Below are 53,565 nucleotides of genomic sequence, written 5' to 3' on the forward strand. Positions count from 1 at the left end.
CTTGGGGTAGGGACCCCAAGTGGGGTCCCCAAATTATTTTGTGGGGTCCCCAGATGATTAGCTTAATGTCATTTATTTTCTCACTCAATGGTAAACAAACCAACACACAGTGTAAGTGTATACAGGGTATCTGCACATTTCTAAAGTGACAATTTAAGGACTTTCAAGCCGTTTTAATACCAAACAGGCCAAACTGTCAAATATGAAGAAAGCAAGAGGCGAACATTGTGAAAATAGCCGATCTACATGCTCACAACGCCTCGCGTTGCGAGGCGTTGTAAGCATGTAGATGGCTATTTTCACAATATTTATCTGTGGAATTGAGTCACATCAAATGTAATACCTACAATTCCAAGTGCTTGTCAGGGTACGGGTCCTCAGTTCAAATATGTTTATTTTGGGGGTCACGGCCTAAAAAGGTTTGAGAACCCCTGTTCTAGACTCTATGGTCTCTAGACCCACCCCGTACAGCTTTTATCTCATTACAGTTCATGTTGGCTTAAACCCATGAATCATGGCTTGGCAGCTCTATATCTGCCATGACCTTCTGAACAATAAACAGCAGAAAAGCTAAGCTTCACCGCAGTGAAAGGAAATGTCACAAAGTCATAATTATTTTAATCCCCACATGGTGCCACATCCTGAATTTGCATCCACAAATTGTTTTGTTTTGGGGGAAAGTAATAGGGTGAAGATGTACATGAATACAGCAAATCTCACTCCAGTCCAAGACCCTCGTTTTCTGGTCAAGGACTTAAGTGCTGTCGTCTTAAAATTAACCACACACTGGCAGTTGGGTTGCCTTGCATAATGAGTCAGTGAAGTTGGTAAACATCACAAGGATTCAATCTCCATTCACCCTCCTCCTATGAATTTATATCCATACCATTATCTGTGGTGTTCACCTTCACTCATCCCCACTGAGAGAATAATATTTCTAGAAGGGAGTCCACCACAGAGGAGGACTGGACTAGCCTGTACCAGCACAGATTAGGGCCCTGGGGGTATAAATGCTAAACAGGAGGAATCACCCACAATCCCCTGCTCTTTTGATCCTCTTTTTATATTGAAAATGATGGCCACAATGCATTAAATCTTCTGATTTATCCCACCTTTAACTCTGAGCTCAGAAACCCTTCACATGAGAATGGTTCTACTGTGAAATTCAGCCCGGTTTGGGTCAATTATACAGAACTCCTGCATTTAAATTATTGACATTATCTTTTATCCCTCCCTTTTATCCTCCTGTGAAAGGGCTGCGGCCAGTGCTCTCTCCCGACACAGTGAAGGATCAGTGTGGATCGATTACATTAACAGAGCAGTGTATATTTCAATGTTTTATTCATTCTTTTTCTGATACAAAGGCCAAACATATAAGAAGTCCTCTTTAAGAAAACACAAACGTTATGAAAAAAAAGAAAAGCAAAAAAAAGAAAAGAAAGAAATCAAATCAAATCCATCATACGGTTAGGTCAAAGGTCAAACAATGATATCATCCAATAAAAACACATCAATGCTGCTTTCTTTTACCCATTTAGACCTAGGATTATTGAATGCTTTAACTGTTGAAAAAGAGCAGATATACAAGCTCACAGCGCGGCACAGAGTGCCGCGCTGCGAGCTTGTAGATCTGCTATTTTTGAAAAGTCGTGAAAACGTGTGAAAATCTTTGAATATAATGTCTTTTTTAAGCGAACAATTGTAACTCAAATTTTGCTTCTGGGGGGTCCCTGGAACTAAATATTTTGAGATGGGGGTCCGTCACATGAAAATGTTTGAGAACCACTGAGATAGTAGTCTCTCAAGAACAGAGCTCCAGTTAAGTGAAAAGGACCTTTTCTTTGACGATGGCTGGCCAGATTGCTGACATAGAAACATGGGTTTTTCAAAATTCTAATTTTCACGATTTTTCAAAAATAGCAGATCTACAAGCTCGCAGCGCGGCACTCGGTGCCGCGCTGCGAGCTTGTATATCTGCTATTTTTCAATAGTTAAAGCATAAAATAATGATACACAATACTGTGTACCCTTTCTGAATGGGTTAATCATAGAATACCTGAACGAGGAGACCGAATCTCAGGAAAACCAACGTGAAACCTTTGTGAAGAAAACACCTCTAAGTCAATAATCCTGTCCCTACGAATCCAAACAACACCAACTGCTCTCAGTGTTTTAAGGGCGAGGGTTAGTGAGTAGTAGGGATCAGATTTCACGCTGGCAAACAGAAATGTATACCCGTTAAAGCAACAAAATGATATATACTCTGGTTCTGAGAGGTGGTGGTGAATACAATGCATGCAGACGCAAGATAAAAACACAGCAAATGGTTTTTTGGGGAACTGCCTGTGGCAATGTTAAATATTGTACAGTGTTTGACACTATTCAACCACAACTACCATCTCCCCCCCACCACCATGTCCACATGCAAGCTCCTGCTTTCTGCAGATATTCACATTGTAATAATATTTAAAGGAGTAGTTCACCACTTTTCAACCTGTCTTCATATAATAGGTCCTCACTAATGTTCATGATAAAACATCACAATTGTTTTGTACTCGGTCCAAGTCTCCTAGGAGAGCTGTGGGAAGTTCAGAATCCATCGTCTTGTGACATCATCATTTCCCCCCCCCCCCAAAAAAAAACAATATTTTTGAAAAGAATATTTAGATTTTTATTATCGTGAGAACAATGGCTTCCACTTTAAAATTGCAACTTTTCAGGAATAGAAAGCCTGCAGTTTCTATAAGATGGATTGGCAATCGATGATGTCACAAGACTATGGGTTTCTGACCTGCCCACAGCCCTCCTTTGAGAAAAAAAAAAAGAAAAAAAAAAGAGAAAAGCTATTTTTGAGTGAGGACCAATTATATGAACATAGGTTGAAAAGTGGTGGAGTGCCCCTTTAAGGAATATTATTATTTTTTTTTTTTTTATCAAAAACGTTTACAGTATCATATTGCACATAAGCCCATAACTTTGAATTAAGGGAAGTTGAAAAGGAAGATAACATGAGTTAAGCCAGGGGAAGAGAGAGAGAAACTGTTATGTCAGATTTGTGTCTTAATGTACATTCAGTACAGCAGTAAAAAAAAAATCGTGTTTAATTTCATTTAATTTTCGAAGCCGCATCACCTGTGATGCAGGTTTCAATGCGGATGCATAACATTAGACCCTCATGTAGAACATGGATGCATTGGAGACTGCAAAAATGTGAAGAGTTCTTTTCCAAAATAAAAAACATCATATGTTGAGGAGAATCATTATAATTTAGTTCATCCTTAAATACGTTTTTTTTATTTTTATGAAACAGTCAGTACATCTGTTTCAATGTTGACTACACCACAGTTAAGATAACCTGTAAACTTTTTGTTCAATTGAAACTGAATTTATCCACAAACCGTCTCATTTTGGAACAAAACTCTTCAATAACATTAAGTCATGTGAACAAATAATTGTAAAAGAACACAGTATATACAAATGCTGCTAACAACGCTAAGCTCCATTTCATCATCATGTCATTCCCAGGGGGATCTCTATGAATGAACAAACACATCCAACGGGAAATGCCTATAACAACTTTTTTTCGCCTATTACAACTATATTTACTATTGTTTTTTCTGAGTAAAATACCCTTTTGGTTTCACAATATTCAAAATGTCAATAACACAAAAAAATACATGTATTTAAAAAAAGAAATCCATAATTGAAAAGTGCCACAAAGAGAAAAAGGGAAGGCGGATATGTGTGTGTGTGTGTGTGTGTGTGTGTGTGTGTGTGTCTGTGTGTGTGTGTTTGTGTGTGTTTGTTTCAGTAGCGTGTCCAGTGCCAGTACGATCTGACCAGAGGCCAGACATCCATCAGTATGCATAAACTCACGACTACTTTTCTCTTCTCCATTTGCAAGGTATTGAAACACAACCTTCATTATTCTCAAAACTTCTACTCATCTGTACTCCCCCCCTGAATGTTATTAGTAAAGATTTGTGTCTGTGAAAAGGCAGCAGGTGTTTGTTATTTTTTCAAATTTAAATTATTATTCTTTTTTCATAATACTCTAAAGTAATGTATTAATTGTCCCAACCTGCATCAGATCCCTATAACACAGTGATATTGCCTTAAGACAAACTTATATTCATCTACCAGTTAATGCATACAATGTCATTATCTGGGGAAATAGATAAACCCATTTAAAATTATTCATCTATTTTTCTATTAAAAGGGTTAGTAACGACTCATCTTATACTGAAACACAATGTATCTAATAATGTTTAAACAGCAATCGATAACATCCTGAAATAATCATGGGAAATGTATGTGACAATCTTTCATGTATTGAATGGATAGTTCACTGTTGACCAGTAACTGTGTTCATTAAGTTTAAGGGCAATTATAACACACACACACAAATGTGTCTACTTTGATAGACTAATTTAGCATTTAGTTTTATTTCATTACAGGCAGTTATGTACATAATACAAGAATAATTATTATTATTCAATATATTACCACTTAGACTAGCAGATTTGATAGAAAACTATATTCTATTGAGTCAAATGGTCACACTGTGGACATTTTCTATCAGCTCAACTAATTGTGTAAATATGTAAAATGTAAAATAACAAATGCAAAGCTTATTACTTTCCAAATCACTGCAGGAAAATGCTAGAAACACTAAATCACACATGCCTGCAACGTTCTTTTTTTTTTTTTTTTTTTACATTGTAGCTATTTAGCTGAATTGTGGCAATATGGAGACAAAAGCTTCTTTATGACCGTGTGTCGAAGTGATTAGTTAGCATTCCACCTAGGCCAGGTCATACTCAGGCCTGAACTGAATTTGTCTTGTGATTACTTTCCATTTATCTTATTCTCGAATACAATAAACATAAAAGCTCTTCTTGAAATGTGGAACGCCTTGTACCTTGTGTACTGTATAGTGCTGGCGGCACCCACCCATGTTTTCCATGAGCGGAAACAGACCACACTAACCCTAAAGTCAAGGAATTCCTATTGTCTCTTAAAGTGGACATAAAACGTTAGCGTGTGTTAGCTTGGCAGAGGAGCTACCCTCAGTCTTTGAGGTGTGGGTTTCCCCAGGTAGAACTTGTTCAGGGTCAGAATCCATACAGCACCAGCTGACACAGCAGTAGTCTGGTTACCCCTACCTCCTGACCTTTACCCCCCAACCCTTTACCCCTATCCCCGACCCCTGACCTTGACTTCACCACCTTAAAAACCGTTCTCAACAGGTTTGGTTGACCGTCTCCATTCAGTCATAATCCAACAATACCACACCGTTCCATTAAACAAACTGCTCCAGGCAGGGACATGCTGGGGCCCCTGATTCAGTCCGGGAAAAAGAGTTGGAGAGGCCCTCATTGCGCGCTATAGAGAGAGATCTCTCTCTATAGCACTGCTGCTACTCAAAGATTTGTGACAAAGTGACAAGCCAGTGGGCCAATTACATGAGTTATATTTCGTTGTTGTCGGGTGGAAACCGTTTGTTTTGTATTTATCATTTTAAAAATGATTTAAACTAGTGAAAACATAGTGAAAACACATAGTGAAAACACACAACGCCTCGCGGTGGGAGGCGTTGTGTCGGCGTTGTGTGCTTGTAGATCTGCTGTTTTCACTACTTTTGTGCGACGGCCTTGTATGATGAAGCAGGGCTTTGCTTTGCAAAACAATTTACAAATTTGAAATGAGGTTTCTGCCCGACAGTGACGATTTACTTTGTTGGCCGCCCAGCCCCCAAAATGGAACAAAGGCCAACATTTTATTTTATTTTTTTCCTAATGGATCGGCCGGGAATGAACCGGCCGTTCGGGAGTTGTCCCGCTTTTCCCAATGGCCAGCACGTCCCTGGCTCCAGGTTCGTGACCCTGATGGAGTGTCTTGCGAGTCGTGGCCCACTCTTGGCCACGACTCGCTGATATCAGAGGGGGGTTGAAATATGACCCTGGCACACTTCCTCTCTCCTTTCAAGTGATCGCAGATAGAAAACACCACGTTGATATATTGGTATTATTATTCTATCAAAGAGACTGAAGAACAATATAAATAAAATACAACTTTGTTTTCCCCACTGACAAAATGATGAAAGATCTGTTATGACAAGCGATGCCTGCACATGTCTTTTCTTCCCAAAGCGATTGCAGATCCATCAAAGGCCAAATTGCTCTAACAATGCAGATATTATGATTTAATTATTATTATGATTTATTCAGTCAGACATCTGTTTAGAAAACTAAGAAATGAAAAAAAGAGGAAGTGTATGAGATCAACTCAACCACGGGGCCATGGAGCCAGAGATTAGAGGAATCTGACCCAACCCTACCCCATATCCAGGGTTGTTGGAGTGCTGCTGGTGGTGTTTGCTGCCCCCTAGGGCCAAGAGCAAGGCAGTGCAGGTGTGGCTCAGAAGAAGACGGCAGAGGAGAAGGAATAGAAGGTGAGGAGGTAGAGGTGGGGTGAGGGGGGAGGAGGTAGAGGTGTGGGGGGTGTAGGGCAGGGTTACTCGTCGCAGCCCAGCAGCTCCATTCGCAGGGTGATGCGTTCGTGCCACGCCCACGGGAGCACGCGCACGTAGCGGCCATAGAAGGGCGGATCAAACACGTTGATCTTGTGAGCGTTGTTGTCACAGTTACCGGTGAAGATCTGGATGAGGGGACAGGTTGAGAACCAATCAGAACAAAGAATCATAGTACATACAGTACAGCAGGCGTCTTCAACGTTTTCAGGCCAGGGACCCCTTAGTGGAGAGAGAGAAGAAGCAGGGACCCCCACTACCTTTTCATAGATTCCATATAGGCCTAGTTTCATCGTTTGACAGCACAATCATCAGTGTATTTTGGATTCATGTCAATTTGTGTTTTCAGATATTTAACCACTTGAACCGTCTATACTTAATAAACTTGACTTTTCACTGTACTTAGTGTGCTCTTTTTTCCCCTTCTACACCAAACATCTTTGCCGAAAATAGCCGATCTACAAGCTCACAGCGCCTTGTGAGCTTGTTGCTATTTTTGGCTAAAGTTCTCAGAATATGGACAGTGCACACTAGGGTTCAAGTGGTTAATAAAAGTAGAAAAAAAGTTTCAATCACATAAAGATTTGGAGGCCCCCCTGTAGTAACTCTGAGGACCCCCTGTGGAAGACCTCTGCAGTACAGTACATAAGTTATGAGAAAATATCAAAGTTTAATAATTAAGGACATGTAAGTTATTCAAATGTGCTCGCTGAGATTGTATGTTGTTAAGGAGAGCTACTTAGATGTGTGGTTGAACTCTGTACTGTAAGTTCGCAATATGTCTGAACATTCACTGAATTCGGTGAGTGATTTTGATGTGCTCTTCATAAAACAAGTTATGAGTGGTGTATAACAGCCTGCATGAAAGACCGATTTGAGTTCAGATCGCATTGACCATACGATTATAACAAGATGCGCCTTCAGAGATAAATCCTAAACGCAATCGCTCTGTTTTGGCCACTTTTACTGGACACAGGTGCACTGCACATCTGGCATTTAATTCATAGTTGGATGAATTATTACATATTTACCGAACACTGATCGAGCCAAATGTCAATCGAATTGCTTCCAGATGAAGAAATAACCTGAAAAGTAAGCTGATATCTTTTCCTTCTGCCTCAGATCTTTTCTTTATTCTTTATTTTAAATTGAGATGATATCACTTTACCATAATGTGAATGATACTGTGTACTGTAAATGGTTGTTTTGTGGGTTATTCTAAGTAAAGTACAAGATATTGTGCTCTCTCCGTGCACTATAGCAGTGGTTCTCAAAGTGGGGGTCCCCCAGGGGTCCTTGGGGGGGTTCCAGCAGGTCCCCAGCAAAATGAGATAATATAGCATAAAAATCAGTTGAACCACTTTAACCCTTTTTTACAATTAATGTATTTTTGACAACCCTGGAATCATTTTCTCTTATGGGGGTCCCTGGCACGAAATATTTTCAGATGGGGGTTGTGGTAGAAATATTTCTAGAGTAACAAATATGTGTACTGTATGTAGTCTAAAGAATCTCACAAGGCTACTTACTCATTTAGATGTACCTGCAGCTGTCAATCTAACAGCTGAGTTCTCTCCCCCATCTATGCTTACTCTCTCACTCTGTCAGCATAATCTATACTGTGTGTAACTGTTTCTATGTTGCTGTGTTTAGAACATATCCTTATAAGACCATGTAACCATGTTAGAATAGCATCTCTGTCAGAATGGACTATAAGAGCTGTATGAGAATGGGACAGGGGAGGCTTGTGCCCAGAGGGGCTGACAGGAGAGGCCAGGAGGCCTTCTCCTCTGATCCTGTGAATACTGTCACTCTGTTCAACTATTTGCCTCTTTGGAATAAATCTTTGTCAACTCTTCAAATCCTTCATCCTTGTGGAACATTAATTAATTTCTATCATATTTGGCGCCCGATGTGGGGCTGACAGGAGAGGCCAGGAGGCCTTCTCCTCTGATCCTGTGAATGCTGTATACTCTGTTCAACTATTTGCCTCTTTGGAATAAATCTTTGTCAACTCTTCAAATCCTTCATCCTTGTGGAACATTAATATTTTTCTATCATATTTGGTGAGCCAGCTAGGAGCAATATTTCATCTTTCACCATAGATGGATACTTGCTCAAAAGAACCTGGGGTGAAGGAATTTTTTCGGAAAGGAGATTTTTGAAAGCAGACCTAAAGCAGGTCCACCACCATGAAGGACAAAGAGGACACCACTTCAGAAGCAAGCTATGCAAAATCAACAAGAACTGACTTTCAAGCAGATCTACAAGGTCGAGACCTCACAGATTAACAATAATCTTGTGATGACTGCAGCCTGTGGTGACAAGGAAGGCAGATTGCTATTCACCAACATGGAGAGCAAGTCGGGCACCAAGAAACAACACAGATTTACGGAGGTGACGGAATCGACACCACGTCAAACAACAACAGACTTTTGCCACAGTAGGAGATCATGCCAAGGAGACACACATGCGGTGTGAGAGTCACTGGACACTGGACCCACAGCCAAGTGGAACCAAATGGACTCCCACAGCAAGGTGATGGGGTCCAAAAAAAAAAAATAAAAAAAAAAAAAAAAAAAATCATTTTTTTTTTTTTTTTTTTTTTTTAATATCCCGAACATGTTCGGGATAGGCACTCTGGTATGCGATAATATATCCCGAACATATTCGGGATAGGCACTCAATGAGTTAAGTTATCTTTTAGACAAAATTATTAGGCATCTAACAAGTCCTATAGATTTGCCTTCTGTCGTCAGACGGAGTTACGCAGCAGATGTAAGACGTCTTGGGATTTGTTCCTTTTATCTCTGTCATGAATAAGATCATAATTGTTGGAAAATGTTTCACCTGAGAAATTCAGGTCAAACAGAATATTAGCTAAAAGTTGATATCTAAAATATGAGTCAACAAGGCATTTGCCACTAATGTGATAATATTTGGTTTTATGGTCTAAACTCTGGTATTCCAACATTGAAGAGTTGTCGGGCAGCTCCGGAAACGTAAAACTAAGTGACTAGGATATAAATATAGAATATTTTGCATGACCGTAACCAGACGAAAATATTCTCTAGGAAAACACATGAGTAAGACGGGAGTGTATGGTCTAAACTCTGGTATTCCAACATTGAAGAGTTGTCGGGCAGCTCCGGAAACGTAAAACTAAGTGACTATCCTAGAATATTTTGCATGAGCGTAACCAGACGAAAATATTCTCTAGGAAAACACATGAGTAAGACGGGAGTGCATGCGGGCTCTTGATTTTGTAAAACAGAGTTTCAAAGTACAAACAAATATAGATTCACATTTACTAAATTCTAGAAATGTTTCTGATGAAAACACTTGTACGTGAGGACTAAATTCCATGTGGCAAGATTCCATGTAGCGAATTGCACTAAACACACTTGCACGTGAGGACTAAATTCCATGTGGCAAGACAATTATTGCAATTCCACGTGATGCTATGTTTAATTCAGACAACCCTTAAGAACGAGAGAAACCTCTCAAACCCAAACAAGCAGATCTACTATTCTGTAAGGTATAGCTCAACATGTAATTGTCTGAAATGTCTATTGATTTGGCACTCTATAAATATCCTGTTGTATGTAAATGAATAGATTATTCATTCACAAAAAAAAGGATGGAATGTGGTAGAAATATTTCTAGAGTAACAAATATGTGTACTGTATGTAGTCTAAAGAATCTCACAAGGCTACTTACTAATTTAGATGTACCTGCAGCTGTCAATCTAACAGCTGAGTCCTCTCCCCCATCTATGCTTACTCTCTCACTCTGTCAGCATAATCTATACTGTGTGTAACTGTTTCTACGTTGCTGTGTTTAGAACATATCCTTATAAGACCATGTAACCATGTTAGAATAGCATCTCTGTCAGAATGGACTATAAGAGCTGTATGAGAATGGGACAGGGGAGGCTTGTGCCCAGAGGGGCTGACAGGAGAGGCCAGGAGGCCTTCTCCTCTGATCCTGTGAATACTGTCACTCTGTTCAACTATTTGCCTCTTTGGAATAAATCTTTGTCAACTCTTCAAATCCTTCATCCTTGTGGAACAATATCAATTTGGGATTTCCTGAACTACAGTGACATTGATTCTCCATACAAGTGCTTTGGTGCCACCAAGAAAACTCCAGCTGAACTGACCTTGTCTGTCCTGGTGGTGGGGTCTTTAACTATAGTCCAGGACTGTCCATCGTCACTATGGGCCACTTTAAAGCCACTGACAAACTGAACATTGCCAAAGTCCTTGGCTCCCTGGGTGATGATGCCTGAGATTCTCTTAGGACGTTCTAGGTCCACCTGCACACATAATATTAACAAACACAGAGCAAGATAAACATTAAAGATTGTCCAGCTATTCTACTTTTCACCATAACAGTAGATAATTTCTGAATGTTACAGTGTCTTTTCCTACCTGCAGCCACTCAGAGCGGTCATTGGTGGCAGCGGTCCAGGCGTTGGTCTTTCCCTGTTTGTCCAGGCGGGCATAGTGGGCGTGCCATGTGAACGGCTCGATGCCCCACGTACGGAACGCACTGGAGGCCGAGAACTGGCGGTCCGACACCAGACGAGACTTCAGGCCGAGAGGCTCGGAACAACCTGCCGTGTTCGAATACACTGCCGAGGTGAGACCAGAGAGGCCGAGAGACAGACAAAGACCAGAAGAGAGACAGACGGAAAGAACAGAAAAATACAGAGAGAGAGAGAGAGAGAACACAATGATAGACATGGGGACAGGACATGCAAGCAGCTGAAGCTGGTGATGTGAACAAACAAAGAAAGGGATGTGATGAAATGAAATGGAAGACCAAGGAACCAGCTGTATAAACTACACCTCTGAATAACCTCAGATAAACTCTTAAGCAGTCAGGACATCTGGGGGTGCAAGAGTTCTGAGACTGGCCATCAGAAGTTCGGAATGACGTCCACTAGTTATATCGAGTTATACCCTTTCCAAAGAAGGCGCAAGTTTTGCCCTTGGATAATTAAAAATAAAAGTAGACAAATTAAGAAAGATACAGTACACAAGATCACTACTTTAACTTTATACTCTGATATTATACTATGATATATTTTCCCTCATAACAAGTGTGTATGGAAGCAATGTTTCATCTGTTTTTATGCAGCTGGCCCTAGCTGCAGCCACGTGAAGAAGCACAGAGACAACCAGAGAAGCACAGCAGTGCATGCAATGGAAAGAGCCATGCAAATGCAAAATGAATGTGGAGCCAATGTCTCCACCAGCTGTTTACCTAGATCAACCATCATGTATGGGAGGTCTAAAGCCTGATGTAAGCTCTGTTACACAGCAGAGTTGCGTGGCAGAAATAGCCGATCTGCAAGCTCACAACGTACTGCGTCGTGACTCGTGATGCGTTCTGAGCTTGTAGATCTTTGTCAATACTGGTATATTCAGCCCTTTTTCAGCAAACACGTTCTCATGAAAAAAATAGTTCATACTCTCTTTAGGGTGCAAAACGCCACAAACTGCCTTGCACATCACAACACAAGTTTTTGGCTAAAACATTCGCAGGCATGTCCAAGGCGAAGAGAGACAAACATACAACAAATATGTCAAAATAAAAGACAATCACAATTTGGCGTGAGATGTCCACACCAGAGATAGACACATGGATGCACGCCCAAGCCAAAGACAGACAAAACAATTCACGGTTTCTGACAAACATTAACAGAATAGAGAGAGGAACATGGGTGTTTGTAATGAAGACAGAGCGCTGGCAGCAGATACACACTGGCCTCAGATAAAAGCCAACAGAGAGATCAATCGAGGTTTGTTGCAGAAGAGAAGAACATAAAAGAAACCAAATATTATCTTGGCTCACTGGCATGCGTGACAACATTTAGAGGATGGTATGACAAATGTGCATTTGCGGTTTCCAAAAGAAACTTGTGTTCCTTTGCACCCTGCGTGTCTTTGCCAGTGTTTCCAATGCATCCATATGGTGCTTATAAATGACCTGATGGATACTTTTGACTAATAGAGGATTGTGTAAGTGTGTGTCGTGTGCATGTGTGCGTTTGTGTGCTTGTGTGAGAGCGTGTGTGTGCGTTTGTGTGTGTGAGGTAGAATCTGATATTCTTTGATTTTTGTTCCAACATTGTCTATGAGTTATGATCAGACTTATAGTGAGTACAAAGCTACTTTATAAGGGTGTCTGGGTGGTGCAGGGTTAAAGTTACTTCCCACAACCATGGAGAGTGGTGTTAGATTCCTCTGTGTTTGGCCTGGTGCTGCAAAACAAACACAACTGGCCTTGTTCACGGTTAGGAAGCTGGCATGGGAGGGCATTCTCCGTTGTTGCATTAGTAAATTGTGCAGGTTGGTTGGTGGCATCTGCTCAACAGAGGTGTGGAAACTTGGGAGGCATATAGCGTGTTCCTGTGAACGCGTTACGTTGTCCCAGAGAAACCCCTCACTGTAAAGGCCTGTCCATACTTTGGCCGAAACCAAACTTTTCGGTTCGATTACAAAAATGTCACTCACGACTTCTGAAAAGCATCACACCGAATTAGAGTTTGGAGATTTCAAGGTCAAAGTTGATGACACAGTAATCTCTAGCAAGGAAGAGATTACCTATTTGGGCTGGGGATAGCATGGCAACAATGGTGATCAAAGAACAAGATTTCTGGGCAGAATCTCCACTTTTGTCAACAAAAGTGCCCTCAGGACTCTTGCTGGGGCCCTCATTCAGTCCCACTTTGACTACGCTTGCACCTCATGGTACTCCAACATCAAAAAACCACTAAAGACTAAGCTCCAAACCTCCCAAAATTAGATTCGGCTACTTCTCAACCTTGGGCCCATGACCCACACATTTTGCTAGCCTAAGTTGGCTCAGCGTTGAAGACAGAGTTAAACAACTAAAAATGGGATTGACTTTGAAAATAGAAGAAACGTTGTGAGCGTATTTACCGTTGAGCTCACAGCCAACCAGCTCCATTCGCAGAGTGCAAGCTTTGCGGCAAATCACTGGGATGATACGGATGTACTGGGCGATGATGGGAGGGTCAAACAGGTTGGTCTTGGCTCCATCGTTGTTGACATTTCCCACAAACACCTAGAGAAAGAGCATCATTTAAACTAATCAAAATCTATCATACTCAATCTACAGCAACAAAATAAACCAGTCTGTTCAACCATTAATGTAAAACACGGCTTCAGTTTTCATGTGCATGACCTCATTCCCCCAAATCGTTAGGCAACGGTTTCTGTTGTGTGTGACATCAGTGCATGTTATGTTTGTGACGTCCTTTGACCCAACTTCAACTCACAAGGCAATTTTAATATAGGATACACATGTGTTCTCCCCCTCTCTCTCTCTCAAACACACAGTTACACACTCACTCTCTCGTACACAAACGGCGATCATGCAGTACGTGGCTCTGCTTCTGGGTGTGGACTGTCCAGTATCATAACACTGCAAACCAACCACAGTTTAGGGATTTGTTTACAAGTAATTCGTTTTAACTTGGCTCGTCGCAAATCTTTAGTATGAAGTTAACTATGTGTTAAAACAAACTGTCCTGAGCACACCCAGATAATGTACTTTTTGTTTAAGATGCCCAACTGAATGAAGTTTATATTATCATCAAACGAAAATAACAAACATGTCAGTCTACATTTCCTAAAAGGAAATGTGTGTATTTAATTCAGTCTGAGCAGAAGCAAACATAAAGTGGTTATTCATAAAAACTTAATGACCAGTGGGAGATCAAAAGCAGAGGCATAGACTTCCCAGCAAATCCAACCCTGCCTGTTCAAGCTGCCATGTGTAGCACTGTGCTGTGATGTGGTCACCGCTATGCTAGACATGTTAGCTGGACTTTGTTTTGCTATCCAGACTGCGTTTTGTTATGGTATTTGTTTTTCTACCACCAGGCACGATAACAATTAGATTAATGTATCATCCACTCTTGTGGAGTTGTGTTGTGTATTTCTGTGGTGCATTTCTGTGGTGCAGTCTCACATGGTCCTTCCTCTGGCCCTCTGTTCGGTACATGGTGTAGGTTCTGCCGTCCAGACTGGAAGCCACCTTAAAGGCTTTGATGAACTCGGCAGTGCCCATGCGACTGGCGCCCTGTGTCACGATGCCCGTGAAACGCATCTTCCTCTGCACGTTGACCTGAGATCACAAACATGCAGAGACATCGGTCACGGTTCCATTTCACAGGACGTGAATCTGACCACATATAGTCTCAACATCCACAGTTTCAATTCCAGCTGGAGCCCCGTTTTGCGTGTCTTCACCGCTCTCTGCCCTTGCTCAACTTGCTGCCTCTCTCTACCTACTGTCCTGTCTGAATGAACGCAAAACACAGTGAATACTTTCTCCATAAAAAGAGCTCCATTTCATATCCAAAAAGTATTGACAGTTCAAGTGTTTAAATATCTGAAAACACAAATTGACATGAATCCAAAATGTCAAACAATGAAAAGGTTGTGGGGGGTCCCTGCTTCATCTCTCTCAACTAAGGGGTCCTTGGCCTGAAAACGTTGAAGACCCCTGGTCTAAACCAATAAAGCTCTTTGACTCAATTTCTAGCTCTCCATCACCACCTCCATCCCCAGCATTCTGACCTCGATCCAGGGGTTCCTGTCGTGCGAAGCGGCCGTCCAGGCATTCGCCATGCCCTTGTTGTTCAGCCTGGCCAGCTCCGGGCCCCAGCGCTGGAGTCCCAGCAGACCATAATGGACGGATGACGAGCTGATCTGAGACTCAGCAATACCTCCACCCTCCATGCCCATCAGAGAGATACAACCTGAGAGGAGATCATGGAGATAGATGAAGGGAAGGGTGAGTTTAGATTTGAGTGGAAACATCATAGCTACCATTTACAATTTAGGCATTTAGCAGACGCTTTTAATTCAAAGCGACTTACAATAAGCAGGTAATACATCAATATAATAAGCAAGATAATATGTCAGTACATCAACAGCAATACAACGAATGCATAGGAATATCAATTCTAGATCATAGGTAGACCACACACTTAAGCAGTAAAAAATACTTTTCTAAAACCTACAAATTCTATCTACAGGTAGCTTCATGTATGGTCATCGAGGGAAGGGGAGTGTTACAGTAGTGCTATGGGTTTAGGTGGAGTCTGAAGAGGTGAGTCCACGGCGGAAGCTAGGGAGTGAGTCTGTAGTTCTAAGTGGGACAGGGAGTTTATTCCACAGTTTGGGGGCCAGGGGGGCAAATTGTCTCGGACGAGTGGATTTTTGTTCTGGGGTTTTTAGCGTGAGAACATAAAAAAAAGAAAGTTGCAAGATGCTGTGATGGTGAACGGTTGAGAAACATAGAGCAAGGGCATTGAGAATTGATCACTTTGAATAACCTACAGTAACAGTATACCACCTCATCTACAATATAGGCTCCACAATCAATTAAATCAAACGTAGTACACCAGGACAGAATTTGTTTCAGGACAGAAGGTTTTCCAAGGTCAGGCACATCCTGAAGCACAGATCTGACTTCATATGTATGTCACATGATATACATACATGTGTGCCATTTCAACTCTTCAGTATTTACTTATATTTTCCAGAAAATAGAACAGAGCTTATTTTTGCAGAAACTAGCAAAAATTGTTGATCTACAATCTGAATGTTCTGCAAATCCCCTGAAAATCTACTGTCTTGCCAATGGCAGGACATGTGAAGGTTTGAAATGGCACATCTGTACATACATAAATAAAATACAGGCAGAAGATTGTGATGTAAAAAGAACAACCCATCGCAGCACAATGATGAACAATGACACAAACCAAAAGATACATTCATCCTTAGTGGGTAGAGTATTGATCCCTCATCCGAGGCACCAGGCTTCTTAAAACAACATCTATTGATCAGTGTTACAAAAAGACAGCTTGGATGTCTTCCCAGTCCTAGCCATTACCTTAAATTACTTTAACTTAATGTTCCACTGCTGCTTCTGCTGGTTAGGAACAGCATGCCAACTCATACTCAGCCAGTGTGTGTGTGTGTGTGTGTGGTGTGTGTGTGTGTGTGTGTGTGTGTGTGTGTGTGTGTGTGTGTGTGTGTGTGTGTGTGTGTGTATGTGTGTGTGCATGCGTGCTGTGTGGATGGAGCACTGAGCACTTTGTGCACTCTGTCCGAGACACTGATTATGTAAATGCTTATGTTTTGTGTGTTATCTTGATGTTACCTGGTAAAATAGCTACTTTGTAGCACTTTTTTCTTTGCACTATTTATTGACCACTGACCACAGGTCATTTGTTTACTAGGGTACATGCCATACTATTATCTTGGACTTTGCGAGTCACTAAATTGTGAATTGTGTATGCCAAGGGTCTTCAACAGGGGGTCCGGGACCCCTAGGGGTCCTCAGAGTTACTACAGGGGGGCCTCCAAATCTTTGTGTGATAGAAACTTTTTTTCTCCTTTTTTATATTAACCACTTGAACCCTATAGCGTCCTTATTCTGAGAACTTTAGCCAAATATAGCATATCTACAAGCTCACAACAACTATATGGAATCTGGGGGTCCCTGCTTCATCTCTCTCTCAGCTAAAGGGTCCTTGGCCTGAAAACGTTGAAGACCCCTGGTGTACGAGTCTGTGAACTGTAACGTTTCTACTCACGCAGTTGGCAGTGTTTGCCCACATAGGGGGAGGGGCAGCGGCAGTTAAAGTCTCCATCCAGGTCGGTGCAGCGCCCTCCGTTCTGACAGGGGCGAGCTTCGCACTCGTCCACATCTGGAGGGACAGAGCAGTTTCAGCATCACTGTCACACATGTTTCACATGACGATGTCAAGTTGTCAAGTGATGTCAAGTTCCATGACACTACAGTTAGTTCATACAGTACATGCAGCAGAGAGCAGTAGCAACGACCTGTTAGGAAAGTTAGAAGGGAGATAGACAGTATTAGACACATACTTCCCACAGATTACACACACACCCGAAGTGAGTTTGAAAACATGACCAATGATGAAAAACTCCCATACCTACTGGGAGAAATACAACAATGTTCGAACACAGCAGCAAGATTTGTGAACTGTTGCGACAAAAGAAGGCTAGAAAACACAACCACCCTAAGGACTATAAACCATGGATTGACATCTAGACCTACTGCACATACAGTATGAAACAGAGCTGCTACCTTTAAATGCATTTTGAGAAAAAAATAATGCTGTTATTTGTTCCAAAAGCTTTATACCCTGTATATATATATATAAAATGTTACACAATGCTATACCCCCTCCCAATGTATATATGTTCCCCATTTTCAACTGTTTTTATTTTATTTGTGACACTTGCTTTGGCAATGTAAACGTATGTTTTCTCATGCCAATAAAGCTCCTTTGAATTGAATTGAAAAATTGAATTGAATTGATGGAACTATGTGTGTGTCAGAGGATCAATGGTTTGATTCTCCTGAGTGAAAGGCAGTGAGGAAAGATAAATGATTATCTGCCTTCTTTCAACACTGTATTTCTTCTATTTCGCAAAGCTTATTGCAAAGGTCTTCAACAGGGGATCCGGGACCCCTAGGGGGTCCTCAGAGTTAACTACTTAAACCCTAGCATCCATATTCTTTAGCCAACTTTAGCCAAAAATAGCAGATCTACAGGCTCACAACGCCTCGTGCTGTGAGGCGGTGTGAGCTTGTAGATCGGCTATTTTTGGCAAATATGTTTGGTGTAGAGGGGGAAAAGAGCAGACTCTCAGAAGTACTGAGAGAAAGGTCAAGTGTATTAAGTATGAAAGAAAGAAAGAAAAATACAAATGGACCAAAATACACTGTTGTGCTGTCAAATAATGAAACTATATGGAATCTATGAAGAGGTTGTGGGGGTCCCTGCTTCATCTCTCTCTCAACTAAGGGGTCCATGGCCTGAAAACGTTGAAGACCCCTGCTTTATTGACAAGCAAAGAACCCTGCGGTTCTTTACATCACCGCTAGATGGCGCCCTCGTCTACTTTATCAGTTCATCCAGCAGTCTGTGGTTTGGGCCAGAAGAGTGTTGGCATGGCAACAGAGCACTGAGAGCAGGGAAGGAGGGTACATAAGAAGAATGGAATGAGAACAAACGGTTTCTCATCCATCCGTCCTACAAAGGGCTGCCAGCGTCACCAGACAGCATTTCAACATGTCTACTGACTGTTTGCCATGTCTGCTGCTAATACTGTTCATCATGTCTTGTTCTCCATTTGTACTGTTGTTGACCATGTCTACTTTTGAAATGTTCACCATGTCTACCGTTCAGCATGTCTACTGAGGAAGTGTGGCTGAAAAGTAATTTGACGCACGCACGCACGCACGGTCGCACGCACGCACGCACGCACGCACGCACGCACGCACGCACGCACGCACGCACGCACACACGCACACACACACACACACACAGAAAGACACACTTAGCTCCTTAAATAGAAACTTTTCTAAAAATAGTAATACATTTTCAAATGCTCACAGGCTAGCAGAGCAGGAGTGAAAACAGTGATTATTATGAAACTCTGCCGACTGTAGGCAGATGGTCACTCACTTTATATGACAGTGAATGCTCAAACTTTTATATTAAAATATTCTCTGTGTCTGTTGTAATGCCACACTGTAGGTCAGTGTGACCATCTGAAAACACCTTCAGATTGACTACTTGCACACACAGACATAAGTGTGTGAAAACACAAAACAGCAATAACACAGAGTCACACTGTCAGCCTGACAGATACTGGTCCTGAGAAGTGTCAGCACCTCACCAGTGAAAGGATTGACCAGCAGGACGGACAGACACACAACCTGGTCAACTGTCCTGTTCTGGATCTAATCCACTTCAGTCATGTCACATTATATCTATTTTTATGTATAGCAGCACAATTCATACAAAACAAAACATGTTTTATGAAAATTACAGTATAGTATCAGAAATGGGAGCAGTGGTGGATGAGAAGCCCAATACACTCTCAGTAGTCAGAGTTGTGCATTGACAGAGCACACCTACTTAGACTTACTCAGAATGTTGACCTTCAAACAGTGAGAAAGAACTCCAGCACACCGTCTTCAAATGCAAGAAAAAGATTGAATAGGAATACAAGAACGTTTCAGTCTGTTAGACCTTCATCGGGTTATCTTAACTCATTTCCTGCTATCCCCGACGAAACCGAAGATTTCCCGCTGTACCGCCCTGCCATGCCCGATGAAACTGAAGATTTAATTAGTTTTAATCGTTATGAAACAATTAAAAGTATGATCGCTGTTTGCCGTGTCGGACTCTATCAGCCCCTCCGAGACTGCATCCGGACGCATGTCCGGTTTTGACCGGATCTAGGTTTCCGTATACGGTCTGAGGCCGGATGATAGCTCAGCTTCCATAGGTTTGCATGTAAACTTAGCAATTTTTTGTATTTGAAACTGTTATCGAGTCTTTACACGCCTCGCATATGATCCGCGCACAGATCGTCTGCTATGTGCGCGAACGTGCCCACGCAGGACCATAGCGCACAGCTCGGCCTTTTCCATTAGTTTTTATGTAAACAGTAGCAAATACAGCCTGACAAGCGGATATGTCTTTTTCCAATGGGATTGTTTTATACGAAAGCTGTGGTCGGGTCTACACGCCTGGTACATGATACATGCACAGATCGTGCGCGATGCACGCACGACCGCAGGTGCCCACGTTAAAAGGTAAGGACAATTTGTCAGTTGCTTAGTTCAGCGATGTTTAAAAGAGCAGCAAATGAGTTAAGGAGCCTCCTTAAGATAACCTATAAGGTCTAACAGACCGAAACGTTGTTGTATTCCTATTAAATTTTTTTCTTGCATTTGAAGACAGCGGGCAGGAGCTTTTTCTTTCAGTACGCACCTGCCACCTTTATACGTATGCAAAAGACTTGCTTGTTATAAACCTTGAGTCAGAACCACTTGTGAACCAGTGGTGGTCTTACCCACAGGATCCAAATTGCTCGACAGAATCTCAGAGGGAGGGACCAAATACAACCACCTAAGTTGTGTTAGTTATATAGTATTAACATACTGTTGGTCAAAACAACATTTAATTCACTAAAAAGGTTACATAGTGGAGCTTTAAGTCATGTCTGAACTCTGGCATTGTTAGTGCCATACTGCCGTTTTTTAGATCTAGGGAAAAGGGCTTGGAAACCTCTGATATTATTTCAGATATGTTGGTAGGTCTGCATATAATAAACATTCCAAACCAATCAGACCAGTATGCATCAGGCTAAAGTAATCCACTTGTTATGTCTGTTGCTACAGATACAGCAAGTGGTAAATAAATACACTGCATGACCTGCACACAAACAACCCTATAATGTGTGTGTGTGTGTGTGTGTGTGTGTGTGTGTGTGTGTGTGTGTGTGTGTGTGTGTGTGCGTGCGTGCGTGCGTGCGTGCGTGTTATAGTATAGCACATGCACGCACACAAATCAATATCAGGAAGTGTCACAGTCACAGCATGATGTGAAAAGCCAATAAAACTCTCCAACTCTCGCAGTTTGAAATCTGATCAATACAGATCCAAGGTCAATTGGTTCAACATGTGACTTTTTATACATGGAGTCACTGGAAGCTCTGATTCTGTCATCTAGAAACTGTCATCGGAATCAGTCAATTGCCACATGATCCACATCAAAAGATTACAAGGTGTTAAAAGAATGGGTGAAAAGAAATGGTGCTCAAATAGCAGTTAGTGGAAGAGTTCCAATTGGGAAAGAGAGAAGGAAGAAATGAACACGGAAACACGGCTAGTCAAATAACAGGAAAGCGCAGCCAAATAAAATATCCAAAGTCCAACATACATAAGGTGCATGATTACAAATGAATGGATGGATGAATGGATAGATGACGCTATGAAAGGCATAAATGCTTCTCATCGAGGTGGAGAATATATCCAGCATATACAAGTATCAGCGGCAGTTAAATCAAATCAGAGTTTCATGTGCATGGTTAAAATGACAGGGTTAAAAAAAATGAAAAACAGGCCCATCAGGTACCAGTAAGACTCCCTAAATCGGGAGATAAGCGACCGTCAGGTCGCATACACAAACTTTAGAAGGCAATGGTAGCCAATCAGGAGGGAATATGGGAAATGGGACAGATCCATGTTGATGACATGACTGTAGAGATACTGTGTACAGCTTTGCGTGATTTTAGGGCAAAATCTGTAGGAGCAGTGTCCAAAAATATGTTTTTTAAAATTCGGCCATATGGTGGCGCTAGATGGGACAGATGCATTTTGATGACATGACTGTAGAGATACTGTGTACCGCTTTGCGTGATTTAAGCCTCAGATTGGAGAATAAAGTTCATGCATCTAACTGAGGATCACGTTTCCACCTCTTGGAAACGGTACAATATTGTAATGTGACTTTAGATCCAAGCCGCTCACTTCCTTTTCCTGTAGCCAGCCAGCCAGCTATCCACACTCTCTCTCTTTCTCTTTGTTATTCAAATGCATGCCCTTTCTAAGGTCTGAATGTACAGTATGTTCTCCAATGTCCTGTGTACAATGTCATCCAATATACTGTGGGTCCATATACTTTGTCAGTAGACCTGTGTGTAAATTGTTTCATCAAGTCAAGACAAACAAGGAAAAGGTTTTGCATTAGTGATTTTCTGGTTTGTCTACAGCAAGACTTTGTTGTTCTCATGGGTTACTTTTCCCTTTTTTAACCTCGGTCAAAATAGGGAAATTACATATTTCTCCCTCTGTTGGGTTGGTTGGGCCTAAAGTGGCACTCTCACCGGTTTTAAACATGTACAGTGTGTGTGTGCGGCGCTGTGCGCATTTCTTTAAAAGGATCAGAGTTAAACAAACGCATTGTAGTGTTAAGGCTGTGTGCGTCATTGTTGGTTTCTTTATTTAATCAATGCATGGCAACATCAAAAAGGAAATTATATATTCCTGACCCTCAGTGACTTCAAGTTTAAAGTTCTTGGTGTGGCACAGATAATGAGGGGGCGCCCCAAGCCAACATGGCTGCCACATTAAGGCCACAAGGCCAGTTTTAAAAATCCACTACATGAAAAGTGTCCAGAGGTGTAATTTTCTATGTGGATGTGATGTGTACTGGAGACTGGCTGCAGTCCACTGGGAAAGTACCGTCACTAGTTCAGACCTCTGATTATCAAGCAGGGGTTCTGGACTCAAAGGCAGTGGTGGACGAAGTACTCATACCACAATATAGAACTGAAAAAGTCCTGTATGCTAAATTTACTTGAGTAAATGTATAAAAGCATTGGCATCAAAATGTACTTAAAGTACCAAAAAGTAAAAGTCCTTATTATGTAGAATGTTTCCCATTTCACAAGTTTTCAAAACGTATACAAATCTTTTGAAAATAGCTGATCTACAAGCTCACAAAGCATCGCAAAGCTTGTGTGAGCTTGCAGATCGGCTTAGAACTATAGGGTTAAAGTGGTTAATGTATGTTTCGTAAATAATATTAAAAATCTTCAAATTAACTAGTAACTAAAGTATTCAAATAATTGTAGTGGAATAAAAAGTACAATATTTTTCTCAGAGATGTTGTAGAGTAGGAGTATCGATATAGTATTGAGAATTGCATATACTCCAGTTAAGTCAAAAATACCTCAAAATTGTACTCGAGTACATGTACTTGAACACCACTGCCAAGAGGTGAGTCACAGAATGTTCTGAAATGGTCCTTTTAGAAACATAAACGTGAAAGATGAAACTTGTTTATTAAATCAATAGATGTGTGTCCACATACTGTACTTGCAGAGGGCAGCTTTATGTATTGTCTTGTTTTGAATGTATGCATTGACCTGAGCAAAACGATTTCCCCTTGTGGATAATAAAGACATCTAAACTAATCTAATCTAACTGGCACATAGTTCGACCACTAACTTTATTCACGTTCACATTAAACATGTTTCGTGTTGATAGCACAAACAGCCTGATATGTAGACACCACCAACACACATTACATCACAACAGTCACAAAACAGATGTCTTGGTGTGTCGACTTACATAGCTAGAAAGATTAACTATGATTGGATGAAAAGTGTGTATCCTGCAGCTTGTTTTTTTCCCTGTTCTTTTTTATACACTGCATAGACCCAAACATCTTGTGTTGTTTTGTCTGAGTGGGAATTAGCCTGAATGACGTGCCAGATCTTCCATTACAGATAATATTTAAAATATTGTCGAAAACAAGAACATGTTGTTTTTTAAAGGACAGTGTGTAACTGTGGTCATTCGTTGACAACAAGTCTATAAAATACTAGCAACCACAGTCTAACCCATGACATTAGAGGTACTGTAGGTCTAATCACTCTAATGGGACACTGACGGTCTGAGTATAACAGTTGTTCAAGTTGACGTGTGCAGGTCCCTGTTCTTAAGTCATCATGCTTCATGAATGCTCAGGTTGCTCCAGCTAATGTTGTGATTCTAGGTAAGGAGGCTTAAGTTCCTTACGTAGCTCTTTAAATACACACTGTCAACAGGTAGTAAACGTCATTATTCCTGGAGTACTGTACCACATATACAGGTTCCCACACCGTTTCAAATAGAACGCCACGCGTGCGCGCACACACACACACACACACACACACACACACACACACACACACACACACACACACACACACACACACACACACACACACACACACACACACACACACACACACACACACACACACACACACACACACACACACACACACAAAAGTCAGCCCACGCCACAGCCCACGCCACCACAACATCCTGGGAGGGACCGAAATCAACTACAACAACAATATACACACACAGGCAGGCAAACGCACACGCGTACGTGTGTGTGTGCACACAAAGACACCAGATGATGTCCTCAAATATACCAGAAAGTAATAATGACTGCTGCGGTGCTGCTTAAATCTGCTTTGAAATTCTTGCTGGACAAAAAACAAAACAAATTCAGCCATCTGCTCTGCTCTGACTACTTTCTCACTCTCTTTATTCACTGTTCTTTATGAGCACGGGTGTGAAATCAATTAATCCACAGTGTTGCCAAAGTGTCAAAAAACACATGAACTGTGGTCCTAACACAGACCACAACAGTAATCAGATTACATTGCTTTAATTACACCTCACTTTGCCAACGTAGACTGTAGCCAACATAGTCTCACTCCTCTCTCGCTCTCTCTTTATTCATCCACTGAGGTCACGATTGCAGACCAAATAAAGACTGCTGCTTCCCTTCTTTCTCTCCCTCCGTGCCTTTCCCTCTTTCTTTTCATCTCTCTCTCTCTCTCTCTCTCTCTCTCTCTCTCTCTCTCTCTCTCTCTCTCTCTCTCTCTCTCTCTCTCTCTCTCTCTCTCTCTCTCTCTCTCTCTCTCTCTCTCTCTCTCTCCTTGCCAGGTACAGAAGCAGCTGACAGGACAGTCCTGACTGTGACACTTTAATTCAGCGCTCCAGCTCTGTAAGGTTTTCCACCCAGCAACAGCACAGGGACTGACGTTAATGGGCGTCCAGATCCGACCTCCACTTTCTACTGGTTGGAGGGATAAACTGTGTGTGTGTGTGTGTGTGTGTGTGTGTGTGTGTGTGTGTGTGTGTGTGTGTGTGCGTGCGTGCGTGCGTGCGTGCGTGTGTAATATACAGTGCTACAAAATAAGCATGTTTACACTAAAACAAATAATCACCATACCAGGAATAATCAGATTATGGCAATAATGTGTTTGAATATTTTACATGCAGTACGTCTGTGGCACTAACCCAAGTTTACATAACATAATGATGATGTTACTCAAGTCAGGGTCAGTGAAGTCATTGCGTCACACGGCTACTATCTATTCAGACACGTGCACATACTGTAGAAAAACCTGAAAGAAGCTTTAATAACTTATGTCCGAATAAATAGAAGGATTTGGGGAGGGAAACAGACAGGTTTTGCTCAACCTGATTAAGACCTTACACCATCTTGAAAATGTTTACACAAACCATTTTAAAATACAGTTCAGCACATGCAAGAACGCAAGCACATGTATAAACTACAGTATTAAAGCTGTGACAATAAGAGAGTATATCGTAGATCAGGGTTGCCCAATAGGCGGCCCGCGGGCCGCAAGCTACTGTCAGGCCCCCACCAACCCTAGTAATAATGGTGGTATAAGAGCAGCAACAACACTAGTATATCGTCGTTGTCAGGTGGAAACCTCGTATCTCCAAATGTTTACGTTCTTTCGCAAAGTAAAAGAACGCTTCATCATTCAAGGCCGTCTCACAAAAGTAGTGAAAACAGCAGATCTACAAGCACACAACGCCTCGCGGTGCGAGGCGTTGTGTGCTTGTAGATCGGCTGTTTTCACTAATTTAAATCATTTTTAAAATGATAAATGCAAAACGAACGGTTTTGGACATACAAGATTTTCACCCGACAACGACGATATCTGAATTGTCGCTGGAGTAGTGGGAACGCCACCGTTGTCCCCTGCAATGCTGTGGCCCTCGGCTTGGTACCCTAGACATGATTCGGCCCTTGGGGAAAACTAATTGGAGAACCCTGTCGTAGATGGAATTACACAACACACAGTATGCCAGCAGTTAAAGTATTCCCTCTTCACACACACACACACACACACGCACGCACGCACGCACGCACGCATGCACGCACGCACGCATCGCACGCACGCACGCACGCACGCACACACACACAAGAGCATTAGAGCTGACAGTCCAGCCATCAGTAAAGGTAAATGAAGGGAGCCAGCAGCACTGACAGCTCCTCATATACTGATGCTCCCTCAGCCTTCAACTAATCAGTGTAAAAGCTCTAGCCTGGAGGTGATCTGACATTTACATATACATTAAATTTAACACATTTATCCAATTAATGCCTTCCAAAAGTGCTTTAAGAGTCAAAAGAACCCATATATCTCTCAAATCTTCTTTTTATGGTAGAGAGACACTCGCTGCCTACTAAAAATACACCACATCACATTAAAGCAGTATTCAGGCATAAAGCTGACTCTCACATCCATGGTAACGGTTGATGTGTGCCACAATAGTGCATACTTCAGTTCCTTGACCAACAAGTAGCCACTAGTTTATATTACCACTTAAAATATCACACTTAGCTGAGGCGGAAATAGTAAATACATAGAAGATGCAGCGAGGATGATGGGAATGGGTGGCCAATTCAGCTTCATTAGATATTAAGCTTCATTGTCATCTCTGAGGCTGCATGTAATATAGTGATGTACCGTATACCTGACGTTTTCTTTTGATGGTGTAATCTTGTCGCCCCAATTAATATTTACATGTCAGTTTACACACATAAATGTACGTTGTCTTTTTGAGCGGTGGTCACACCGTCTCCATAGCGTGGCCGTGTGTGTAGGTATTAGTGATGCGCGGATAGGCTTCTGAAGTCATCCGAATCCATCCGCGCAAATTCATTATCCGCCCATTATCCAACCGCATTAATTATATCATCCAATTTATAAATCCGCACCATCCTCATCCGCAACTTCAAAAGTATTATTATTATTATTACCCTTATTATTAGGCTAATATTATTTTCTGGTAGGCTATTCCCTGTTAGTTTTCTTAGTTGTGCGATCACAGAAATGCATTGATCTAGCCTACGGAATGTCTCCGTTCGTCTTTTTTTCTTTCTTTTTTTTTTTTTGGAGTCGGTGCTGTGCGTCGATGCAGACCAACCAGACATGCAGGCAGACAGAGTCAGACACACAAGAGAAAGAGAGAGCGAGGGAGAGAGCGAAAGCGAGAGGAACAAACACAACTTAGTGGGAAGTTTAACTTACCTACTGTACAGTACTTTACAATATGGACTATGGAGAGATTCACTTTTAAGCGCAGCGCAACAAGAGGTAATGATGAGTGCGACGATGCATGCCGTGATGCCGTTTAAGTGGACACAGCTGTTTAGTTTTATCGTGGACTGCACATTGCCTCATGAAAAATGATGGTTACTTTACAAAGTATACAAAATAACACACACTAACACAGACACAAGCATACCTAGATTTCGCTTTTTATTGATAGATATATTGGGCCATAATTTATTTCCTGCATTATTTCATCCGCGGATATCCGAAATTAATTAATAATTATATTTGATTGATCCAAATCCGACTGCACCGCGGATCACCGAGGTCCACCGCGGCTAAAACCGCTATCCGCGCATCTCTAGTAGGTATGTATGTTTGTTTGTATGTATGTATGTATGTATGTGGGTGGGTCTGTATGTAGCCTCAAGCCTGTGGTGTAGTACCTTTTCTGACCACACATGTTAAGGGAGGGGCGCTGTTGTTCAGGCCAGGCCAGAACAGGCAAGGCACACTCACACTCACACACACACACACACACACACACACACACGCGCGCACAGACTCCACCGCTCAGTTCACACGGGTGTGATTTTTGCAATCTTTTTAGAAATTTGCGCAAAATATGTGCATTGTGCAGCATTCGGATAGAAACTTAATGACAGAGATGAGTGGCAGAAACTTTTAACTGAGTGCACAGTGGCTTAAACACATAATCATAAACTGTGATTTGAGGCTCTCCTCGTGGAGAAACTTGGCCGTGAACTTACAAGTCATACGGGAATGTTGAAGGCGTTTGTAAGTACAGACTGGCGCACGGTAAATTACAATGAGATGATAAATTGTTGCACCATAACTGGTGTAGGAGTGAGGCTTGGGAGAAGGAATGTGCCGGGTAACACGTATCTGGTGTGCGGTGACATCTCTGTGCCGGAGATGGGAGGCCTCCGCTCATCTCTTAACCTCAAACATCTGTCAACGGTGCTCTTCCTAATCATTATGAGGTATAGTCTCATTACGCCCTGCGTGAATGTCAGATTAGGTGAAGAGATAAGAAACTGGGGATGATTCAAAACAACACAACTGGGTTCTGGTGTGCAAGATTTGTTTCCTGTTAAATAGAATATAAATCCCCCGTGACACTGATCTCCTGGCAGTTGTACAGATAACAGACAGTAAAGTTATGTAAGGTGTCAAGTGCTTCATCAGGCAAAGAAAACCTAAACATTGAAATAAATGTATCATTACACGTTAGACAGTGTGCAAGATTGTTTTGTTTGCTACTTTTGATCCATTCCTCCCTCTCCTACGCACCTATCCCAGGAAATGGATGTGAAAAGTGCTCTTTTGTTCAAAGTCAAGGCTGGCATTCAAGGCCTTGACCTTATCTCAGTATGAGACCTGTGGCTGAACCGATAAGTTCCACAATAACTCTCTGTTGAGCCTGCTGCTAGCCTTGGGAAGTATACTGCTGACTCCCACAGAGTGAGTGTGTGTGTGTGTGTGTGTGTGTGTGTGTGTGTGTGTGTGTGTGTGTGTGTGTGTGTGTGTGTGTGTGTGTGTGTGTGTGTGTGTGTGTGTGTGTGTGTGTGTTGTTGTTGTGTGTGTGTGTTGTGGTTCCAATGTCATCACAAGGAAATCACAATTCAAGAGAAAAACATCAGACTCGTCCCATGTCCTCAAGTGCTACTTTACTTAAGGCTTGAGGTTCAAGAATTAGGGTATGGTTAGGATGAATGACTGTAGCCAGAGGTACGCACCTCTGAGAGTGAGTGTGTGTGTGTGTGTGTGTGTGTGTGTGTGTGTGTGTGTGTGTGTGTGTGTGTGTGTGTGTGTGTGTGTGTGTGTGTGTGTGAGTACGCGCGCGTGCTCTGCCCAGACATGCAGTTACAGTATGAGAACAAAGGGCAGCTACAGTAGATAGATCTGTTGAGAGAAAGGGACCAGAAAGTCAAGGACAAGGAAACCTCTCAATAGTCATTTCATTTTTACCTTTCTTCACATTCAAGTCCGCCCCTTGGACACCTAAAGAGTATCACAAAACACAAAGCACACAACATTCAACACTCAAGTCTATAGCAATAGACGTCTACAGACCTTGGCGTGTACAAATCTATTCAAGTCTCTAGACCTAGAGGAGTCTATACCTAGAGGAGTCTACAGACCAAAAAAAAAAAAAAGTCTACAGACTACAGGAGAGTTTGACACCCCTGAACAAAACTCAAGGTATTCATTCCATGACATTTCAAACAGTCAAGCAGCTCCACCTATTAATTTCACACTTGAGGTTAGGGTTGTATGTATAACAGTAGTAACTTACTGGTCTGACAGTGGACTCCGTCAAAGCCCTGCGGGCATTTACAGACATACTCGCTGAAGACATCACCTCGACGAGACTGACCCGTCACTTCACAGATGGCATCGTTCTTACAGGGGTTAGGAGTACAGGGCCCTGGATGAGAGAGAGGAGGATAGGAGAGGGGTAAGAGAAAGAGGAGAGCAAGAAAGGAGAGCCAAGTTGGACAGGAAGTCTAGCAGACATTTCTGTTTATCAGGATGTGAGTGCATGTGACAGTGAACAGTGTGTTATGTGTTTGTTGAACACATGTATGTGTTTTGCAATGAAAATGATCTTCTCTTACAAAGGGCTTAATTCCACGCCCACCTTCAGAGCCGCAGAACGAGCCACAGTCATAGGTAGTAGATGGGTATTGGTAGGTATCGCTAGGACCCGCAGTTCATTGGTTAGGAGCCGTCGCCATGCCATATAGCCTCCCAGGCTATGGGACCATCCCCCCAGGATAAGGCCGAGGGCAGGTGCAATTGCCCACGACGGGGAGTCGGGGACTACAGTCAAGCCGACACTTTCACTGTGTAACTATGAAGGCTATGTCTCTGTGTCTCTCAAAATTGCGCGCGCGTGTTTGTTGCAACTCCGATGCGCGTGTTGTCTACAGTATGTGTTGTCTGTATGTGTCTCTCAATAGACATAGACCACATGAAACTTACACAGTATGTCCATAAATGGGCATTCCAAGATATGGGATTAATATTGATGACATCATGGATCTCTATATATGGGCAGGAAAGGGACAAGGACAAAATGGTTTTCGCCGCTCGAATAGGAACAAGGACTGATCGATATTTGCAAGTGTGACTCGCCTCAAGGCAACCACACTTGCAATATGCAATTGCATCTTTCTAATTGTTTGTCTACTCTGGATTTCTTGACAATGAATCTGAGAAATGCGTCTGAGAAAAGCTTTCCTTTCAGTTTCAAGTTCTAACTGTCCTAAGGCAAACTTCAATGTTAATAGGTAGTTCCTACCGCTTTCTGTTTCGTTGCATTTCTCTCCGGTGAAGCCATCAGGACAGATGCAGATGAACGGAGTTCCAGCTCCAGTCACACATGTCCCTCCATTACTGCACACATTCACCTCACAGTAGTCAGCTAGGGAAAGAGACAAACAAGGGTTTCATAGGTAAGCTCACATTTATAATGTTTGCATAATCATTTATTTCTTCCTCTAAATGAAATTCCAAGAAAATAAAATTCCAGAACATAGTTAATGGAAAGGTCAGGAAAAGCACAGTAGTCTACTGAATATTATTTTCACTTTCTGTGCTTGTGGTACTCATTTCACTTTCATAACGGTCTGAAAAACATCAACATCCGGAAACATCTTTGGCGAATGTTCCCCTCAGAATAGGCACATTGGGATTCAAGTGGTTAAATCTTAACTCGCTTTTCAGCTCAATGGTCCCCAGAGCCAGAGAGCAAACATATGATCCCTCCCTGTCCAGGTCCATCTATCACTGCGCTGGAATTTAGCTGACATTCAATGACTGAACATCTGTTCAATGATGTCTGTTCAGTCAAAGGGCTCAAAAGGGCCCAAAGGGCCCAAAGGGCTCGGCCGCCCTTTGGGCGGCCGAGCGTCTAGTCGGCAACCTGGCCAACTCGGGAACAATGTAAATAGGGAATGAATGCCCCGCCCTTTAATGCAAACCCCATTATATCTGTTGTCATAGGATCCGTTTTGACCATCTGTTTGCGTGTGTACATTTCTGCCCATATATGGAGATATCTGTCTGTCTACGTCCATTTTATGCCCATATATGGAGATCTCTGTAGGACCCGTTTTGACCATCTGTTAGCCTGTGTCCATTTATGCCCATATATGGAGTTATGTCTCTGTGTCCATTTTATGCCCATATATGGAGATCTCTGTAGGACCCGTATTGACCATCTGTTTGCCTGTGTCCATTTATGCTCATATATGGAGATATCTTTATCTGTCTGTCTGCATCCATTTTATGCCCATATATGGAGATCTCTGTATCTGTTTGTCTGTGTCCCTTTATTCCCATTATGGAGATCTCTGTATCTGTCTGTGCCTCCGACTGTGTTGCAGACACAGTGCCGGTTCCCCCTTTAATGCAAACCCCATTACCTGTTGTCATATATGGACACAGGCCATATGTTTGCCTGTGTCCATTTAAGCCCATATATGAAGGGTTGACATTCAATATGTAACCATGGCATTTTGTGTTGACTCATGTAGCGTAAGCTTGCTTATTTAACTATTAATTTACAGAATGTCTGTCCGTCTGAATAAACAGTGTTGCCACCATGGTAACAGCCGTATGCTGAAACAAGACAGGTATTGCACAACCGGAGGTCAGTGGTGACTGTTCTGCCCAACGGGCACCGGTCTGGGTTCTCCAACATACTTCTGAGACTAACCCTACATTCAATCCCTCATATACTGAGCATTATCCCCCGGGCAAAAGACTAGTTATTTATGTATTTATTTGTGTATTTATTATCATTTTGTGAATGATTTAATCATCAAAGCTATTGTGTCATTTGTAGACATAACAAACAAAACATAACGTGTGAATATCTAAATATCTTGTGTTAGGAATGCTTTGTTCCTCCGTTCCACATCCTCTGCATCAGCGGCGGCAGTTACTTTGCTGTGTTATTGAATACGGAGAGGGAAACTGCTGTGAGTCAGACCGTGCCATGGAACAGCTGAGCAAGCCATCATCACACCAGTAAAACACAAAACAGATGCTGGATGCTTCCACACAGGAACCATCACGGCTGCTGTCTGGACTCAGCAGCTTTCTGGACGTCATTAGTGTCAGTGATCATCAGGGGAAAACAGAGAAGCAATAAGGGAGTTCGGGTTCTCTGCTGACCCCTAAAAGAACAGTTTGTCCTTTGACTGGAACTAATGCGGTTTAAAAACAGGGGAAGTGGTGATAAGAGTTGGGATGGGAACCAGAAACGATTATGCGTTAATAGTTAAGAGGAAGATTTATCTATTGACATCTCCAGAACATACAGAGATTTAGTGTTTTCTTGAAATTCAAAATTGGTGTCAGAGATACAGAAAAGGTTATAAGAGGTAATATTGAATGCTATTCTATAGCCCCCTGGAATGAAGTTTATCCTGCCTGTCACTGGTAGGGATTCTATTGTTAACAACTGTTCCGAGAGACATTCACCTGCTCACTTTACCCACACCCACAAAAAGTGAAGCCGTCAAGGTCACCCACGAATCAAGGTACCAGGATTTAGTGCTTGCCTTGCTCAAAGACGGGAACGTGTCGATATTGTGACATAGCATCTGTTTGACGGTTTATCCTTTCGGCACGGGTGAATGTAAACCTGGTGAAAAGCTAACCTGCCGACGGGGTTGAGCAGCTAACCTGCCCTGCCGACGTGGGTAAATGTTAACCTCTATGCCTAAACCTAACCCAAACCCTAACCCTAACCTCAGTAACCGTGACGCGGGTGAGTAGCTAACCTGCCGACTCCCTTAGTCGAAATGATGGTATTTCCCCCTCAAAGACAGAGCCTTCCTTTGACACTCGCGTTCATGGTGGTCAAACCCGTAGCCTCCCAATTACAGGATAGTACTATCCAAACCACTGAGCCACCGCAGTTGTATTTAAAAAACACTGAGATAAGAGCAGTAATCTAAAGTCACACCCTTGTGTTTTAACACTGCAGGAGGTGCAGACAGAGAAAGCACTGCCCCAAAAAAGTTAACCCTTATTTTGAATAATTGTCAAGGAAGTCGAGGTTTTTGTCGCCGAGTTTTAAATTGTTGGTTCACACACCGCGCTGTCAGTCATATAGGTTAAAAAAAGACATCCGACCCAGATTTCATATCCTTGAATGGCAGACTTCCTCCTACACTGAATATTATGAAGCAAAGCCGTAGGAGTCGATAAGGACCAGGATTCTTGGACGGCTGCTGTAGGAAATGGAAGTATTTCAGTCCTGCTGAGGGTGTAATTCTGTGGTCCTGCTCTGTCTCCCACATAGCTCATGGTTGAAAATGGCACCTCAGCGACAGACTTAAAACATCCTGCGTCTTTCTACAATTGCCCCCCCCCCCCCCCCCTAATTTTTTTTTTTATTATTTTAATTTTAACTCGTAGTAGTTATAGGGAAAGTTAGCTGAGATTTTAACCAATCTGGGAACTAAAGGCTTACCAATAGCTTTCTTCACAAATGTGTTCATAAAGGTATAACCTCTGAACTTCAAACCCAACTCTGTGGCATTGTGGGAAGTCTGACAAGCACCTTCACCTTCTTTGGATATACTGTACATGGGAGTGTGTCGCTATTTCTACAAGTCATCTTTTCGACAACCAAACCAAACCCTAACCTCCGTGGGGTGAGTAGCGATACCTGCCGACGCTCCGTTGTCGAAATGATGTGCGTTCGAAAAAGCGAGATTTCCCCACTGTAAATAGAATCCCTAGTTTGTCTATTCTGCCTGTTACATCCTGTTTGTGTATTGAGTCGCCGTGCTGTCCAGTATAATCCAGAGTCAAGGCCTACAGCTAGTCCTTCATCTCAGGGGAGACTGTTAGGAGATAGCATTGCCTGGCACCACCACAGACACATCATTATCCAAGTTACTGCCCTGTTTATCTGTGGGAAGGAAGTAAGGAACCCAACCTCCTGCTCTTCCTACAGAGGACTTATGACAGCTTCCCTGAAGGAAATCGGTCTTTTTAGTGCCAAGGAACAAGTCCTAGTGTTTCCCTGTTGGGGTGGATTTGAATACAGCTGGGAAAAAATTAAGTTCCTAAAAGTTTAAAACACATATATAGAAGGTGGGACATTCCCTTTAGGCAAATACCGTTTAGTCCCAAGGAACACGCACTACTGCCCTGCTGGGAGAAGGATAGATGAAGCCAATTGTTTTTTACTTGTTTTTCTCTGCAATTTAGACGTTTTTTCAATTCCTGCCCACACACTTTCTGTGTTTTCATGCTGTTATACCTTACTGCCAGTGAGGAGCCCCCAGCAGGAAGATGTAGCACCTCCGTCCTACTCCTCCTGCCCAACATTCCCAGTTGACAGGTGGGAACCTGTAGGAGTACGTATGTGCAGTGACAAATATCCTTACCTCCCCCAAACACGGGCCAATTGTGGCCCAGGGTTTCCTGCAGCACTTTACAGGCCAGGCGCCCCGCCCGGCCTGAAAACCCCCCCGCCCCCCCAAGGGTATTAAAAAAAAAAAAAATTTTTTTTTTTTTTTTTTCAAAAACATTTTTTTTTCTCAAAAAAACTTTTTGGACCTCCAACAATGTACTAGGCATGATCGCGATCGCGAAATTGCATGTTTAACCCCCATACCAACCCTATCTTTCAAACATGGCAGCCATGTTTGTTTACATTTGAAGAAAACATCTCCTGAATGCAGGAAATACTCAAGTAAAGTGCAAATACCTGAAAATCTCCTTTGTACAGTATAAGTACAGTACTTAAGTAAATCTACTTAGTTACTTTACACCAATGTTTCTTTTTTTTTACTGTGCTGTAGACTTCTATTTATATGGCACGAGTGCTGGTTGATTAACCTGGGGGAAAAAAACAAGTTACACTGTCCTGTGAAAAACGTAGTTATTCAATGTTGAATAAATGTGAATGATAGCATGTAGTTGTGTTTTCCGTCATCATGGGCACATTCATGTGTTTTTTATAGGGCAAAAATAAGAATTAATATAAAAAATTAAGTGAATTAATTACTCGAATTAATTAATTAATTATCAAAAAATTTCGGCGCACGCGCAAAGCGCGTGCGCCATGAGATCCCCCCCTGGTCAAGACTTTTTCCTGCAGGAAACCCTGCACAACGTAAAACGTATTGGACAATTAATTTGACACTCAAGACAAGTTCTGTGAATTAAGTGAAGAACAGAGCTCCCCAAATCCTTCCTATTAAGGGAATGGTGGCTCTACAAATGACCCAAACACATGTGCATTGTGCATCCAACTGCATGATTCTCTGTGGTTTGGCTTGCCTGACAATGATGGGGATTTTCACTGTTCACCTTGGTTTTCAGAGGACATATTTGTCAAGTTAGCAAAAACACATCCTATTAAAAACCCCTAAATGACAAATCTCTCCCCCTCCCTCTCCCTCTAATGACAGTTAAATACAGAAGTAGAAAAACCTGTTGCCACAAATCCTAGCACTGCACATTTCACTGGGATCTGTTCCCTCATGTAGAATCTGTTCCAAAATTTCAGTTTTGTTTGCTGTGAAATCACTGGAGGAGGTTAAGTTTCATATCTAAAGAACACACACACACAGACGCACACATACGCACAGTCATGCTCATGTGTCACCACACACACACACACACACACACACACACACACACACACACACACACACACACACACACACACACACACACACACACACACACACACACACACACACACACACACACACACACACACACACACACGCGCACACGCGCACACACACACACACACACACACACACGCCTGTGCGTATAATTTCAGTTTTGTTTCTTGTGAAATCAAATCAAATTACAAAGTAAGCCATTATTGTTTGCAATGCATAACATGTTTCTCAACATGACAGGCAACTGCGGTTTTCTCTGTCTGGTACTGGCATGCCAGCCTTGGAAAACAGCCAAGTGATCATGTGCCATCATGATGTCACTGAAAGAAAACCACCTGCCAACTGGGGTCAACCAAGGCACTTCTTTGCTCAACTTCGGTAGTTCGGTTGACGATTGCCGCCTGGGCAAAGTTCACCAGTTGAACTCCACGCTTATTTACTTTACTTTAAAGTTTATTTGGTCAAAACAGTGCACATTAATGAAGACAGGTGTAATACATACACATGAGCATTGAGCAAGTGTAAATATACCAGATTTAGCGAAAGCTACTTTCCATCCCAAGTCCCCACAGAAACATGAAACAAAACAGACATTACAACATAACAACGATACAACATAAAACATTTCAGGCACGCCGAAACTGTTGCGCCACCCCTTGATTTTGAGATACCCTTACGTAAAAGTGGGGATTTTCGCCAAAGAGTGGCACTAGACCAAATTTCAAGTGGCCACCTCCTTAGAAGGCTGCTAGCTGAACTAGAAACATTCACTTGCACTACTTACACAAATAAATATATAAATAAGTGACAAGCCTCATTAACTCTCCATGGGGACAGGGAGTTATGCAGAGTTATGGCCGTCTGCTCCAGCTATCGCCACAGATTGTTGTACTTTTCCCTGTCCATGTGAGTCATGGTCCATGCCTTTCCCATGATTCCTCTGCCCCAAGAATGAGGTCCAAATACAAAGAACACACAGCCATGCGGGCACAATAATACCACACCATGACTCACTCCCCTAATCACAGTCAACGGCTTGGACTCTACAGAGGCCTGCAGCCATATGTTACAGTATGGGTCTGAAATGACAAAAGAATGTGAACGATGCTCTCTGTTCGGCTGATCTAAGTTCATGTAAGTTAAAAGTTTCAAGACATTGAGCACAAAATGATCCCCGTTTCTGCCAAACTTGACAGTGCGTGTTTAAGTGTCTAGAAGCTTACAGGGCTGAGAATCCACTCCATATTAACCTGCTGTTGTTTCGTCTGAGAGGATCAGAGCAGCTCTCTGGGTCAACCGCCTGGCCAACTGCCTGCTCATCGTTTTAAAGAACAGGTGGACAAGAACACGCGCACGCCCACTCACACACACACCAGGCTGACGAGAGGACGTGACTGTAGCATGTTTGTCATGCAGTGTAGCCTGGTCTAATGACAACAAAGGATGCTGTGTCATGTGAACTGTGAAGTGCATTTGTTATGTGTGCGTGCGTGCGTGCGTGCGTGCGAGAGAGAACGTGGAGCACTTGGGAGCCGCTGTTTACGTGAGTGTGCAGAAAAACAGTGCGATGGTCTCCCTTAGGGGGTTGGGGGATATACAGTAAGTTCAGTTGAGGTGGGGTTGCCTGAGGGTACTGCGCCTGTGAGTGTGGGGAGGGGTAGTGCAAGCCTTTTAAGGATAAACGGAGTGAGGGGAGGTGATGGGTGATGATGGGGGGGGGGGCTAGGAGGCCTGACTTGGCGGTCTCACGTTAATCAATTGGCCGCGGGAAGGAGCCTGCGTTGGTGCATCAGAGGGAGCACCCATAGGTTAAAACTCTTTAGTCTGAAAGGACTCTTGAAATATTAGAGATGACACAGCTTAAGAGGGAATTGGCTCATTAAAGGGAAATGCAGGACTGTTTGAAATGAGCTTACAAAGTCAGCAGGACAAGTTAGCTTTCAGGCCAGTGATGTATGGGGAGAGTACATGTGCATGAACATGTGAATATGTAGTCATGTCAGAGTAAATTGCTGTCCATACTCTCAGACCACCAAACATTTTGTCTGAGAAGTTCCCGACTTTCCGAGGTGCAGCTTTCCGAACTCTAATTCGAGGTAATGCTTTTCAGAAGTTGCAAGTGTTGTCATTTTGTAGTTGAACCAGACCAGACCCACAAAATGTTCGGTGGTCGGAGACAGTATGAACAGCCCTGTCACTTGTCGCTGTACACAACTTCACCATCATCCTAGTCCGCTCTTTGTGTACTTGTAGTTGTTAATGTTTGTATTTGTAATGTTATAATTTTTTGGAACATTTCTGAATATTATATATTCTTTATTGTAGGAAACGAAAAAAGACAATAATAATTATTTATTTAGATTATTATTATTTATTTATTTTATATATATTTCTTTTGGGGCTTTTATAACTTTATTGATAGGACAGTAGACTGACAGGAATTGGGGAGAGAGATGGGTAGTGACATGCAGCAAAGGTCGTCTGGAACGGGATTTGAACCTACGACACGCTGTCAGGCTGGCATTACAGGGTGCCTGGACCACCACCCTGCGGCCCGGGCGGTTTCATTAAATTTACAAAGCCTAAAAGGAAAAAAAAAAAGTAATTTGTACAAACGTAATTTGTATGTATAGTATGTGTTCATACATATTTCAACACATATGGACAAACCCGCACTTGACATGAATCTATCTATCTTGAGGCCTTGCGCTCTCATCTCATATCTGTGTTCCAACAGAAGTCTGAATCATCAGTGGTGAAGTGCCTGCCCACCACCGTGGAGGTGGTGGGTTCGAATCCGCTGTGGCGTATCCGGCTTTGTTGAACATCTACACGAACACAATTGGCCCCGTGAGGGAAGCCATGAGTGTTGGGCGGGAGGAGTATATAATAGGAAGAAGGCTCTAAGTCCTCCCGGTGGGGGCTCCTCACTGGCAGATTAGTCAGTAGGAGGATACAACAGCATCATAGTTTGTGTATGTATATGTAAAACTTGTATTCTGCCATGTCTGAACTTGTTAAAACCAGTCAGAGAGAAAGAGAGAGAGAGAGAGAGAGAGAGAGAGAGCCCAGCTGCAGGTGAGCTTTGTGTAATCTGAAGTCTCTCCTCCACTCATAGAGCCATCTGCCACTCCAAACTCCCCCCTCACACACACACAGTAACCGCTAAAAATACTCTCTATTGCGCGTGCGTGCGCGCACACACACACACACACACACACACACACACACACACACACACACACACACACACACACACACACACACACACACACACACACACACACACACACACACACACACACACACACACACACACACACACACACACACACACACACACACACACACACACACACACAGCGCTACTCTGCAGGTAGTGCTTGTTGAAAAGAAGACATACTCCTCGTTTAGCAGATGCCAACAGTGTAACAGACAACCATGAGGATGTCATTGTCCCATCTGTTTTACAATGAGTTTCAGTCTAAAGGGAGATATCTGTCTCTTACAAATAACTCACAAACCAACTGTGCTTAGTAGGTGGTTGAGAAACAAATTATACTTTTAAAGAAATTATTTTACTGACTGGATCCTCTGATCCTCTATCCCCAAGATTTTTGGTAGCTAAAACTAAAAAAAAGAAAATGGATTTGGGACCACCAATCTGTGATCACAGAATTATGTCAGCAAACATTATGCCAAAAAGAAATATAAGTTTAATTAAACAAAAAACATATTTAACACTCAAAATGTTCCAAATCAACGGACGGAAAGGTTGAAAGTGGTAAAACTGGACAAGTCGGCTGAATAACTGCCTGCCAATGCCGTCAAATAATTGCTGATATATCGGCCAGACCTTCACATCGGTCGCGCTCTAGTTCTATTCTGTTTTTTTTTCTCTTTTTGCTCTATGTGATGTGGATGTGTACCAAATTCACTGTACTTGTATTGTACTTGGTGGTCTGTCTATCTATATAAGATCAAAGAACAGGCTATAAATTATTCAGTAAAGCAGATTGTAAAATGGGCCAACGCCGGATGAGTCCAAATTAGCAGATATTCCATATTGTGATGAAACATTGATAAGAAGAGCTATTCAAAATTCAGCGACATAAAGTAAGTCAGTGATGATATATATCCAGAGGGGAGTGTGATGGAACAGTGATGAAGATATAATGTCCTAATGAGACAAGACTCTGTGGACACTCCAGACACCATACTGACAGATGGCTAGACTCAGGGCAAACGGAAGGAATAGCTTTTGCCAATGGGTCACAGTATACTCACACGCCCCCCCCCCCCCCCCCCCCCCCCCCACACACACACACACACACACACACACACACACACACACACACACACACACACACACACACACACACACACACACACACACACACACACACACACACACACACACACACACACACACACACACACACACACACACACACACACACGCACACAGCTGCTGTTTTCTCTTTAACAGAGTAAACACTTGTCAGAACAGGCTGTTGTGTAAAACCAACCATGCAAAGGAATATATACAGTACACATGCCACATATGTGCACATGACACACACACACACACACACACACACACACACACACACACACACACACACACACACACACACACACACACACACACACACACACACACACACACACACACACACACACACACACACACACACACACACACACGTGCACTCACAAAACCTCACACAAAGCTTGCTCACTTGCTCTATATTGCTCACTTGCTCCCTAGCCATAGCCAACACGCAACCATGTCACGTGTATGAATCTTAACAAAAAAAGGCACATTTTAGTACTTTTGCAGAATGTGTACTATATGTGCATGCTCTCTCCCTCTCTTGCCTTCTCTCTCACATCACACACCCAAATTATCCGTGGCGCACAAGCCGACACTGTAAAATGCTGAGTGTAGATGTGTCTCTGCGTGTCCGAATGGACCTTTACGGAACAGAAATAACAGAAATCACACACACGTGCCCTTGCATACACACCCGCCAAGCCATTGGCCCACTGTGTGTCTATATTTAGAGTTGGTTGAGCTCACTCACAGTGGACATGTTAAGCAGTGTGCCTCCCCTGCTCTCACAGCTAACGCAGAGGGACAAGTGAGTTCTAACCTGCTGCATCCACTTTATTCATGTTTAAACACTTAGAAAATACTGCTCTCAGCTCCTCTCCTTCCCATTTGAATGACACAGCTTCAGCTGACCTCAGCCCAGAACACTTGCTGTGACAGCCTCTATCTATCTCTTTCTGAGCAGGTCTCTCTCACTTTCTGAGTATCTAGTTTCTTTCGTCCTCATTTGCTGAGTGTCTCTCTCTCTCTCTCTCATATGGAACAGATCCATAATATATACATAAAGAAACATATAAATATATAATAAGACAGTCAAAATAGAAACACGCTCCTAAATGCTGGGCGGGTCCAAGTGCAAGTGTTGCTTTTGGCCTAAGAGTGTCGCTGAGGCTAAAGGTTCATCCTCCAGGGACCCATGGGGAGCATGAAGTTGCACAGCAAACTCCATCGAGCCAGTTATTTTCAAGATTATTACATCACCGTCCTTAGAGCCTCACCACAGGGCTAAAATGCACATGACTGAACACACGCATACACACAAAAATAATCAGTGTTCATTTATCCATTTGTACACTCTGAGTTAAATTAACACTACAGATTTTACTGTGTAACTTCTGTGTATATTTCTCCACCTCTCTTCCTTGCTGACACTCGGGGCAAGGCGTTGCTGTCCTATGGTTGGTTATTAGTGGTAGGAACTTCTGTGTCACATCTAGATAAGTGACTCAACTGCCCTGGTCACTACAGCCACACCTATTCTCTCTGGACAGGCAGTCCACTGAGCTCTAACGAAACATTAAAACGCAGGAAAATAACAATGGAACTTTATATTAAATATTTATTCAATCATCATGGATTATTTAAGGATGTCCCGGTGTATTGTATGAGCAGTGAGCACCCCTGCACAAAGCCCTAACGGTAAACACAAGCAAGGGTCTTCAACAGGGGGTTTGGGACCCCTAGGGGGTCCTCAGAGTTACTTCAGGGGGTCCTCCAAATCTTTGTGTGATGATAGAAACCTTTTTTCTCTATATTAACCACTTGAACCCTAGCGTCCATATTCGGAGAACTTTAGCCAAAAATAGAAGATCTACAAGCTCACAACACCTCGCTTGTAGATCGTCTATTTTCGGCAAAGAAGTTTGGTGTAGAGGAGAAAATGAGACTGAGCAGACTAAGTACAAAGTGAAAGGTCAAGTTTATTAAGTATTGACGGCTCAAGTGGTTAAATATCTGAAAACACAAATTTTACAAGAATCCAAAATACACTGATGATTGTGCTGTCAAACAATGAAACTATATGGAATCTATAATAAGGTTGTGGGGGTCCCTGCTTCATCTCTCTCTCAACTAAGGGGTCCCTGGCCTGAAAACGTTGAAGACACCAGCTTTAATGAGATACGTGAGGATATGAAAATGAGCAGGTGAATAAATATAATGGACCAAAGATTAAACATGTTATGAATCTGAACTGCTCCATGTTTACCTCTGAGTGAAACGTGGGTGTGTCTAAATGCATGTGTGTGATGATGCATGATGCAATTCCAAATGACAAACATTACAAACAGAACAAAAGAACAAAAGAAATCTGAAGACTTTCTCAATTGTGCACTTGACCCAAGTTCTTTACTTGACACTGTACCTACCTAGAATAAAGTATTAGTTATTTTAGTGGATCAACCATGGCATGTACCTATTAGCCTTTGATCAAGGCTACCATGACTATTTAAAAAACAAGTTTGAAGTGAGTGGTGGTGTGTGTGCGCGTGTGCGCGCTTGCGTGCGTGCGTGCGTGTGTGTGTGTTTGACACAACAGCGCCACTTGGTCACCAGCGGTATTGCAGCATGCTCAGGCTACATACACGTACTATAGATAGTAACAAAGCTACACACACACTCACGCTTAGGAGTGGTGTGACCACCGCTCAAAAATTCACCCAAGGGAGAAACAAGGACATGGCGCTTTTGAAGAATTGCTGCATGAGCAATAATGCAATTATTGTGCCTATGACTAAAATATTCAATCATTAGGCTACTACTGGTTGACCCAGGGATCCATCTGCAAATGTCACCTGCACCCTGTCAGTGTGTAAATCTAGTTTTAACAGCAGAGCAAATCACTGCTATTTGGGCTAAAATCATTCCTAAAATGAAAAACCAAGTCTGACACTGATGTATTCCAGTGGCTTATTGCTTGTAAACTAAACTAATAATGAAATATTTATACCAAATCAAACATTAAATCTTAAAATAATTATGAATTATGCTGTGACGTCTGGTGTGATACACATATAATGTACATTTTCTGATATTAAGGGAAAGTTCTGGAGATGGAGAGGGTTTTTATTCCAAAAGACAGACAGACAGACAGACAGACAGACAGACAGACAGACAGACAGACGAGGGCATCCATCCATCCTAGCCTACATACATTGAAGACACACTGCACGCAAACAAAGCACACAGTGCCAATGGCGTGAACAAACATAATAGCTTCCCCTCAATCCCCTGTACGTTACATCCATCCTCTATAGAGCACTCAGGAGTCAGGACACATGCACTCCCCCCTGGCTATGAACTGAAGAAAACATTTTCACAATCTACAATTCTGCCACAACACAAAGTGTGTTAAAACCTGCCTAACCATTAAAAAATCGAACAGATATGTGCAGAGCAAAATGTCACAGTGTAGAACATTGAGGGAGATCCAGGAGGTCCCCAGCAAATGACAGTTAGGAACCAAATGAACCCTTATGGGTATGTAACTCAGAGAGTGTACAAATGGAAACAAATTAACCCGGTCATTTGTTAATTTAACATTGATTTTACAATTATAAATTGGGGTCTCAGTCTCAGAGATAGAAAATAGAAATGCCATTAAATGGGGGTCCGTATAGCCTTATGCATGTCAAACTGGGGATCTTTGAAATGAAAATGGTTGGGAAATGGGAATCACTGCTAAGGCTCTAACAGTCTTCTCTTGTTGTGGGGGTCCGCGTGTTGATAAGTGTCAATTTGGGCCAATTGGGGGTCCTCGACATGAAAAAGTTTGAGAACCAACCAACCACTGGTGTAGAAAACAGAATCTGATTTCATCCAGTCTTTAAACTCCCCCAGAGTCAGAGGCATGCCCGTCTGTCGAGTTCCGTTACTTTTCTTTGGCGGTGGACGGTGGTGCATTTTAGCGGTTGCTGCTGCTGCTGCTGCCAAGTTTAGGATTTCCACCACATAGTAGACCTATTACCTACCAACCCAGTGAAAAATAAGTTCATGTCCAGCAAACGAGATGGCACATTTTCCATACAAATACTAAAACTTAAGCCTACACTCGTTGTTGCACAGCCGACCCTGACAACGTGTCTCTCAGCAGGACCATTGTTACACACTGCAAAACTGTAAACAAAATGCAACACAGCCTAGTAGTAGTAGCCTATTATTAATAACTTACCGCTCACGTTGGTTACTGCGCCGAAAACCAAACAAGCGAAAAGTGGCAGGGGAAACAAAAAGCAACCTCGTATCTTCATCGTGTCGCGCGTGTCAGAGCTTCTAAAAAACAAAACAGTTGTACTGGAGAGGTGACAGACTGACTGACTGTAGTAGCAGCTGAGTGAGACTGCTGGGATTCAGCTTGTTGTTGCGTTGGAACACACAGAGGGCGTTCGACCGTAGCACGTGTACCTCCGCTGTCGGCCAATGACGGCCCACTTATCATAATGATAAGCCCTCCCTCCTCTTTTACTTTTAGTGTGTGTGTGTGTGTGTGTGTGTGTGTGTGTGTGTGTGTGTGTGTGTGTGTGTGTGTGTGTGTGTGTGTGTGTGTGTGTGTGTGTGTGCGCTGTGTGTGTGTGTGTGTGTGTGTGTGTGTGTGTGTGTGTGTGTGTGTGTGTGTGTGTGCGTGCGTGCGTGCGTGCGCGTGTGCACGCGCGCTGGTGCTGGATCAATATGCTATAATAATATATTAGCAGTTAGGTTAATATAAGCCAACTCAACCATGGGAAAATTGAGACAATGTATGTGTATGTCATTATGTTTAACAGTGGAATGTGAGTTTATACTGTAACAACAACATTGTCACCCCAAAAAATACTTATTTAAGTTCAGATACACCATGAAGCCATGCATGAATTCGTGGCGAGGTTTTTGTCGCATTCCTAAGCCAATAATCTATGACCAGGTCATCAGTTAATATAGGAGACTCCGCCACTGCCAGTCATCAAATTATTGGCTTAAGAATGCGAGAAAAAAAATCTCCATGAATTCCTTTCATGGGATAAGTAATTGATAAAAAATAAGCAATTTTTTGGGTGTACCACTCCTTTAAGATGCAAGTTTGTTGGTGCAACACTTAACTGAACCACCCCAATAACTGTCTGAATAGGCTACGTCTTTGTTCCCTGATTCCATGTAGTGATGGAGCATGGCAGATGTGTGGGCCTCTTTTCCTAGATCTGTGAGAAATCTCCATGACAGTAGTTTGCATGAAATCTGCAGGTCAGGGGTTAGCAGCAGCATATTGTAGACAGAGCACTCAAAGGTTCATATGTGGGCGTCTCTTGAGCAGAGATCCAACAGCAGGTCAGTTGACGTGGTTGCTGTCAGAAAAAGAGTGGGCGTAAGCCAAAGAGCTCTATTTTAAGGGGCATTTCAAGCATTCTTTTATATATCTGAGCTGTTTGGTCTCACTCTCCAGCACTGATAGTCAAAGCCTCTTTTCATCTTTAATTGCAATTATAGGGCACGTCACACCAAAATGTAATGCTACCTATGAGGGCAGATTCTGCCAATGCTTTTCAATGGGAACAGAGTGGTTTATTGCCATTTGCATATATGTCTGCAAAAATGTATATGCTTATAGTGTTTGTTCAGTTTCTTAATTTCATTCACAGAATAGGCATCCACCTGATGCCATCACAGACAGGACAAATTCAAACTAGCTGGTTTATTGATTTTGAGATATGTTACAAAGTGGTATATTGTACATCATGTACCCTGATGTGTAATGTATAACTTGATTTGATCGGCAGCACAAGATTCTATTTTCGTCCTGTAATCTTGTAACAAGTGGTCAAAACGCGGCTTAAAGTATATCACGCTTTGCTGCCGCAACTGTGAGCGGTCTGTGAGGTTTCCATCTTACATTTTCATAATGGCCTCGTCTGCCTGCCAGCAGAACTCAGGAGAACCAAATCAGTATCACTTCTTCTGAAGCCACACATCATGTAAAACCAGAGTAAACCGTTTTCCTTCTGGCCATGGCGGCCATCTAATCCATTGTTTCCCAAACCCATGTTTGGGTTGCGGAACAATTTTTATGGATTGTGAGTAAATATCCCTTTTTTACATTAAAAAAATCTTTAAACACACTACATTTCATCAATTAAAAACAATTCAAAAGGATTTCATAAAAAACAATCTGTTTAAGAAGCACTGAAAATAGCAGATCTCTAGCTAGTGTGGGTCCCGGCAAACATCTAATTTCTCTTTTGGGTCTTGAGCTAAAGTTTGGGAACCACTGATATACTGCATGCATGCATGCATGCACGTATAGGCCTACTGTACATGATTTGATGATCTTTATTAGACATGGCAAGAACAAGTCTTCCTCCTCCAGGTGACCTCAAAGACAGAATCTATTGTGAAGTGGAATCCAAGCCTCCTGGGCATGTGTTCCCACGTGCTGGATGGCCAACAGCAGGTCAAGGAGAAAAGGAATGAATTATCACAATCTCAGCATTTCTACTGACTCCTAATGGACCTGTGTTCATTTAAATGGTGTGTAAAAAGTGATATGTTTTGGTTTGTTAAAAGGTTAGAGGCTCTACATTTCAATAATCATTGCTATAGAGTCCCCGACTCTTTAGTAAACATAAAACAAATTTTCATGTTGGGATAACAATTTTATCCAATCAGGAACGAGAACTCCACAATGATGATTTATCGACTTAAAATGTCTTGTGTTCCAGTTCTATTTTTTTCTTTTGTTTGATCACTTCCAACTGCTATGAGCATTTAGTCATGCCTATGTACGAAGTCAGGATCTAACACAAAAGTGATACATTCCTCTGTTGTTTTAGCCTTTACTGCTATCCTGTTGGAACATTTCATGAGGCACTTTTGGTTCCCAAGCCACCGTTTGAAGAGCACTGCCACTGACTGGTCTAATCAAAGACAAAACACCAAGTGGAAGTGGACTGACCAATGTGCCCATTGCCCTTATTAAAGACTTCCAATGTACCACGACAATTGAGATGACAGGACTGTTCTCTGCTCCGCACTGAGGATTAGCATCAAAAGGACTGATATCTCATTAAAACACTATCTAACTGCCATCGCTATGTGACCATTAGCCATGTTCTTTGGTGAGATCTTAACAGAGGTTATAGTCACGAGGTGAAGCTCTGTTGGACCAACCAAGGACACCACAGGGCTCTGTTTGCCATCTCCTGATTGGCTAAAGATAACATGCTGTTCACATGACCATCTCTCTGATCTGAGTTTGCAGTGGGTCTCATTAATGGAGATGACAGCAGGGTTTTAGTTATGCCTAACAAAACTGGCATCAGCGTATCCCAAAAATGGGATCAGCTGCAGCTCCATTCTCTAATGTCACATCTAATAACAGTTTGGCATTGTGATATCTTTCATTTTGAGTGAATTTCTACTCAAGACCAACCATTACAGTGGGGAAAGAGAGGCATATGACTTGTTTGTTTTTATAGCATACCGGCATTTCATAAACAAAGGCATTTCACAGTGTTTTACATTATGTAAAGAATAGAAGAAATAAAATGAGAAGCATAGAAATAAACACTATTATTAACAACAACACCACACACACTCGCTCACAAACATAGCACACACGCGTGCACACGCTCGCTCCCGTGCGCGCGCACGCACACACACACACACACACACACACACACACACACACACACACACACACACACACACACACACACACACACACACACACACGTACGTGTGCGCGAACACACAGACACTGACAGTTGTTTGTCTTATAGTGAGGACATCAACGTTTAGGAAGGCATGCCTTATTTTTATTTTATATTTTATCTTTTAACCCTATGAACCTTAAAGCCAAAGCAGAGCCACATGCCATGTCATGTTTCGCTTCTGCTTTTTGTGAGGTTAAGTTTTGAACATTTTGAATTGAACACATTAATTCCGAAAAGTGGGGCCAGCCCGTGTAATGATTCAGGTCATTAAATTGGATTCTGCAAACAATAGGTAGCCATGAGGTCTAGCCAGCACTGGTGTGGTATAAGATCTTACTGATCTACCACTTGTATTTGGGCCTGTAAAGCCCTTTGAGACCATAATTGATGGCTATACAAATAGGCCTAAATGTGAGTTGAATTTGAGTTCATTCTCTATAGAGAAGGTGGTTCAGAAGGAAGGGACAAGCCTAGATTAAGGATTTGTCAGTGACATGACATCACAACTAAGCACCATGTAGCAGAAGCGCTTCAGACTTATGTCTTATGAACTTTAATTTAAGCAAGCCTCCAACCCTGATGAAACAATAGGCTCTGCCTATTGTCCCTATATAGGCTATGCACACTAATAAATACTTCAATCAATCAATCAATCATGTCAGGTTGTTTTCTGATGTCACTGCTCTATATCCTTGTTTTGTTTATACAAGGGAAAAGACAAAAGAGTTCACCCTCAGGCCAGTAGGGGCACATGTGGATTCAGAGATAGGGGTCTTTTAAAGCCAGACCTTGGTCGGAAAATATTCCTCGGGGGAAATACCTCTGGTCTGGCTGACTGCAAGCATTTCAACCTACATGGACTACAGTCACTCAACCTGGTCAACCAAGAACAGAATGGAATATTTTCCTGGACATGTACAGTAGGCAAACAGGATGGAACCACAAAACATGGATACATGAAAATCTAAATAAGAAAATATTTATATAGCCAATTATGCTCGATATATACAAGCAATGTGCTTTGGTTTTTGATTGATTGATTGAATACTTTATTAGTCAGAAATGTAAGCAGCACATGGTACAGTAAGGCATTAGCTAACACCACAAAGTCCTGGGTGGGGACCTGTTTACATTGTGATCTTTCAAGACAGTTTTGAAAGAAACAAGTGTTACACAACACTTGTACACATCTTATTTAGTTCAGAGCTAAGGGTCTTTTCAACCTGCAAGCTTTCCCTGTCCGAGACAAGGAGAGCCGAGTCATCTGCGAACAGGAACAGGTTGCAGTCGCAAGCAGATGCAATGTCGTTTACATATAGGAACAATATAAGCCCTAGTATGCTTCCTTGAGGAACACCACAGCTAACTGGGAGGGGGGGGGGGGGGCAGGGTACCATTCACCTCCACCAGAAACAAACAAACAAACAAAGAGATATACACACTCTGTCAAGCATGGGAGCGCTTGTACCGCTCAAAAATAATGTTCAGGAGTGAAACGAAATGAAGATTCAAGCTGATAGTCAGGCTAGAAGTTTGGAGCTCTCTGCTGAAACTGTTGCACTCACAACAACCAGGTGAAGCAGGTGAAGATGGATGGATGAATTGATGACATCATAGTGACATCACAGTGATGATGCAAACGTCAAGGCTGCTCAGTTTAAAACTGGACTGCACAGCAGTATTGGACGGTATGAGCCAGGTACTGTTTAACCCTATACCAGTCTTCTGCGCCTGCACCAACAGAGCTGACCAAACGCATACCCCTTCCCAACAAACTTCCAAATCCCTGTACCATCGTATTGTGAGGGCAAATTTCTCACTGACAAGAAAGGTATCACTAAGACAATATCTGGTGTATTTTGTGTTCTTTCCACTGGTAGTCTTAATACTTGGGTACTTGGGTGTCAGATCAGTTATCCTATAGTCACAGTATAGGTGGGCCTTGTGTCAGGACAGATCACAAAACAAAGGAAGAGATTAGAGACCAAGACAAACCAGGCATTTGAGCTAGGATAAGACTAGAATAAGAAGAGCTGATCATCTCAGCAGTCACATCAGACAAGAGATAGAGAGAATGACAGAAATGGACAGTGTTGAGGAATCCATCCATGGGAAGCCATCTGCAGTTGGTACCTTCTTCACACAGCTTGGACAGATCTATCAGTCATGGCTAGATAAGTCAGCACCATTCTTTGGACAGCGATGGACTGCAACGCTAACCCTTGGTCTCATCTACTCGATCAGAGTCATCTCGTTACAGCGTTGGTTTTTGGTTACATATGCTCTGTCAATCTATCAACTCAACAAGTTCATATCCTTCATATCACCGAAAGTGGATCCTGCACTGCTTGACGAAGATGATGATGATGATGAGGGCCCCTCCCTCCCCACCAAGCAGAATGAGGAGTTCCGCCCATTTATTAGAAAGTTGCCCGAATTCAAATTCTGGCTTTCCACAACAAAAGCCATTATGGTCGCCATGGTTTTCACTTTCTTTGAGGTCTTCAATGTGCCAGTATTCTGGCCTGTACTTGTACTATACTTCACCATGATCTTCTGCGTCACCATGAAGCAGCAGATTAAGCATATGGTCAAGTACAGATACCTACCATACACACAAGGGAAGAGGACTTATAAAGGTAAGGAAGACACAGGGAAACATTTTGGTAGTTTAACCTTCTTCCCTTCGTCCGCCCACAACGTGGCACCTTCCGAAAACAGAAAATACTCATGTATAAAACCCTGAGGGACTCCGGACATCCATATAGGGTTTAAGTGCATCTCCATCTTCCCCTGCCTTGTCTTAACATTTGGAATCAAAAAACAAAAAGGCAAGTGACAAAAGAAAAGGGTGTTTAGATTCATGGTTGGACCGTGTTAGCAATGAAAGGAGCAAGTTAGTCTGGATTTATTTTTTAAATAATGGTTATGGGATCTTCATCTAGTGAGCTAAATAGAAGGTGAGACAGAGTGCCAGTTTTGACTCCTTTTCCTTCTGTTTTTATTAAGTAGTAGTAGTATTTACTTAATTACACTTGAATGGCACTTCCACTTATCAGTTCCCCAAACGAGTTACTCTAATAGACCCCCAGGAGTGGTTATAATGTGCAGATTTGTCTTCCCTGTGTATTTTTGGTTACTTCCTGAGCCTCAAAAGGCCCAGTCGAAAAACACAGATTAAATGACATCATAAACTCATCCCCTCCCATTTTACCATTCACCCTACACTGTGGGTGTGACCGTGTGACTATTAACATCAGATGGGTCACCAAACCCAATTTTAACACTTTCTGTACACTGTTTTTGAAAAGCATCTTCCTCCTATAGTATTATAATCACAATACCTGATCATCATGTTTTAGGGGGGAAAGAAGCATGGCACCGCATCTTTAACACGAGGCCTCAGAGTTATGGGGTCCTTCAAATAAAAGGTTTGAAAACCTCTGTGCTACATGAGGTGCGCTCACCACTGGCATCACCACTGGCGATACCAGTGTCATCACCAGGAATGCTGGTCCCTCATTGGCTGTTAATGATGACGTTGTCAGAAATTCTGGTCCCTGATTGGGCTACGGGCTTAAAAACACACAGCTACCTACCTACCTACGCAGCCGAATGCAGTACTTGTGCTCTCTGCTGGCGCAAGTAATTAGGGTGCAATCGAACTTTGATTATATGCGATCGGATTCTGCCAATGCTTTTCAATGGGAACAGATCGAGCAGATCGCTTTTGTGGTACTTGCACGTGGGTCATGGATGTGCATAATGCCTTCCTCAAACGTTTCTATAACCACAACCACACCTGGAGGGGAGAGGGACATCATAAAGGAATCACACCCAGTGTGAAGTGAGCGGTGCCTTTTATGAGTTAATTTCATTATTTCCCCCTAAGCTTGGCCAATGCCAGGCTTTGCGGGACGGATTTACGGACGGACTTACGGATGCCTATCTATCTATCTTTTTATAAATTCCAGAAATAGTCGGTGTCCGTCTGTGTTTATGCCCGTAGCCAATCAGGGGCCATGGGCCGTGTGTAACCGTAGCCAATCACACAGGGGAAAAGGGTGACATCATAATATCAAGGCATATATAAGGCTGCATATGGATTTATCCAGTTTGGAGATTGGACGGGTGAGGAAAAGGGTAACCTATAGGATCCCCTAGTACTACACACAAAGCCAGATGTAGGAGTGGTTAGCACGGCTCAAAAACAACCTCATAAAAAATATAAATTGTGTAATTCACCACTTTTCCACAAGATATCTGGAAAACTTCTGGTTAGATTGCCATGGAATTTTCTGTGAACCTTTATTGTTCTGATATGACCCCATGGCCTTGGCCCTATAGTAAATTAGGCCAAAATTCCCACTTGCCTAACCCTAAACCTAACCCTAAACCTAACCCTAATCCTTATTAGGACCTGCTATCGGTCCTCACATTGCCTATTTTTGAAGCGGTGAAAACCGCTTCCAATGAATGGCTTTGTGTGTATCACGCCCATATATGGTCATTTCAGTCCAGAATGAACAGGCTTTTTCAAAAACAGAATGTCCGTTTAATTACCATATATGGTGATCTCAGTCCAGAATGAACAGGGTTTTTCAAAAACACAAAGTATGTTACCTTATGTCCATATATGGTCACTCCAGGCCAGAATGAACAGGTTTTTCCTGTCTCGTACGTGTAAAATATCAGTCCAGAATGAATAGGCTTTTTCAAATATGCAATAGGTCTCATTTATTGCATAGGTCTCACCTATTGCATTGGATTGGTGAAGCTTCACATGACAATTCAACCCTATAGGTAACAGCATGGTTTATACTAAATAATTATTAACTTTGCTATAGTCAGCATGGAGAGGAACATGTACAATTTGATCGTCTCATCAAATGACTTGGTTTCATGTGCTATTGGAGGTTTTATCTGTCCACCGCTTCACTTCGAACCGAGGTTTGATTTTTTCCAATTCTACTATACTTGTTAGGACATCTGGTCCTCAGTAGGTCACAAATGTAAGAACACACACACACACACACACACACACACACACACACACACACACACACACACACACACACACACACACACACACACACACACACACACACACACACTCCCCTTACATCACTTGTGGGGACATTACATAGACTTTCATTAATTTTTATGCAAGTCCTGTGGCCTTACCCTAACCTCTATCCCTAAGCCTAACCCCTAACCCTAACCCTAAACCTAACCCTAACCCTTAAACTAACCCCAAAAGTTGTGGGGTCCGGGCTGTGGACCCCACATGTCACCCACTGACCCCACATGTCACCACCACAACTCCTTTTGGACCCCACGTTATACCTTGGGAGGCCACACACACACACACACACACACACACACACACACACACACACACACACACACACACACACACACACACACACACACACACACACACACACAC

General features: G+C 42.4%; 2 protein-coding genes across 5 annotated transcripts; one reads left to right on the forward strand and one right to left on the reverse strand.

Annotated features, from left to right (window-relative positions):
• Window positions 1-5,213: 5,213 nt before the first annotated feature.
• mfge8b (milk fat globule EGF and factor V/VIII domain containing b) lies at window positions 5,214-44,762 on the reverse strand. Of its 4 annotated transcripts, none has more exons than XM_080737646.1 (11): window positions 44,606-44,762; window positions 30,680-30,802; window positions 29,672-29,803; window positions 29,344-29,376; window positions 17,178-17,291; window positions 15,151-15,332; window positions 14,540-14,695; window positions 13,486-13,630; window positions 10,966-11,150; window positions 10,695-10,850; window positions 5,214-6,660 (listed from the first exon to the last, which is right to left on the reverse strand). In XM_080737646.1, exons 1-11 carry the CDS (start codon window positions 44,682-44,684, stop codon window positions 6,517-6,519), a joined length of 1,449 nt encoding a protein of 482 aa, XP_080593772.1. In that variant the 5' UTR covers window positions 44,685-44,762; the 3' UTR covers window positions 5,214-6,516. The 4 variants fall into 4 exon arrangements, with proteins under 4 accessions (XP_080593772.1, XP_080593771.1, XP_080593774.1 ...); XM_080737645.1 differs by having other exon boundaries at window positions 10,966-11,168; XM_080737648.1 differs by lacking the exon at window positions 29,344-29,376.
• Window positions 44,763-50,190: 5,428 nt separating this feature from the next.
• On the forward strand, window positions 50,191-50,862 carry LOC308294413 (protein RER1-like; the record flags this gene model as incomplete). Its single annotated transcript, XM_080737146.1, has 1 exon — window positions 50,191-50,862. One exon carries the CDS (start codon window positions 50,191-50,193, stop codon window positions 50,860-50,862), a length of 672 nt encoding a protein of 223 aa, XP_080593272.1.
• Window positions 50,863-53,565: the final 2,703 nt, after the last annotated feature.

The sequence above is a fragment of the Nannobrachium achirus genome, assembly GCF_963921795.1.
Source record: "Nannobrachium achirus genome assembly, chromosome: 11".
NCBI lineage: Eukaryota > Metazoa > Chordata > Actinopteri > Myctophiformes > Myctophidae > Nannobrachium > Nannobrachium achirus.

What these genes read in the sequence shown, in the direction of transcription:
- mfge8b (XM_080737645.1), bottom strand. Translation starts at nt 44,684, where the DNA reads ATGAAGATACGAGGTTGCTTTTTGTTTCCCCTGCCACTTTTCGCTTGT. An exon ending in GGACTTGAATGTGAAGAAAG is followed by an intron (nt 17,292 to 29,343) that starts GTAAAAATGAAA and finishes CTGTCCCTCCAG; the next exon opens with ATGTGGACGAGTGCGAAGCT. An exon ending in ACAGGAACCCCTGGATCGAG is followed by an intron (nt 14,696 to 15,150) that starts GTCAGAATGCTG and finishes TTGTGATCTCAG; the next exon opens with GTCAACGTGCAGAGGAAGAT.